At 35.1% G+C, this 72,089-nt stretch overlaps 3 protein-coding genes and 1 pseudogene across 5 annotated transcripts; 3 read left to right on the forward strand and 1 right to left on the reverse strand.

Moving 5' to 3' along the window:
- The first annotated feature begins 10,897 nt into the window (after nucleotides 1-10,897).
- LOC145043293 (mitogen-activated protein kinase kinase kinase 5-like) lies at nucleotides 10,898-14,291 on the forward strand. 2 transcript variants are annotated; one of them, XM_078991893.1, is made up of 9 exons: nucleotides 10,898-11,591; nucleotides 11,687-12,223; nucleotides 12,326-12,476; nucleotides 12,555-12,718; nucleotides 12,801-12,876; nucleotides 12,994-13,053; nucleotides 13,131-13,256; nucleotides 13,598-13,807; nucleotides 13,897-14,291. In XM_078991893.1, exons 1-9 carry the CDS (start codon nucleotides 11,179-11,181, stop codon nucleotides 14,140-14,142), a joined length of 1,983 nt encoding a protein of 660 aa, XP_078848019.1. In that variant the 5' UTR covers nucleotides 10,898-11,178; the 3' UTR covers nucleotides 14,143-14,291. The 2 variants fall into 2 exon arrangements, with proteins under 2 accessions (XP_078848019.1, XP_078848022.1); XM_078991896.1 differs by having other exon boundaries at nucleotides 11,693-12,223.
- An 11,134-nt stretch (nucleotides 14,292-25,425) lies between these two features.
- Nucleotides 25,426-36,199, forward strand: LOC145040458 (uncharacterized; annotated as a pseudogene).
- A 1,005-nt stretch (nucleotides 36,200-37,204) lies between these two features.
- On the forward strand, nucleotides 37,205-43,832 carry CTC1 (conserved telomere maintenance component 1). 2 transcript variants are annotated; one of them, XM_078991898.1, is made up of 16 exons: nucleotides 37,205-38,302; nucleotides 38,556-38,674; nucleotides 38,754-38,828; nucleotides 38,930-39,008; nucleotides 39,102-39,164; nucleotides 39,286-39,363; nucleotides 39,463-39,493; nucleotides 39,569-39,654; nucleotides 39,753-39,857; nucleotides 39,926-40,201; nucleotides 40,292-40,513; nucleotides 41,378-41,821; nucleotides 41,915-42,006; nucleotides 42,707-43,008; nucleotides 43,089-43,342; nucleotides 43,431-43,832. In XM_078991898.1, the coding sequence occupies exons 1-16, from the start codon at nucleotides 37,244-37,246 to the stop codon at nucleotides 43,599-43,601; spliced, it is 3,456 nt and encodes a 1,151-aa protein (XP_078848024.1). In that variant the 5' UTR covers nucleotides 37,205-37,243; the 3' UTR covers nucleotides 43,602-43,832. The 2 variants fall into 2 exon arrangements, with proteins under 2 accessions (XP_078848024.1, XP_078848023.1); XM_078991897.1 differs by having other exon boundaries at nucleotides 39,463-39,654.
- Nucleotides 43,833-43,860: 28 nt separating this feature from the next.
- Nucleotides 43,861-44,778, reverse strand: LOC145043295 (Thioredoxin superfamily protein). Its single transcript, XM_078991899.1, has 2 exons — nucleotides 44,258-44,778; nucleotides 43,861-44,151 (listed from the first exon to the last, which is right to left on the reverse strand). The coding sequence occupies exons 1-2, from the start codon at nucleotides 44,699-44,701 to the stop codon at nucleotides 43,999-44,001; spliced, it is 597 nt and encodes a 198-aa protein (XP_078848025.1). The 5' UTR covers nucleotides 44,702-44,778; the 3' UTR covers nucleotides 43,861-43,998.
- Between the last annotated feature and the right edge of the window lie 27,311 nt (nucleotides 44,779-72,089).

Here is a 72,089-nt window from a genome sequence, read left to right on the forward strand (position 1 = left end):
TCTCTGAAACACAACACAAAATCATCAGAGACTCACTCAAGCATACTCACATTCGATCACCCGTCCCTACTTGTTCCCTGGTACCCTAAGGATTTTTACATGGGTTGCATACAGATCCGGTGATTTTAGTAGTACAGGCCCAATACTATCATCCACACCAACCTGTAGTCACCCCAAGTCCTCCTCGTATGATCCCAATTCACAAGTACTCTAACTCTCACGAATAACAGACTACCCTCTCAGTAGATCTCTCATATGCTCATTTAGGTATCTCTCCTAGATTATCTCTTGACTTAGAACTCTTTCTCTCTCTCTTTTTCTTTCTCTCTCTTTCTCTCTCTTTCTCTCTCTCTAAGTGATCCTGCTAGATACTCTCACTCAACACCTACTCAAAGCACATAACAAATACCAGCAACTCCTAGGCTAAGGTATCACAAATCAGGAAACTCTAGCCCTAAATATGAATTACTTAGCCTATCCTTTAACATTCATCACTATTATCTCATAAATATCTCATAACATAAATAAGTAAAGGTATTTTGGAAAATCACCTTCCAGGCGTTGGCTGACTGTACACACTGCTCCAACTCGTTTTCTCTTAAAACTCTTTCTCATTTTTAGAAAAATCATTTCCTTTGAAATTTTTTCTCAAATCCTCAGTTTGAGTTCAGACATACCCGAAGGTACACCCGAATCCCTCAAACCAAGGGTCTGATACCAACTTGTAACAACGTAAATTTTCAAACGAAATTTTTTTCATTTCTAAGTCTCATAAAAAAACTCATAACATATCTCAAAAACATAATTGTCTCAAGAGTCAACACCAATCCACATAAAAATATCACTATCCCAAAATCATCCAAAAAATCTCGCATCGGTGTGTACAATCAAGTCAATGCCTTCCCGTGATCCTAAGAGGTACCTGAAACACATTACACATAACACATAACACGGTAAGCACGAAGCTTAGTGATTTCCCCAAAATACCACACATATCTCATTAGCCTGTCATGGCTATACTCAATTAAGACCCTCCGGTCTATGTGTCTCAGTAGGACCCTCCAGTCCCACAACTCTGGTGAACCCTCCGGTCCTAACACGGTAAGCTCAGAATAATACACAACATAAATCACAAATACATAATGCAGGATATTACAATACTCAATATAGCACATAAGACCCTCCGGTCACACAAAGATTACCACTCTAGGTAAAGTATATTGAGAAGACTCACCTCGTAAGCAAGCAAGTAATAATCTCGTACACAAATCTCGTATTGGCCTCTGCCTAACACATAAGATATTGATTTCTAATTAACACTTAAATCACGACTCGAAATAAACTAGGTTATTCTCTCTCTCAAACTCGTGGAATGGGAAAAAGACCATTTTACCCCTCCATGGACCCCATACTCCCTTCCTCGACCAAACCCTAAAGTCAACAGAAAGTCAACACTCGAGTCAACTATCCATGTTGACCTAACTCGCCGAGTGCATCTATGTGACTCGCCGAGTGCATCTATGTGACTCGCCGAGTCCTCCTTGTTCTTGAAGAACCTCGCGAAAACCCAACTCAACTCGTCAAGTTGTCCCGTCAACTCGCCGAGTTACCCATGTCCAGACTCATCGGGGAAAACCTTAACCGACTCGTTGAGTCAGCTCTTTGACTCGTCGAGTCCCTTAAGTCAATTTCTCATTCAGACGTTTTAAAGCAGACATACCACTCCAAACTCTAGATCTAGCCTCCGAGGGGTCGAATATCACATAAATATTCGATCTTTACATTCATACATGACATATTTACTCCATAATGCCAATACATGCTCTAACCAAGGTGTTTAAGCACAATAACTCTTTTATGGTTGGATAAAGTTGCGACCATTGGACTCTATGGACCTCTCATGGTCCAGATTTGATGTCTCAATGCTTAGCAAGCACAATTCATACCAAATCTCAAGGAAATATAGAAAACACCCCAAATGTTCCTCATTAACAAGATCTAAACAACACGATGAGAAAGGTGATGACTTTTACCTTCCAACAGCAACTCCAAGTGAATGTATATTGTATCTCACAGCCTCTCCTCGTTCCTTGCTTGAATCTCATTTCTTCTTCTTCCAATGATTCACCAAAACACTCAAATATTAGCTTTATCACTCTCTCTTAGCTCAATGGCCGCTTAAGGTTTCACACATGGGAGTTGGGTAGCTGGTGAGGCTGTAACGCCCCGATTTTTCAGGTATTGGTTTTTGTGATAATTGTATTGATTTCAAGGTCTACTCAAAGAGTTGGTTGCCCTACTCATCGAGTAACAACGGGTTAGTCCGCGTGTTTTAGTGACCTACTCGCCGAATCCAAGAAGGTACTCGACGAGTAGGAGCTGGAGGACAAAACCCTAATTTTTTGGGTTTTTCACCCTATTTAAGGACCACTTATCCCCCTTAGCCTCTCTTACTGCCTCCCTTGAGTTCAGAAACCCTAATTCATGTTTTCTTCCTATATTTATGTGCTTCTTAGCTTGGAAGAGGTTTTTTTGGAGTAAAATCTTGGAGTTCAAGAAGTTTGGAGCAAGGGGCTGTTGTGGATTTGGATTATTCTCTGTCTTGGCATCATTTTGGAGGTAACAAGTTGTTACCATGGATCTCTTTTAGTTAGATCTCTTCAATAATGGGTTTGGGGCCCTTTTTAGGGTTTTGTGTGGTGGTTCTCCATTTTGGGTCAAGATCTGAGGTTGCAACCTCATATATGTACTCCTTTAGCCCTTCTTTTTCATAAAGTTTCAGTCTCAGTCAAGCTATGACCTTTCCTTTACCTTGAGCCACTCCTTTAGCTTGTTTTGGGCCATAATCATCTTGCATGTACCTAAAGTTTGCAACTTTACATGATAAACATGCCCTAAGAGCTTAGATCTGCAGTATGGAGGCCTTGCATGGCTTAAAAACCATCCGTAAAGATGAAGTATTGAAGGGACTCGGCGAGTCGCATGGTCGACTCAGCGAGTCATATGAAGATGGTCCTCCACTCGACGAGTTGGATGAACAACTCGGCGAGTCCGATGGAGATTGTCGAAGACTCGGCGAGTCAGTTAGGGTTTTCCCAACCGTTGGATGTGTGTTAACTTGTCGAGTTTCAAGTGGGAAAACTCGATGAGTGGCCCTGGCGCTTAGACCGCGAATCTTAGGAACTTGACGAGTCATTCTGGTGACTCGGCGAGCTAACGAGTATTACAAGGAACTCGGCAAGTAGCTGAGGGTACGCGACAAGTTGAGGTCAACACGGACTGTTGACCTTAATAGTTGACTTTGACTTTGACCATGGGTTGACAAGTTGACTTTTGGAGGATATCTTGGAAAGATTGGAAATTTACAAGTATGGTTTACAATGAATATGGGTGGTGGAGTTCATGGAAGTTATCCAAGAGTTTGAGATTATCTTACGAGTCGATAGTTGCGAGGTGAGTTATCCTCACTATATTAACAAGATCTAAGGCACCAAGGCCGACCCTTTATGGATTGTATCTGGCCATGGCATGATATGTTTATTGATTACATTCTGGTAGTTAGGATGGTGATATGTGTAACAACGTGAATTTTCAAAACAATTTTTCATTTTTCAAATAACATAAAACTCATTCAATATTCTCAAATTCTCAAGTTTAACAAATGTCATCACGATAAAAATATATCCCAAGATCATAAAACAAATCTCCTGCCAGTATGTACGGATCATGTCGGTGCCTTCCCGCGACCATCGCTAGTACCTGAAACACATAACACATAACACTATAAGCATAAATGCTTAGTGAGTTCCCCAAAATACCACATACAACACATACGCCACTCAAGGCCATAACTCTATGGGATCTTCCAATCCATGTGTCTTAGGGGACTTCCGTCCCAACTCTGGTAGACCTTCCGGCCCTACCCGTATGACCTTCCGGTCCTCATCATCTTGACCTTCCGGTCCATACCATGGTACTCACAACATAGCATAACACACACATATCACATATCAACACATACTACATACTCCGCATAACATATAAGACCTTCCGGTCACACATAGTTACCACTCTAGGTAAAGTTTAGTGAGAAGAATCACCTCGTATGTTGTCTAGTAACTCACGTGCTCAGTATCCCTGAACCTCATAATAATGACCTAGCCCTGCCTAAACATATAAGCAATCATCTCAAATCAATAACGGCTCTCCAGGCTAGACTAGTTCGTTCCAATGTTCTCTTAGAAGGCTAAAAGACCATTTTACCCTTCTAATGGTCCAAAAGTCCAAGTGTTGACCCTTCCCTAAAAGTCAACAAAAGTCAACGGTCAAACTTTGACCATACTCGTCGAGTGCACATAGGTGACTCAGCGAGTCCAAGCGTGTCCTCTGGATCTTTTCTAAACCTCACTCGACTCGTCGAGTGAACCTTCCACTCGACAGGCTACTACTGGTCATGAATCGTCGGGCATCCCGACTCGACTCGATGGGGCCCCCTTATGGACTCGGCGAGTTCCTTCCATGGCAACACTCAAACGACCTTCTGAGGTCAGATCTGCTTCTCTAACTAGTATATATAACCTTCTAGCACTCAAAAGTCACATAAAGGTTCAAACTTTATGTTCATGCAACACATACAAAGCCATAAATGGAGAAATAACCTTTAAAATGGTAACCTACTCTCAAAACTCTCATGAAACAGCATAAAGCTGGAAGGTTGGGACTTTTTGGACCTCTCATGGTCCAGATCCAACATCTACACCACTTTGGGACATCACATGCTTCATAATCCAAATCAAAATGATGCAAAGAAACCCTAGATTCAAGAAATCTATCAAATACACGAAATGGGAAAGGATTTGTACCTCCAGAAGGGAATTTCAAAATGAATAACACGAATCCAAGCTCCACAATTGATCTAGCTTGGACTTTCCCACTCCTTCTTGCAAGAACACACCAAAAAGGATGATGAATTAGCATTTACTTTGCTCTCTAAGCTCTCTTCGCTCTCTAGGGTTTCTCGGGGGTGTAAGTGGCCATAAATGAAGGCCATAAGGACCTTTAAATAGGTCCTAAACCCGAGAAATTAGGGTTTTCCTCGTCAACACCAACTCGTCGAGTCAGATACCCGACTCGGCGAGTCCAGTCGCTAAAACGCGTTAAAAGTCACGACCCTACTCGACGAGTTGAGGCACCAACTCATTGAGTCCCTCCAATAACTCCAAAAAAAATTAAATGATTAAATAATAAAAATAGCATACCCGCAATTCCGGATGTTAGAATATACTTATGCGTAGTGACCTGGTTAGGTAAATATTCTAGTTATAGGATGATGCTATGTTAGTGACCGGTTAGGTATATACCCCGGTTATTGGGATGTTTCTATGATTAGTGATCAGTTAGATCAGTTTGATTGTTATATGATATGAGCTAGCGTATGATATTTGTGCACATGTTTGTTTGATTGGGGGTTGGGTTGAGGCGGTCCTGCTTTGTGTTGTAGGCCAACATACCCGGTGAGTGGTCCGGATAGGCTGTAGGCTCTGCGAGGCGGTCCAGTCATGCCGAAGGCTCGAGAGCGGTCCAAATAGGTGGTAGGCTCTGCAAGGCAGTCCAGTCAGGCTGAAGGCTCATTATGCATGTTGTTCTGTATTGTTTATATGTTATGATTATATTGGTATGGAGTTGGTATTTTGGGGTAGCTCACTAAGCTTTCGGGGTTACAGTTCCAGTTTGTTATTTCAGGTATTTCTGGTGATCGAGTGAAGGCAAAGGCTTGATCGTACCGCTCCTCCTGCTGTTATGATTTTTATGAATTGATACTAGGATACTTTGATAATTATTATTTTGATAACAAACTATGTAATGTTGATTGATATTAAGTGTTTTGGAAAAGTTAAAATTTGCTTAAATTGTATGGGTATTACAAGTTGGTATCATAGCCTTTGTTTGAGTGAATTGGAGGAACATTCGTGTGAATCCAGTCTCAAATCAAGGAAAGGTTTTCAAAATGATTTCTAAAGTGGTTTTCAAAATAAGTAGAGGAGGATACATGGTGTACGATCAGCCGGAGCCAGCAAGTAGACCCCAAAATACCATACAGTTATTTGATTATGTGATATGTTAGAATAGTATGCTAGTACTAGGCTAGGGATCTTCATAAATTGCATGATAGGATTGCCTAATTACATGATGCTTGCTAGCCTAGGGTTTTCCTTATATGAGATTGACATCATTACTGTATTTACTTGTGTATGCATCACGGTTGTATGTAATTAAGATCTTATAGCCTGAGAATGTTTGATTTGGCCTTATGTTTTGTCCTTATTTATTAGGGCGTAGGGTAGGATCGGATATTCGAAAGTCTATAGGGTCCAAGGTTATGTATGGCTAGCATACACGAGTGCTACAGGGTTGGGTGGAAGTTTCATGGATGAGTGAGTAGTGTGAGGTCGATAGGCCAGTCACAAGATATTTAGCATTCCTCTAGGAGTGAGGATCAAGTGCTCGTTACGGTTATGTGTATTGCTAGGGTGTTGTGGTGATACTTGAGAGAAATATAGGTAAGTGTGGAAGGTAGTATCGGCCCGTACTACTAAAAGCACATGACCCATGCGCATAGAAAGGAAGTCATAACCCCTAGGGTATAGTCGGGAGTTGGATCCCAATTATTATTGGATTATCTAATATCGTTTGGTATGTTTCAGAATGGTGATGACGATATGCTTTGTGACGGGATCCGGTTCAGGATCAGGAGCAGGAGACGGAGGCTAGGAGGGGCCAACAACACCTGAGCCTGTGGTGTAGATGGGTACAGAGGAGTTGTATGCTAGGATTTGAGAGATCCTACATGACGAGATTGCTGCTATGTTCCGGGCACAACTGTTGGATATGTTTCTTGGTTTTTGCCTCGGTCCTTATATAAGCCTGGAACGGTTTTGGCCTCAGTTTATTCATTTCTCGACTTCTGCTATTGTTATCATTGTTCTTATTTTGGTTAGAATGGAAGTTCAAATAAGTGATTAATCTTGGTGTTGGGTGTTTTAAAATATCTATATTAAAAACATATAGAAAAAAATAAACTAAATGTAAATAGTAATTAAAGATCGAGTTTGTAAAAAACAAAACCATATTTGTAAAAATATGAACTTAAAAGAAAAACTATCTTTGTAATACAAATGAACCATTTATGTAACTTAGGAGGTGTTTCGAACTGTTTATTTAAAACAACTTATGTTTATTTGTAAATGTCTTAAACAATTTTAGAACCCTCTTAGAGTGGTGAACGATTTTACAAAGGATAATGGAGGATTATGGAAGGCTTGAAAAGCTGATAATGATTATCATATTTGAATAGATAAATTGTATTATGTTATTATTCAAATTTAGAGGTTTCCTTGTACCACATACACTATAAATAGGACCCCAACGAATGCAAATTTGGTTCATAACATTCCTAAGAGGCTTATACCCGAAATTTTCCTCCCTCATCTTCTCTCATCATTCTACGTTTCTAAGGTTTTGGGTGTGAGTCATTAAAGACAGTCATACTTTTGGTTACGATTATAACATAAATGTATGTATTCCATTCTAAAAATGTTTGGATTAATCTATCTTATATCAAAACAAAATAAGTTTTTTTGAACAACGAATCTAACTTACTTCTTACTACTTCTAATCAGTGTTGTAAAACTCGCCGATTTGGCCGATTACTCCTCCGAGTACTCACTACTCGGCCCTTTACCGAGGCGAGTTACAAAATCCTGAGTACTCCCCGATCGGACCCTTACTGAACTGAAGTGTTGTAAAACTCGGTCAACTCAGTGATTAATATGTATAATATACGTAGCGATTTATTATTTAACAAAAAAATATGTGATTATTACTGCATATATATCTTAAGTTTTCAATAGTTATTCACGAAGTGAGGCTATTATGTGTTTTTCAGTTTTTGTGTATTCACATGTATCTAATTTTATTATATATTTCAATCAACTTAAGATTTTAACTTATGATTTTGACATATATAAGTTCCCTAAAAATATTTCTACATGAATTACTGAATCCGAGTACTCCTAAGTACTCGCTACTCGGTAGTTGGCCAAACAGATACCGAGTAACGAGTTCTACAACCTTACTTCTAATTTTACATATGTCTCATACGACACTTTGAACCATCAACCTTAATGAGGGAAAAACACACTCGGATGATTGGTAAAAAGCTATATGGTACAAAATAAGTTGTTAAATTATTTTCAATGTTTGACAAACTTTTATTTTATGTGTTATAATGAAATAATTTATCAAAAACTCATTAAACAAGTCAACAAGTAAATAAGAAGTGACTTATCAAAAACTATTTATTTAAGTTGATTACTTAATAAGTAAGTAGGAAGTGATTTATCAAACCGAAATAAATCAATAAACACTTCAAATAAGTAATTCCAAAAACTCATTTTGTCTATAAACTATAAACTACGTTAGAAATCAAAATAAATTTCTCAAACTAATTTTAAAAATAAGAAAAAACTGCAATAAAGTCCCTACATATTGGCCTCATAATCGATTTAGCCCTTATATATTTTTTTTATTCAATTAAGTCTCAAATACCGGTAATCGTATTCAATTTAACCCTTTGATCCGGTCAACAGGTCCTCAACCTTTCAAAAATTACATTTTCGGTCCAGATTTGAAAATTTATTACAAATTTGGTCCAAATTTTACACTTTTGGCCCATATTTTAATTTTTTTTACAAATTTGATCCAAAATTTACCCTTTTTGCCCAAGTTTTAGGATTTTTATTATGAATTCATCCTAACTTTAGTTTTCTTTACAACTTTTTTTCTCAAAAGTTTGATTTTAATATGTTTTTTCTTTAAAACTCATATTTATACAAAAAAACATATTTTCACATAAAAATCTTATTTTTTCTATATAAAAACTTTTTTGTATATGAAATATCTAATTATAAAAATAGTTTTGGATTATTTGTGTGATTTCTCTTAAAAAAATCAATTAAGAAATTAAAAATAACCCTAAATTATACTATTAAATTATAGTTTGTCAAAAACTAGTTACACTCATTTTAATATTAGTTATTTGTTCTTTAATCACATTTATAGGAAAAGTTTAAATAATAGAAGATGCTACATATTGAAAACTTCATATTTTTTGTTTCTCGCTGAGTACATGTCATACATATAGTTCATCATCACTTTGGATTTCTTTATTTAAGCTTCTTTGTAAAATTGGATTCATGTGTCAATTTTGTTTTTTGTAATAACAAAAAATAACTATCTAGAATGGAGCAAGTGTCATTTGTCGATAAGGAGGTTTTTGGCAGAAAATAGCATTTAACAAATATAAAAAAGTATTACAAAAGTTGATAGTTACAACTCCTACTGAAATCAATATGGATTGTCATATATGAGATTAGAACAACTTTACATACCTTTTGTCATATATATATGTGATCGAAGGTATAATTTAATTTACAAAGATGCAACAGATTGAAAAATACATATAAACAAGTATATTAAAATCTCATAGAAAAAAGAATACACACTAAATAGAACACATATTAAAATATATATATATATATATATATATATATTAATAGTATAATTTAGGGTAACTAGTGTAACTAGTTTTTGACAAACTATAATTTAATAGTATAATTTATGGTTACTTTTAATTTGTTAATTGATTTTTTGAGAGAAATCACACAAATAATCCAAACCTATTTTTATAATTAGATATTTCATATACAAAAAAGTTTTTATATAGAAAAAATAAGATTTTTATGTGAAAACATGTTTTTTTTTTATAAATATGAGTTTTAAAGAAAAACATATTAGAAACAAACTTTTGAGAAAAAAAAAGTTGTAAAAAAGACTAAAGTTATGATGAATTCATAATAAAATTCTAAAATTTGGGAAAAAAATGTAAAATTTGGACCAAATTTGTAAAAAAAATTTAAAATCTAGACTAAAAATGTAAAATTTGGATCAAATTTGTACTAAATTTTGAAATCTGGGTCGAAAATATAATTTTTGAAAGTTGGATGACCTATTGACCAGATCAAAATGTTAAATTGAATACGATTACCGGTATTTTGGACTTAATTGAATAAAAAAATATATATAAAAAATAAATCAATTATGAGATCGATATATAAGAATTTTATTGTAGTTTTCCCTAAAAATAAATAACATTCATTAACATTAAAATAACATTTTAACCTTACCAAAATTTTCACGTTTGTTTTAAAATGTAATTTTATTTTTTATTTATTTATTTATTTTTATTTTTTTCACTTTAGAAGAACTAAGTTCATATTTTGAAGTTTAAAAGCGTCATTTTAAGAAAATAAAAAGGTAAGCAGGTGAGTTTTTGCCTAATCACGAAAATCCTCTTCTAGGTAAGGAAATTGGTGTCATGTCCATAAATTAGATTGCCACGTGTAATCTGAGTAATTCTAACAAAAACGCTTGTCTCTGAAAACTTCTTACGGATGATGTAAATATACATCAAAATCGATCTTGAAGGAGTCTCCATTCATAATTATAATATATTAAAACAATTGTTTTAATGCTACTATTAAAAAACAGTCATATAATAAGAGTATTTACTTAATATAATATTATGAATTTTTTTTTTGTAAAAAAAAAAACATTTTCTTATAATAATAAATAAATAAATAAAGCCCAAAGAGGGATCGTTTGATAATATAAATAAAAACACCAGGGTCAAACGCGACTTTTCCAATCAACATCACCGTTTACAGTTTGGTCTGCTTTTGAAAATTCAGTGGAACGTCTCTTCTCCCCCCTCTATATCTATACATACAAAAGTATATATGTATATATATACGACCAAGTATGCACTATGTAGTGCACACGAGCATTGACTTTGGACTTTGTTTCTTGGCGTTTACACAGAGTGGAAGCGATAACGAGTATAATGATGATGTTGGTGATGATGATATGTATATATATAATCGTGTGCCTTACTTCAATCTTAACATGGAGGAAACAAACGTCTCAATTGCCGATTCAAATGTTGACAAAATGGTAGTAAACGCGACGACTCCTCAACCTCATAACCCTCAATTTCTACTAGCTTCTCGATCACCGTTTTCGTAAAGCATTTGGCTATTTTGGTTGCGAATTTGGTTGCTCATGGGTAAATTCTTCAATAAAAGGAGATTTCATCTTTCTTCACCTGCTAATCTGATGCATTTCTCTAAATCTACTTCTTCGAAGAATGCGAATTTTTCATCGACGTCTCCGTGTTCGTCTTCTTCTTCGCCGTGTGGGTCGTCGATGAATGGAGGGCTTTTTTCTCCGCAATTGAAGAAGAGGCTTACCAGGCAGCGTAAACTCCGCCACCTGACAATGGAGGACTTTTGTGCGCCGGAGGAAGATGATGCTAGTACTAGGTCAAAATCGTTGCCAGTTTCCCCAACTTCCAAGTCAAAGTCGCCACATAAGTTGCAGCAACACTGGTCCTTGTCGGCCGTACCCCAACCATTGCCGCTTCCAAATGATGAATTGCGGTTTCCGGCGGAAGCTAATAGCAGAGGAGATGGACGGTAAGTTTCTGAGATTTTTGAATCATAAAGGGAGGATATGATTGATATGATTATGCTTCCATTTTATTGTGAAATTGAATCTGGAAACTATATAGTTGCAGATCGGATAGAATTCCGACGAACAGTAACAGTCGTGGTATCTCAATTTCATCTAAAACTTCTACTTACCATCGCCGGAAATGTTATCCTGAAGGCATAAACGGCGAAAACGATGGCGGTGGTATCAGGTTAGATGTTCCGGCTAGGAGTGCCCCTACCACCACCTCCACGAGCCCTACACTCAGCCCCAAAAGGTTCAGCACCGTCGATATATTTGATTCTGCGTTCGCTTTTCCTCGAGAATTTAATTTTTCTCCGCCATCAACAAGACGATCGCAACTCCACAGTCCGCCATTACAGAGTCCTTACCGGAATCCGTCAGTCCTTTTACTCAACAACAAATCTCCGCCGGAAACTTCCATGGCAAGGACAGAAAGCAACAACGCTAATGTTTATCCACTTCCCAGGCCTCCCGCACCTCCGAGACATGTGGCTAGCCGTCAATCAGATGGGCAATCGATAAAAGGACAATGGCAGAAAGGGAAACTCCTTGGTCGTGGATCTTATGGTAGCGTATATGAAGCAATCAATCGGTATGTCATCATCTCCCATAACCATAACCATAATCATAACTCAAAACTACCTTCTTCTCATCTTCTCCTCTCTGTTTCATAAATTCCAATTTTTTCTTCTAGAGAAACTGGAAGTTTATGCGCAATGAAAGAAGTCGACATCATTCCAGACGACACCAAATCATCTGAATGTATACGTCAATTAGAGCAGGAAATAAGAGTTCTACGAACCTTAGAACATCCAAACATCGTACAGTATCTTGGTTCTGAAATCGTAAGTTTCTTTACCCTATATTTCATTAAATTTCTTCATAAAAACATATTTATCAACAAATCACTCTCCTCTATGCAGATTGAGGATCGATTTTGCATATATTTGGAGTATGTTCACCCTGGCGCCATTAACAAATATGTGAAAGAACACTGTGGAGCTTTAACAGAATCTGTAGTTAGAAATTTCACACGTCATATTCTCTCCGGATTGGCTTACTTACACAGCAAGAAAACAGTTCACAGGTGATTATTAATTTATTATTATTGATTATTGATTTATAACTTATGATTATAAGTAGATGATATATCTCTATTATATTTATAGGGATATTAAAGGAGCAAATTTGCTCGTTGATGCATCAGGGGTAGTGAAACTAGCAGATTTTGGATTGGCAAAACATGTGAGTTGAAAAATAATACTATAAATTTATCAATTTATCAATTATATTAATAAAAAAAGGAAAAGAAAAAAGTGTTCTATGTGTCCTAATAGTTATCTGTTATCCCTGGCTTTACAGCTTTCTGCGCATTCAAATGATCTTTCCTTAAAGGGTAGCCCACACTGGATGGCTCCAGAGGTATTTTTTTTTAAATTTCAAAATTACAAATTTACCCTTTCTGTTTACAATCATAAAGATTGTCATCATCTTCACAGGTTTTGCAAGCTGTTCTTAGAAAAGATGCAAATATGGAAGACACGTGTACCATGGACATTTGGAGCTTGGGGTGTACTATAATTGAAATGGTCACTGGAAAACCTCCTTGGAATGAGTTCAATGCAGTAAGTTCGTATACTTCTACGGAAATCTCCTATAAAGTCCTTATATTTTAACCTCATATTCGATTAAGTCCCTACATTTTGACCTCATACTCAATTAAATCCCTTCACATGATACCCACTGTTCACCTACAAATTGGGATTAAACCGTAAACTGACCCAAAGTATTTGGACTTTATCGGAGATTTCCCAAAAAAAAAAAAAATATAAGGACTTAATTGAATATGAGGTCAAAATGTAGGGGCTTTATATGAGATTTCTCTTTTTCATACATTGAAAAATCTACCCGATTAGAACAATGTCCTAAGAAAGAAATTGACAAAAAAAAAAAAAATTATTGTTAGGGGCAAGCGATGTTCAACATGTTAAAAAGATCACCACCAATACCCGAATCTTTATCATCAGAAGGAAAAGATTTTTTGAGAAGATGTTTGCAAAGGAATCCTGAAAAACGTTTATCAGCTGCTTTGTTACTTGAACATCCTTTTGTGCGAAACTCATTTGATCCAAAATTTTCACTCTGTAAACAAGCATTTTCTCGTTTGAGATTGAATGTAAGTACAATTTTTATTTATTTATTTATTTAGTTCTATATTCGTTTGAGAGGTTAAATGTATGATTGTTTTTTTAACTTGTATTCTAGGAAATATCATTTAATCCAAAAGAATCACACGCACACCATAAAGATATAATGCAACACTCACATTCACATGGAAGAGCACGAAAACATCCACAAGAGAGTTCACCAGCCACCCGCCAGTCTCCAAGGTCGACCCTTGAAGGTCTTCCAACTGTATCTTTTCATGACCATTGGGGCGCTTCACAGATCCCCAATGGTGGTCGCGGGACATATTCTCTTCCAACCACTCCTAGCAGGGAGTCGTCATAGTCTAGCTGTATCTGGTGTTTTTTTTTTACTGTTGATTAACAAATTAGAAATTTGATTCATTGTTATATCTTCACATGCTAGTATTTGAATAGCATTGTTACAATGTATATTGTATATATATAATTCTATAAATTTATTTTTATGTAAAATTATTGTAACAAATAGTATGACTTTTGTTGTGTTGTGATGTGATTTGTACTAATAGATAACTATTCAATAACATTTTTTTTTGTGTTGTAATGTCTTTTGGTCGTTATATAATGTTAGTTTACTATTACTTTTTGAGAAATAGTTAAATATATCTATTTTCCTTAATAATTTGGCATATATTAACCAAAAAAATGATTCGTTCCTAAAGGTAGTCAAGCATTTTGCAAGGGCTATTGTGAAATATGAAATGTGAAAGGGTCAAAAAGTGGTCTCCCTATATTAAAGCAAAAAATAGGTTTAGATTTTTTTTTTTTTTTTCACATTGAGAAATTTGAGAAAATAGGCAGAATCAGGTAAGTTTATGTTCTTTTAAAAGGTGATTTTATACATATAAAACTTACGTAAAGGTTTGTTTTGGCCTACTTGTGCTTGAAAGGAAGGAAACACATTACACATGTTTCACATTTTTGTCTGTTTCACATTATGCTCACTCAGAAACATTCTTATTTTACATTTTACGCTTTAGATTTATACTATTTGCTTCCAAATGTGATGTTTTGATGTTTATTTATGTATCTTGTTGTGTGTGTGTGTGTTTTGGTCATATTTGCTTTAGATATATTGCATAGGCTGTTGTAAATTTGAACCCTATGAACAGATATCGGATTATTAAAGTTTCAAATTATTTCGACGGGTTCATTCGTTAATATTACAACATTATATTACAAATCCAAATATAACAGTTTTATCCAAAAGCAGAACAATCTTCACTCTATAGTTGAAGAAAAATTTCAAAGTATATTTTCCTAATAAGGAAAAAAAAATGAAAATAGAATATAATTTCACCTTTGTTTTTACATATGATTTTATTGTATTTGTATGATTAATGTTGTATATAGGATTAAAACGAGTAGATAATAGTTTGAAAACAATTTATTGGCCAATAGTGATCCTTCCTTGTTAGAAAAATGGGATAATAATAGTCTTGAAAATTCTAAGAATTGTGATTTCGCTATCAAATCAAAGTATTGGGTGGTACTCCCTAATCTTTGATTGGATAAGACTCAAAAAAAAAAAAAAAAAAAAAAAAAGTGATATATGAATTTCGTGAGTACCAGAAAAAACTGACCAAAATTGGTTAAATACTTTCTTTGTCTGATAAATGAAATCTTCAAAAAAAATCCCAAATTTCTAGGAATAGTTACACTTCAGTCTCAAAAAAAAATTTTGAACGAAAAAATCTTAAAAACCGGCTAAATCTTACACTTTAATCATTTTAACCAGTTGAGTAGGTCACCTATGCCACATGGCATACCAGCTGGACAAGGGCTGATGTGGATGCTGACGTGGCATGCCACATCAGCGTATGGTTCTTTGAAATGCAAAAATCAAACTTTCTTAAGAAAATGAGAGGAGTGGAATTTGAACCCAACACCAACCACATAGAATCAAACACACTTTCGACTAGGCTAGACAACATCTCCTGATTTAACCCCTTAAAGTTTATATATAACGTATTAAATGTTGAAGCTTTTCATTGAAAAAGAAAGAAATAATATTCGAACCCACAATCTCCATTTAACCCCTTAAAGTTTAAATATAATGTATTAAATGTTGAAGCTTTTCATTGAAAAAGAAAGAAATGATATTCGAATAATCGAACCCACAACCTCCCAGTAATAATGTCATCCACTTTCCACTAGGTTAAGAACTTTTTCTTAAGTACTGTATACATAATACTCAAAATGTTGAAGCTTTTATTATTATTATTATTATTATTATTATTATTATATTTAAAAACGTAATTATATATAATAATTCATAAATAAATATATTAAATGTATAATGATATTTTTTATGTATTTATATATTTTTTTAAGTATTTTAAATATTTTTATGTATTTTAAATTTATAAACATATTTTTACGTAATTATATGTATTTTTATTTTTATATATGTCTATGTTTTACGTTTTTATGTATTTTTAAATATGGTTGACATATTTTTATGTATTCTAAATGTATAACTTTATTTTTACATATTTATATGTAATTTTATGTATTTTTATATATTTAGTTACATATTTATATTTTTTAAGTATTTTTATTTATTTTATATGTATTTTTATATTTTTTTTAAATATATAAACACATTTTATTACATATATTTACATTTTTAAATATAATAATAATAATAATAATAATAATAATAATAATAATAATAAGTGTAATAAAATCTTCAGCACTCTGAGCATTATATAAAGCTTTGAGGAAGGTTATTAACAAAAAGTTGATAACTCAGTGGAAAGTGGGTGATATTGTTATTGTGAGGCGGTGGGTTCGAATCCTACTCCCTTTTTTCTATGAAAAGCTTAAGCATTTAATGCATTATATACAAACTTTAAGGAATGAAATCATAAAAAAGTGTCTAGCCTAGTGGAAAATGTGTTTGGTTGTATGTGACAGGTCAAAAAGGATTAAAGTGTAAGGTTTAGCCGGTTTTCAAGATTTTTTTCGTTCAAAAAAAATTGGGATTAAAGTGTAACTTTTCCCAAAAGTTTGAGACTTTTTTGAAGATTTTCCGTCTGAAATCTGTTAAAACTGTCATAAAACAGTTTGGCAACAGTTAAAAAACTATCATAAATTCGGGTTTCTATAATGATTAATACCAAGCCAAAAAACGAGTCAAATATTCTAAATTTGGATTTTTGATGCATTTTCAATACAACAATATAACCCAAATAAAAAAATTTCGCACTGACCTAGCAGCTCGATCCCAGCCATAGGATCTGCCACTTGGACCCTGCGCAGGGGCTGCCGCCCCTTGGACCCCGCTCCCAAGGGTGCTGCCCCCGGACCCCCGTTCGTTCAGGAGTTTTGTGACATCCCCAAAATCTCGGCCACAAAAGACCGATTTCATTTATGCTTTTTAAAATAATTTCAGAGTAAATCCTTTTGATTTAAAATAGTTGCAGAATTTGTTCCCAAAAACAAAATATGATAAGATAATATTTATCGAAGCATTTCTTCAAGAGATGCATTTTCATTATATAATCAAAACTCGGGATGTCATGTTCCGATACAGACCATAAAGCATAAACGATAACATTACAAGTCATTCAACAAATATATACATATACAGACTTGTAAACAAAACAACTTGATGATTCATCCATCTTATGCCCTTGCGCCACTTCCTGTAATACAAATAAACTGAGTGCGTTAGGCTTGGGAGCCTGGTTAGCATATAGGGTTTTCAACCCACAATAAATAATTATATTTAATTTCACCAACTAACAATAACCTGATTAACCATTCCCGTTATCTTCACTTTATGTCCCTAAAACAACATCTATCTCAAGGGACCTAATCTAGGATTTTCATCGGGACGGACATTACTGCTAAGGGGTTTCCTCAACAATAGATATCCTAAAAGCAACCATGAGGGGGATAGAGTACACCGGTGAACAAATCGTTCACAACACCTACAGGTTATGAACCTGCTAGCGTTCCACAAGACTGTCTAGAAAGAGTTTCTGGTCGTTATCCATGCTCCGCTGAATAACTAGATCAACAACAACAACATCGAGGCCTCTCATCTGTTTATCACACACCAACTATCTACCCATGTTCTACCCAACATATTAGTAGATAAAAATATATATTTTTATACATAGTTTAAAACTTGTATAGCATTCTCATTCAATACATATTCCACATAACAGATGAGGCACACCCACATAACACGTATTTCATAGAGAATAAATCATATCTATGACATAGAAGAAAGTGAATATACATTCCCACACATAACAACAAAATTATACACATAACACGTATTTCATATAAAATACTTCATAATTATATGTTAGAAGAAAGTAAATACACACTCACTTGATCAGAAGATGATCGGACAACACTACGACTTGCAGAAGTAGTATTCTTCAGCAGATCTGGAAGATCTTCACAAAAACCGGGCTTCTTGCGAGCAGAGCTTCGGCTCGGGAATTACACTTCTCGGGATCTTCAGGACTTCGGAACTTGCTTCGAGGCTCGGGAATAATACTGGGGCTTCGGGATACTTCTGGCGCGCAAAACGATGCAAAGTGGGAGAGAGAGAAGAGAAAATGAGCAAATGAATCGGCTGCACTCGAATCCCTTTTATAGGGTCTGGATCCTCGATTTACGTTGGGCGTAAATCTAGGTACGCTGGGCGTAACCTGGATAGGATCGCTGACTCCCCCCCCCCCCCTTTGGATAATATTCGAAATTTATATTTAAATTTAATATTTTATTTATTTAATAAACTTCAAAAATTCATATCTCCTTCATACGAACTCCGTTGTCGATGTTATTTGTATCCCCGCATAGGTGAGGCTACGCTCTACAACTTTTGTTTAGACTCCGTTGGCTAATTTTGACTTTATTTTTTATTATTTATTTTTAGTAGGCTGGGACAGGAAAACTTCGTTATAAAATCATAACTTCTTCATCTGACTTCCGTTTTCGCCTATCTTTTCATCGTTTCACTACAATTAACGAGATCTTCGATTCTCGTTTAGATTGTTTCGGCTAAAACCGCTCGATCTCAAATCGAGTATCCGGGCTGCATACTGCTAAGTCGAAACTTCGAAAAATCATAACTTTTTAATACGAAGTCCGGTTTGGCCTTTTTTTTTGCACGCTCTCGGTTTAACGAACTCTACGACTTTCGTTTAGATTACTAAGGCTAAATATTGCTCTAATGTAAATTTCACTTTTTTACATCGTTCAACGTTGCCAGTTCCATCGCGAAACTTTGACAGGTCATAACTTCTTCGTTATAACTCGGATTTCGGCATTCTTTATATATTCGGAAACCTCATTTCAACTACTACAACATTATCCATAGATATCGGCTTTATGTAACATTTCATTTTGATGCTTATTTTTATTCTTAATTAAATTAAGACACACAATTAAGCACATAACACATAATACTCGAATCACTTCTATTATTTCAAAACGGGTTACAAAGGTTAACCTAGACTATTATATCAACATTAATGACAAGCCTAGAAACACAGGCGTTACAGGTTTCGCCCCTAAATGACAGTCTACTTTTAATCTTGAATAAATTTAAACAAGTGTGCACGCCACACCTTCCTTACTTGTTTAATATTTATCAAGATCACTTTTTGTCACACAAAGTAATCTCATTACACTTAAATCACATTAGTGAAACAAATCACCAACAAACCTTTCCTATTTGCATTTTTTGCAATGTTTAATGATATTTTTATAAATGTTACCAAACATTTGATGAATGACTTTGGCTATTTCTTTGTTTATCCAGACTATATTTCAAAAGGTCAACCAAACTTAAATTTTTTATCTATGGTGGCCATTTTAATCCTCTACATGTTAAAAATGTCACTAACAAAATTTTTGTCAGAATTTTGTGGATTTAGTGAAATATGGCGCGTCAAAATATTCATTAGAGTCACTAAACTTTAAAAAAAATCTATTATGAGCACTTTAACCATAAGTGGTCCTCAATGAAAAAAAGGGTTATTGTCATTGTAGCCCAATAATATTTCGTATATTGGTTTAAATGGTCCCTCGTGATTTGTTTTGCCTTTGAAGGGTACAAACTTGTGTTTTACCTGTTAATTTCGTCCCTTTACCTGTTTTTAAAGGTTACACTTCCTTCTTAAAAAATAAATTGTTAATAAATTTGTGGGCCCCTCTTTTTAATCTATCTTGTTCATCATCAACACCATTGTCTCCATCTCTTTCACCTTCATTTAAATTCATGCTTAAAACCACATTGCTTTTGTTCATATCTTTCCTTTCTACATCCCTTTTCTACATCAATATTCTTAGAAACCTGAAAACAAAATCAAAGAATTGAGATGATTGATCTAGTGTTTTCATCAACCTGCAACTCTGCTTCCTCACTATTTTGTTCCTCCGGTACAACTATCTGATCCAATAAAGTTCAACCATCAATAACAAAACCCTAATGACAACATCTGTCACACCCCCGAACCAGACGGCGGAAACGTCCGAGGGCTTTCGTGACTCATTGAATACCATTACAATGCATATACATGAAACATAACATAAAACATCACCAACATTTGGAATAGTACAACCGATAGTGTTTACATTCGTTACATTGTTCAAACGTTACATTCTCAAATTAACTGTTCAACATCACTTAAACCACAGCAAACATCATAGAGTATAAATCATCCGTCACCTTATCTGTTACCTGAGAATACAAGTATTTTGAAAAACGTCAACATACGAAATGTTGGTGAGTTCATAAGTAGTGTTTGAAATCCAATGTAATGTTTGAAACCTATCAGAAAATCCGATATTTTCTAATAATAGAATAGTGTAAAAATATGTGTTGATCCATGAGTATGCATGTTTGAATTCTATAGATGTAAGCGTAAGAGTTGTGAAAAATTCGACCGGTAATTCATAAGTTGTAATTGTTGAAAACCCTAGGAAAACCCGACGTTTTCCTATCACTTTGTATTACTTAGTTTGTATACCGTTGTTTCGTTCCGTTAGAGGGAAATCGTTGAGCTCCGGAGGCATTGAGAATACAATGGGTGGTGAAGTGTTGTGACGTACGTTAATGAAAACGTCCAATCGACAACCTTACAAGCGATCCCCTTAGGTGCCACTCGTAATTCTTCACACAACTCGATCCTCCCGGACTTGTGTAATCCCACGACCGGAGGGAAGGAGAGAAGGTGCGAAACCCTCGGTATTTCCCCGCGTCGTTCAGGACAAATGCAATTGCGAAGGGCCCGAAACCCAACCCGCAATCGTGAGTTACCGACTTTACTAGCAGCACTGAAGGACCCTTGGGGACCAGCAGCATGTTTGCCATTGAAAGTCCTGTTACGTTATGTCGGATCGGTAAAACCCAACACTTCGTAAGAGAGAGAGAGATCTTCGGGCCTTAAGATCAGGTCATTGGGCTAGCTAGGCTCAACGAACAAGATTTTACACTTTTGGGGCCCAAAGATGGTGCATAGACGTCTGCGCACACTCGTATGTATAGTGAATTCTCCATCGTTATTGGTTATGAATCGTAATGTCGTAACGTCGTCGTGTTAGTGGTTTTGGATTTTTATTGGTTCGAGACCGAACCAATTCGTTTAACAACGACTTTTGGTATTGTAATGTATTGTATTTCTTCGACAAGCGTGGTACCATCAATTGGTCAAATTGCATGTATTAACTAGCCTTGAAGATTTTCTGTTTTCAGCCCCTCCTTAATTGTAGAATTTACCCTTTTTACCCCTTTATTTAAAAACTTTCCGGTTTGGTCCTTAAATCAATTTTCTTGACATTTTTATACCAAAAATTATTGAAATAAGTATTTTCCAGCATATTTATCATAGAAAACAGTTTAAGTCCTTGAAATTTTAGTTTTCTCGGTTATAGCCCCTCTTTTTCGCAACTTTTACATTTTTGACCCAATTTGGAAAATTTTTACAACTTTGGTCCTTTTTAAATTTGAAAAGCATTTTAAACCTTTGAAAAGTACATGGAACACTTATAGTCCATTGTTTTACAGAAAAATGCAGTTTTGGTCCTCCAAATTAGAAAATTTCGCATATTGGGCCTCATTGGGCCGAAAATGTCATATTTAGCCCAATAAGCTTGGAATTTATGTTTTTAACCCTCTAAATAGTATATTTTCAGAAAATACATTGTGTAAACTGTTTTGACTCATCTCACCCATCAGATTTCGAAATATTTCACTTCAGGCCCTTTAACTTTGTATTTTCAACATTTTATGTCAAAAAAATGAGTTTTTAGCCCAAATTAAGTGTTGTCAAGCCATTTGGCCATTTTCTTAGTATACTTTGCATGTAATAGTATATTTTATGCTATAATAAAATATATGTCTCGGTTTTTAGCATTTCATACTAGATCTATCATCAAAATCATACAAAACATACATATAAGCATAGAAATCAACCACAACATACACATAATGATGGATCTACACTTTTGCTTGTATTCTCCCCCACAAAAACTCATAAAAACCGAAAATAAGGGGATATGAAACTCACCTTGGGTGTTGATTCGGTTTTTGAAGAAAGAATGGAAGAAATGAAGTGATTTTTGGCCTTTGCACTCCTTGATGAAGTTTTCGAGTTTATGGGGTTTCTAGAGTGCAAGATCATGATTTTTGCATGGATTAGGAAGAGATTTTTGATAAATAAGGAATACAAGTCATAGATCCAAGCAAAACCTTACCTTAGATGATGATTTTGTGGAAGAACTTCCTTGAATGCTTCCTAAATTTTGAGATTTTGGATGGAGAAGAAGAAGAAGCCTTGAGTGATTTTAGAGAGAGTTTGTGAGTGTTTTGTGTGTGTGTGGGTGTTGCTCTCGGCCGAGTTCAAGAAGAAGAGAAGAGAGAGAGTTGAGTTGACAATCCTAGTTGCATGTTGGTCCATGCATGGAGATATGTGGGATATAAGTGAGGTGGCAAGGCTTAAGTCACTCTTCCTTCTTGGTTTTGGGCTTATGGGCCGAGAATTGTAAATGGAAAGGAAAAAAAATTGGGCTTTAATGTTCTAACCCATGTAGATGTTAAGTTGGATGGTTTTTAGTCCCAAAAGAAGTATAGTATGATTTTTACACTTTGTTGAGCTAGTTTAGGTTAATCATGGTTCAAAATTTTGTATTTATTTCATTCTAGGTCCAACATGGCTCAAAATGTTGAAATAAATAGATGTGGGTCCAATTAGAGCCCAATTAGGGTTCTAAGCCCATGATAGTCCAATTGGAAGCTTATTGATCCATTTGGATCCAATAAGGAAGTCCTAGTCCAAAATGGACTTAACAAGAACTTCTAGGGTTTTCCAATTGTTTGATGTAGTGAATTGGGGTTTAGTTTCCCATTGAGTAAGCATCATACTTGTTTTTGAGTTTTTGATTTTCAACATTTAATTGAGTATAGTGATTACAAGACATAGAACTTCTAGTTGTGACAACATCACCTCCACCACCACCACCACCACCGAGAACTCAACTGAATCTGGATGAGGCTACTTATTGACTGTCAGACTACATGTGCTGGCTAATGCCATACCAACAACAAAACTCAACCTCTCGAATGCCAACATAATAAATAACCACACACAAAGTACAATGCAACAAATCATCACCGCCCTTGGTGGGATTGCCCCTCGGAACTGTCATAATACTGAAATTTTCAAGCATCGATACTACTTGTAGCTTGAATCTCAGTTTAATATCTTTTGAAATCATGATACAGAAATTCTTCGAAATGATGCTACTTGTAACTTGAATCTTCTTAACCTGATATAATTAGAGATTAAGAAAGTTCTGTAACTCATGAAATTAAAAGCTTTGATGCTACTTGCTATTTTGTTTTATGCCATTTATAATACAGGAGTATATGAAAACAAATTGAATCAGACGCGTATGTTGCTTGGTCCGGTTCAACCCACTAAACAAAATTCGAAGTACCGATATGCATACTTCGTAATGGTGACGAAATTACAGGTGTTAGAGCAGTCGGCGAGAGGCCTGGCCGAGGATGATACCACAGGAATCGTCGGCAGTGCTGATGGTGGAGAGAATGTTGGTAATTTTGACGAGCATTCATGTTGATCTAGGAGTCGGTCCGACAACTGAATCGTAATCAAAATCATCGTCGTCAATCAAATTTGAGGTTCATGATTAGGGCTGGTTGAAATCGGAAGATGGGGAATAGAATGAAGACCCGTCGACGATCAAGATTTGATGTACATGATCAGGCGACTCTCTCGATAACAAAGAAGATGAAGAACAGCGTGAAGAACCAGAAGAAAACCGATTAAAATCAAAAGAGATACCGATGCTATTTTTTTTACTTGAACGGCCGATTTCTTGTGATGCAATTCATACGTGATTATTGATTTTCTCTAAAAGATAAGTAGACTTCGTTGATTTCATGGTCATCACTATTGAATTTAGGGTTATTGTCAAGTCAGGTAACATGGCAATTGAAGTGGGAGTTTAACAATTGACTTTGCATATTATACCTGCTGATTAGGAAGGGTTTACCGGATGACCCCTTCAATTTTTTCAAAAGGACTTTTTAAACCTTAAAAACACAAGTTCGTACCCTTCAAAGGCAAAAAAAAATCACGAGGGACCATTTAAACAAATATACGGAACATTATTGGGTTACAGTGACAATAACCCCAAAAAAAATGTTAAACTTGAACGACTTTTATTTGACAAAACTTATATATAATGGTTAAACCATAAAATACCCAAAATATAATGGTTTTTATTTAATTTTCCATTTTTGACTTTTTTATTCTTAGTTTTCATATGCTTATATTTAAAACTATTGATCCATGCATGGATCATGAAAGCCCAAAATGTGATGGATTAGTGATTACTAGTGGGCTAGAAGGTGGTTTGGGCTCAATGGTTGGGTTGTGCATGGTAACCCACAAATTGAATTAAGGTTGCATGAAGACTAGGGAAACATTTTTAAGGCTTCATAAGTGCTAAAAACGTTACTATTTGATTCATAAAGCCTCCTAGCCGTTTTTGACACTCTTTGGTGGATTAGGGTTACACTTTAATGCTTATGATGACTCCTTAATGCTTCTTATGGCTAGCAAGCATAGCCGTTTTTTTTTTCATTCACAAGTCTCATGGACGTTTTTTTTTTTGTGTTCTTTCAAGAGTTACCTTAATTTCTATTTACTAGTTTTAATGAATAATTGGTTGGTTGGCTTGTAACCACTAAATTTGTAATAAAGGCTTCATATAAAGCCAAATTATGCATGGAAAAAGTAAGGCACGAATTTTAATCAAAGAACCATTATTTTCACTTTGAATTATTATTATAATTCTCAAATTATCTTGTTGGGACGTGTTCTTGACTTGATACGAACTCAATCCAATAGGTCTTGGATTGTTTTCATCGGTATACAACTTAATAGGTCTTGAGTTGTTACTATAATAATCTATCTATTTCTTTCCATTCACATATCATTTGTGGTTGCTATTCTCTCTTAATTTACCTAAACACTACCCTACTCACTAAATCAAGCCCATACACGCATCATAAGTGGTATCAGAGCGCAAAATGGATTTTGATGATCTAGAGTTCCTACAAAATCTTCGAGAAGCATTAAGAAACATCCAAGAAGGTGGAAATCGAAGGCAACCCCGCCGTGGTGAACATAGGGTTGTGGAAGAATTCAAGGTGTCTGAATTTCCTGAATTTGTTGGTGGAACTGATCCTGAACGCTACTTGGAGTGGGAAAGGAAGATTGAAAGAATGTTCGAGTACAAAGAAGTGGATGACGAAAAAAGCTGCAAGTATGCCATTCTCAAGCTAAGTGGTGGTGCTTCATTGTGGTTTGAAGGGCTTAAGGCCAAGAGAACTCGTGAAGGCAAAGAAAAAATTTGTTATTGGCTTTCTCTAAAACGAAAGCTAAGAAAGAGATATGTTCCTTCTACTCATAGAATGGCCACTTACAAGAAGATTGCTGATTTGAGGCAAGGAAAAATGAGTGTTGGAGAATACATTGATGAATTTGAGAAGTTGTCCTTGATGGGGGATATTAAAGAAATTGAAGAACAAAAAATGACTCGTTTTCTAAAAGGGTTGAACTACAACATTGCCAATGTTGTGGAGTTATATCCTTATGTTGATTTTGGAACTCTTTGTGGTTTGTGTTTGAAGTTGGAGGGGCAAACCAAAGCACGTTATGGTGGGAGTTCAAGTTCAAGTCTCGAAAGTCCCAAGTCAAAGTCATGGTCCAAGCCCGAGTCTAGCAATAGACAAAATTCTGTTTCTACTCCTTCTGGTTCTAGTAGTGTTCCCGTTGCTCCTAAACTTACTAGTGGTACCAAAGAAACTAGTTTGGAGAAAATTAGATGTTTCAAGTGTCAAGGTTTTGGTCATTACCAAAATGCTTGTCCAAACAAAAGGGTGGTGACTTTAAGGGAGGCCATTGAATGTCGTGAAGAGTTGGAGGAAGAAGAGAGGTTGACAGGTATTTTTTATGATACACAACAAGAAGAGGAAGAAGAGGAGGAGGTAGAGTATGAAGCACCGGTGTATGATACAGTTTTGGTGCTTAGAACCCTTAAAACTCAAGGGGTTCAAACTGTAGCTGATGTGGATCAACAAGACCAATTGTTTCACACCAAATGTTTGGTTAGAGACAAGTGGTGTAGTTTGATTATTGATGGTGGAAGTTGTACTAATGTTGCTTCTAATGAAATGGTGACCAAATTGGGGTTGTCTACAACAAACCACCCAAAACCATATGTTCTTCATTGGTTGGATGATGGAAGCAAAATAAAGGTGACAAAACAGGTTAGAGTTGGTCTAACGATGGGGTCTTATGCAGATGAAGTGTTGTGTGATGTTATTCCTATGGATGCATGTCATATTTTGTTGGGGCGTCCTTGGCAATTTGATAGGGACGTGTTACATAGAGGGAGGAGCAATGAATATGAGTTGAAACACAATAATAAAAAAATTGTGTTAAAACCCATGTCCCCAACGGCCATAAGGTCCATGATTTATAAACAAGTAAAAAAACCTAATCTTTCTATGTTTGCTAGTGAAAGGGAGGTGGAGCAAGTTCTTGACAAAGGTGATGTTATTTACATGCTTGTGGCCAAAGAGCATGCAAAGGTGGAGAAGATGGTGCATGGAGAAAACACTATTGTTGATTTGCTTTTGGAGTTTCAAGATGTGTTTCCAAGCGAATTACCACTGGGTTTGCCTCCAATCCGCGGTATCGAACACCAAATTGACCTTATTCCGGGTGCTCCTTTGCCTAATAAAGCTGCCTATAGATGTAATCCGGAGGTGACAAAAGAGTTGCAAAAACAAATTGATGAACTCATGAAAATGGGTTATGTTCGTGAAAGCCTAAGTCCTTGTGCTGTTCCAGTTTTGTTGGTTCCAAAAAAAGATGGTTCTTGGAGGATGTGTGTTGATAGTAGGGCTGTTAATAACATCACCATAAAATACCGATATCCTATTCCTAGAGTTGATGATTTGTTGGACGAGTTGCATGGTTCTATTGTGTTCTCAAAAATTGATTTGAGAAGTGGTTACCATCAAATTCGTATGCGTGAAGGGGATGAATGGAAAACAGCCTTTAAAACTAAACATGGCTTGTATGAATGGACCGTGATGCCTTTCGGTCTAACTAACGCACCTAGCACTTTCATGCGACTAATGAATGAAGTGCTAAAATCTTTTTTGGGCAGGTTTGTGGTTGTGTACCTTGATGATATCTTGGTATATAGCAAGAGCTTGGAGGATCATTTGGTGCACTTAAAACAGGTTTTCGAGACGCTTAGAGCTCAAAAACTCTATGGAAAGCAAGAAAAATGTTCGTTTTTATTGGAAGAAGTGGCATTTTTGGGTTTTGTGGTTTCAAAAAATGGCGTGTCCGTAGACCCATCCAAAACTGAAGCAATCAAGTCATGGCCTATTCCTACTAACACTTCTGAAGTTAGATCATTTCATGGTCTTGCTTCTTTCTATAGAAGATTTGTTCGTGATTTTAGCACCATTGCAAGTCCCATGACAGGTTGTTTGAAGAAAGGAGTCTTTGCATGGGGAGAAGAAGCTCAAAAGGCATTTGAGAAACTCAAGGCATTATTGTGTGATGCTCCTATTTTAACTCTTCCAGATTTTTCTCAACCATTTGAAGTGGAGTTGGTATTGGGGCTGTTTTGATCCAATCCAAACGTCCTATTGCTTATTTTTCTGAAAAGTTGGGTGGTGCTCGTTTGAATTATTGCACTTATGATAAGGAGTTTTATGCTATTGTTCGTGCTTTAGATCATTGGAGTCATTATTTGCGTGCAAATCATTTTATTTTGCATTCTGATCATGAATCCTTGAAGTACATCAATGGGCAACAAAAGTTGAGCACAAGACATGCAAAGTGGGTGGAGTTCTTGCAATCCTTTCATTTTTCATGCAAATACAAGGATGGAAAAAGCAATGTGGTGGCTGATGCACTCTCGAGGTGTTACTCATTATTGGTGACTTTGGATGTTTCTTGGGATTTGAAACTCTAAAGGACCATTATCAATATGATATGGACTTTGGAGATATGTTTTTGAAATGTGCAGGTGGTCCTAATGGTGAATTTGTGATTCAAGATGGCTTTCTATTCAAAGGCAATCGCCTTTGTGTCCCAAAACATGAAATACAGGAGTTGTTGATTCGTGAAGCTCATGGCGGTGGTTTGGCTGGTCATTTTGGCATTACCAAAACTTTGCAGGTGCTTAAAGAACATTTCTTTTGGCCGAAGATGTTGGGGGATGTAACCAACATAGTGGGCAAGTGTGTTACATGTCATATGGCGAAAACAACTTTCAAGCATGGTGTTTACACTCCTTTGCCGGTTCCTATTCGTCCTTAGGAAGATGTGTCCATGGATTTCATTATGGCTTTGCCTAGAACTCAAAGGGGGAAGGATTCCATTATGGTGGTGGTGGATAGGTTTTCAAAAATGGCTCACTTTGTGCCATGTCATAAAACCAACGATGCATCTAATGTGGCTGATTTGTATTTTAAAGAGGTGGTTCGTTTGCATGGTATTCCTAAAACAATTGTTTCTGATAGGGATTCCAAATTTCTAAGTTACTTTTGGAACACTTTATGGAGGAAAGTGGGTACTAAGTTACTTTTTAGTACATCCCATCATCCACAAACGGATGGGCAAACGGAGGTTACTAATAGAACTTTGGGTGCTTTGTTGAGAGGGTTGGTTAGCAAAACTCAAAAAGATTGGGACATCAAACTTGCACATGCTGAATTTTCCTATAATCGTTCTCCTACTTATGCTACAGGTCACTCTCCTTTTGAGGTGGTGTATGGTTTGAATCCTTACATGCCTTTGGATTTGATTCCATTGCCAAAGGATGAATTGGTTCACAAGGATGCTAATGACAAGTTGAAGGCCATGATGAAACTACACCAACAAGTTCGTGAGAAGATTGAAGCTGTGAATGAGTTGTACAAACAGAAGTCAAACAAGCATAGGAAACCACGTGTCTTTCAAGATGGTGACTTGGTGTGGGTGCATATGAGGAAAGAACGTTTTCCTAACAAAAGGAAAAACAAGTTAATGCCAAGAGCCGAAGGTCCTTATAAAGTGGTGTCGCGTGTCAATGATAATGCTTACAAGGTAGATTTAGGAGGAGACCATGGAGTGCATGCTACCTTTAATGTGGGAGATCTTTCACCTTATCTTGATGATGATGGACTTGAGGAATTGAGGTCAATTCCTTTCAAAGGGGGAGGGGATGATCCATGCATGGATCATGAAAGCCCAAAATGTGATGGATTAGTGATTACTAGTGGGCTAGAAGGTGGTTTGGGCTCAATGGTTGGGTTGTGCATGGTAACCCACAAATTGAATTAAGGTTGCATGAAGACTAGGGCAACATTTTTAAGGCTTCATAAGTGCTAAAAACGTTACTATTTGCTTCATAAAGCCTCCTAGCTGTTTTTGACACTCTTTGGTGGATTAGGGTTACACTTTAATGCTTATGATGACTCCTTAATGCTTCTTATGGCTCCTTAAGCAAGCATAACCATTTTTTTTCATTCACAAGTCTCATGGACGTTTTTTTGTGTTCTTTCAAGAGTTACCTTAATTTCTATTTACTAGTTTTAATGAATAATTGGTTGGTTGGCTTGTAACCACCAAATTTGTAATAAAGGCTTCATATAAAGCCAAATTATGCATGGAAAAAGTAAGGCACGAATTTTAATCAAAGAACCATTATTTTCACTTTGAATTATTGTTATAATTCTCAAATTATCTTGTGGGACGTGTTCTTGACTTGATACGAACTCAATCCAATAGGTCTTGGATTGTTTTCATCGGTATACAACTTAATAGGTCTTGAGTTGTTACTATACTAATATATCTATTTTTTTCCATTCACATATCATTTGTGGTTGCTATTCTCTCTTAATTTACCTAAACACTACCCTACTCACTAAATCAAGCCCATACACGCATCAACTATATTCTAAGAAATATTATGTAATCCAAGAGAATCACATGCACACCACAATATATAATGCAACACCACCCAACACCAACATCACCATCATAACAGTGGCAAACAAACATGGAAGGCCACCACAAGAATTCACAAACATGGAAGGCCACCACAAGAATTCACATAGCAAAAATAATCAATCTAATTTGTGTTCATATAAAAAAGTTATGATTGTTAGAATAAAATGTTGCAAACAATTACCAAAATCATTATGAAAAAGAAAAAAAACCATTAAGAAAACCTAAAATAAGGACCCAAGTTGCAAGATACAATATTTTTGTAGTCTTCTATTTATGAGACCAAAATTGCTAAAAAAAAATTCAATTCATTATTTTTGTAATCTTTTATTTACGTTATATATATATATATATATATATATATATATATATATATATATATATATATATATATATATATATGTTTAATCGTAATATTTCAGTTTCATTAATAAAACCAACCAAGTTTAACAATTTTATTAATTAGATATATATATTTTCGACAATTATCTTAATAATTAATCTAGAATAATGTATTTTAAGATAAATGATACTTGTGACAATCGTCAAATTTCGGTCAAGTCAAAGGTAAATAAAGTCGACAAGTCAAACCGGTCAACTCAGTTAGCTCTTGTATACAAGGGTTTACGTTATGTAATTACTGTACAACTCGCTATTTTAATAAGAAAGCATCATTTGGAAAATTCGTGTTTTTAGATTTCTGTAACCCTAATCGGGGTAAGTGGGGTAACGAAACGATAAAACAATATTACATACCCATCGGGGGTGTGTAAGATCCTTAAACATGACTTAATGGGGTTTATGGACCTTGCGTTGCGAAGCCAAACACTCAAGAAGGTCACAAATGAAGCCTCTCCCAATCTCTTTCACTCTATCTCTTTATTAAAAATCTCTCCCAAACCTCTTTCAAAAGTTCCTTTAACTTTTCGTAATCATTCGGGTCATCCCGACCCTTAACCGGGTCAAAACCACTTAAAACGGGGTAAAAATGGGTAAGGTAGCCTTAAGGAACCGAAACCCTCTCTTAAGGGGCGAACCCTCTTAAGAACCGAAGTCCCCTATAGGGACCGAACTTGCTAATGACGAAGACCTAAGGGACCGAACTGCTCAGAACCAAAACTAGCCTCTTAGAACCGAACCCGAAGCTGCTGAACCGAAACCACGAGGACCGAACCTGAAGGTCCCTTCAGACCGAACCTCCTCTCGGTCTATTTCGCTCCTCGTCCAGGTTCGCTTCTGACACTTCGCCTTCGCTCCTAGCCTCACAAGCCACTTCGGTCCCCACCTCCTTAGGACTGAAACTTGCCACCTTCGGTTCCCCAATGCGAGAAGCCTCGCAGGTTCGCCATTTTCACCCGGTTTTCGACTAGTTTTGCGTTTTAAGCTCGATTCTAATTATTTTAACGCGGAATTTTCACCCAAAATCATATTTTAACATATAAAACCCCATAATTCATAATTAATCACATTTTTTGGGGTATAATCCTTATCCAAGAAGAGTGGGTGGGATATTATTGGCGGAGTGTTGACTTTGCCTTAGTGTATGATACAAGCAACCACCCCATACCCACTCCATGACCAACCTTTGTTCTTCCACCATACTTAGTCATTTCATTGTACTTTTCACACCTTTTTTCTATCCACATCCTTGATCAAGGGCTGGAAAGATCTCCACTCTCCTCATATTTCTCTCATTTTTCCACCAAAGAACAAAACTTCATTCTCTCTCACTTTCTCTCTCTAAATTTCGAGATTCAAGGCTATTCTACAAACTTTTCTTCTACTTTTGGTAAGTATTATCATCCTCCATATGATTATTTCACTCCTTTCTACTCAAATCATAGATATCTTACACAGACATCATCACCTTCATGTTAGATCTTCGAATCTTCAAGGCATCTTCTAAGTGTTCTTGAGTTGAACACTCCTTTTCTTCAACATCCATCCACTAAGAACACACAAGGTGAGTTCAAACCTTTATCTTTTCCTATTTTCTTAAGTTTTAAGAGGGGGGGGGGGGATACAAGTTAAAACACCAATAACACAACTAAACTTTTCCAATAGCTTTCATCAGGAAAGTTAAACTCCATTCACGAACTGTTTTGGACAACTTTAACATTTTAGTTTTCAAAAATGTACTAGGTGCAAATAGCTCGAGTTCATAGCTTTAAAATGACTACTTACACATCCCCATAAGATTTTTCTACAATTTATGGTAATTTTTACAAAACTGCCTATCATTTCAAGAACAAATCCGGTCTGGACCAGTCTGTGATTATGGACTTTTTCACACAAGTTGGAGGTCACTAAAAATCATGAGAAATTTATGAACAAACTAGATATATTTTCATAACTCTCAGAATTTACGGATTTTGATTTAGACATTTGATGATTTTTCTATAAATTTTCTAAGAACAGGAATAGAAATGTTATTATTAGAAAAATGCCATCAATTTCATTCACACCTTGTAACTTGTTGAGCAAGGTGTGTAACATTATGTGATTATATATTATTACATTATGTGTCATTTTGTCTTGGTATGTAGACATACATCAAAAAACAAATGAGTTTTTACTATATTAAGTATGGTGAAATAATAAATTGTCATAAATAAAGTTTACATCCGTTACATACAAACATTTGGTAAACCATGACAAGGATACTACTAACTGAATCCATGTGAATGATAATACATATTATTTACCTTATCTTGAAGGTATGAATCATATACTAAGGTTTTCCATTACTACAAGTAATTACAATAAACTATAATAAGTGTACACTACCAAGAAATACGCTAACTATAGTAGGTATAGTTAGGTTGCATTACATTACAAAAAATATGATAAACTATAATAGGTATAGTTTATGCTCTCTACCACCACTACTTTTGGATAAACTATAATATGCATAATTCATGTTCACTATCACTACCACTATTTGGTGAATTATGATATGTATAGTTTATGTTCACTACCACTAGCACTATTTGATAAACTATAATATGCATAATTCATGTTCACTATCACTAACACTATTTGGTGAATTATGATATGTATAGTTTATGTCCACTATCACTATTTGATAAACTATAATATGCATAATTCATGTTCATTATCACTACCACTATTTGATAAATTATGACATGTATAGTTTATGTCCACTACCACTACTTGATGAACTATGATAGACCTAGTCTCGGTCTTTGGCTCTTTTTTAGACTACATTCCGTCTAGAATTATTAGTTTTCAGCCATAATTACTAAGTGTATATGCTAGAGTTATATAGAATTTAGTCGTGATCGACTTAGAATTGGTGGGTCCGCTTTATTTCCTATTCCTTGTTTGGTTGTGGGCCTAGGGCAGACCCATTACATTCGACGATTTATCTAACTTTAATATTATATACAATATATATACTTGGAGATTATAGAAGGAAACTATAGGAAATTCTAGGATGCACTATTTCATAACATAGAAACTTTCAATTCACTCTTTAAGGAAAATATCAGATTTTTTGGAATCAACTTTATCACTTTTACAAAGGAAAATAGTTTCGTTTCAAAATAAAACTCTTATAAACTCACCAACTTAATTGTTGACACTTTTCTCTTAAAATACTTGTATTTTCAGGATTTCAGTGAACAGGTAACGCTCAACTTTGAGGACATGGACGCTAAGGCGTTAAGTTCAAAAAACATATTTTGTCATCATGATGTAATTGATTTCGAAAACATGTAAACATATACTACGATGTAACTTTTTCAATTATATTGATGATGGTTGTGTTTGCTTTCTTCAATATTATATTCATTGTTATGATACTGCCCAAGAAGTCATCCTCCATCGAACGTTTCTGCCGTTATGGTTTCGGGGTGTGACAATACTTAATATGTTTTATATCGGATAAATATAGTAAAAATCGAAGGTGAGAAGAAAAATGAAAAGATTGGGATAAGAATGGGGCTGATAAGAACTATACTCGAAAACCTGCGAAAAATCAAGTTATGTGTCGCGTCCAAGAGTTCAAACTAACATGGATACGGAAACACGGTTTTCATGACGCTAGACTCCTATTTTCGTGACACTGAGTTGCCGAGTCTATAAATATACAATTTTTTGATCATAATTCGGTATGCAACCTTTGGGAACTCTTCCCAAGGTATTAGAAGTCGTCCAGAACCCTTTTAGGGTTATTTCAAAACTTGAGAAATAGTAGAAGCAAAGATTTGAAGAATCACAAGCTAGAAATATTAGGATTTCACTTGGATTCGCTTGATAATCGTGTCTAGCAATCCTTCAATGATGTTTTTCTATTTTTGTCTATTAACTATGGGGTAAAACCCTTATGTTTTCACCAGATAAGATGTAACCCTATAACTTGGTGTAATTCCATTGTTCAAATATTTAGTTTTATTTAATATACTATGTTTATTTGATCAAATACCTTATGTGTTAAAGTTTTGATTTTTATTATCTATTACTGAGTTAGTAGAAATTAGACAACCAATTTGGTTGTATTAACTTGAGTCTTGATTAGTTTATGAACAATAAGTCGTTAGAACTAGCGATTGATTAAATCCTAGGGTTAGGTAATATAATCGTAAACTTAAATGTGTAAGAGAGCATTTGTTAACCACTTATGCTTATAATTGCCTAACCTAATTATCCATTGACCTAAATCTATACATAAAACACCTCCTCCTCCTTGAGGAGGATCTCTCATTCTCATATATAAGCATCCATTGCATACATACATTCTTCCCACCAAGATAGTTCTCCGTTTAGGAAAAACCATATCCTTATACATATTGATCTAATTTCCCAGGACACAGCTCATGAGACGGTTCTAATAGTTTTATTTTATGATGACAACTATGAATCAGTTCAGGAACCCGCTAATGACACCTATTCCATATATGAAACCAAGATCAGATAACCCAATTCCATGTCACATCAGTGAGTCTCATGACTAATTGCACTTAGCATAAAGAACCCGATTATTATCAAAACATGTAAAGGAACTTCAGTTTTTGTCTACATTTTGGTAACCATGTTTTTCCATACACATTTGACCAGTAAACTTGTTTAACCTATTCATAACAAGATACTATGACTTATAATTAGCAATCATATTACCCTATTTTGAACAGGTAATACAAGTTTAATGATCAAATATGTATGGAAAAAACATGATTACCTAAATACAGATAAAAAACAAAGTTTGTTACCCTTCTAAGTTATTAACTAGGGGTGTTCAAAACCGGATATCCAAAAATTCGGGTAGTTATATTTTAATATCCAAATTCGTATCCAAAATCCGGATATCCAAAATTTCGGATACGGATTCAAATATTAACTTCGGGTATCTGAAAATATTTAGCTTTCAAAATGAATTTCTAAAAAGTATTTTTGAATTCTTTAAAAATATTTTATGCATCAATCTAGAAGCCAAATAAACATTAAACAACAAAAAAAATGTTCATGTATCAATGTATAATGTGCATACATCAAAATTCGTTTTAAAAAATTGGATTTATTACCACCCGACAACCGAGTCGTCCTCATAAAAGAGATGCAAATAAATTACTCAGTCTTAAAAACCATGTCTACAAATCACTCTATATTGTTAAACATTTGAGTGTAATTTAGAAAATAGGAAAATACAATTTGAAACAATTAAACATGGGAGGAAAAATACACAAACTAATGTTTTTTTTTTTTTTTTTTTTTTTTTTTTTTTTTTTTTTTTTTTTTCAGTTTTTAAGAATCAATTTATATTAGACCATCCGTTATACCCACCACTAATCACTATGGTGGTGGATGCCATCTCATCACCACATTCAACCACTAAACCTATAGGATACTCACCAATATATGCTTCTTATTTTTTTATTTTTAAATTAATATATATATATATATATATATATATATATATATATATATATATATATATTTAATTAATTAAAATGTAGCGAGAGGTAGAGAGAGATAGAGAGACATGGAGAGAGAAAAAAATTGATTGGATGTTGTTGTCCGTTCTCCCCACCACATTTGATCACAAATTTTTCTACCACTAGCCACCACTAAGAGTATGAGGTGGTGTTCATATTTTTTGTTCGTGGCCACATAGACCACGAAGATGTTCGTTATGAGTATACCATAAGTCCTTAAAACTGATAACCATTGAATATATATATATATATATATATATATATATATATATATATATATATATATATATATATTGTAAGAAACCGTAAAATTAATGAAAGTGATTTAGTATAAGGGAAAATAAAAAACTAATCTTGAGCTACTTACATTAAAACCCCAATTCATACGGTTAAGGTAAATTGATGTTTAAATTAATACAATACGTAGACAAAATATAAAATATAAGTTTTATTTTCGGGTTTTCGGATATCCGAAATATCCGAAATTCTTTAAAATCGATATCCGAATCTGAATCCGAAAAAATCAGATATCCGAAATTCCAAACATCCGAAATTTCGGATAATTTTAGTTCGGATTTTTGGATTAAATGCTTATATTTTCGAACACCCCTATTATTAACCCAATAACAAAACCCCAAAAGTAACGAATTGACCAACCCAAACAAATAACCAAACTTTTTTATATGTTGATTTCATTATCTCAAGTAAATTGGACATCTTTAAATTTGAAGAGTAGGTTCGTCAAAAGTCGCAATTTTATTTGATCATTTTCTAAAAAAGATATAAATAGAAAATTGACTAATTTAAGTTCAATGAACTTCACAGGGGAAACATTTTCCCGCTTTATTCTATAGACCCCTTTCTCTCGGTGGAAATGGAAGAAGAGAGTTCAGTGAAACTGATTTCGATATCCGACCTACTCCACCGTCTCCGCCCTGTCACCGGCGCGTCGTCACTCTTGCCTAGCCATTCAATTCGTCGTCCGACTCTATACAAAGAGAAACCTCAGCCGTCTGATCCACAAAACCCTAATATCCATAAAATCCTTAAACCTCTTAACTACCCAACAGTACTCGTCGGAACCCTAAACCTAACCTTATCGTCTTCATCCTGTTCTAATTCAAGTTGCCTCCATTTCTCAGACCATTCTGCCGCTGTTTGTTGCGACATTCTCGACCTTGATCTTCGGGTTATTGGCCAAAGAATCAGAGTCACTGCCTGGAATTTCCTTCCTCTGAAGCCTCACGGCGGATATCTAGAAATTATCAGGTGGAGCCTCGATCAGTCTGAAGAAAATTCCATATCCAAATTTAACGCATTCTATCTGAACTCTGTAGTTCCTGCGTATGAAGAAACTATAGTTCCTCGTCACTTAATCTACGGGTTACTGGAATCCGTTAGCCCTGTCTCAAATGTCCCCTGCACAGCCCATAAAACCGGTACCAGAAACATTAACGGTTTTCTAGCTGAGATTACCATCTGTGAGTGCGCATTGTGTTGTTCCAGAGACAAGGTAATGTTATTGCATGATATAAATAGAGAACATAGTAACTCTCATAAGTTCTCTAAATCAAGGATTCTTTATTTTTGTGAATCTGCCTCGATCTCGTATCCTGTTATTTCAAGGTTGGTGGGAGGCATTATGCTTATCTCCGGCATGAAGAAGAAGATGGTTTTCCTTGGAGAAGGGAAGTCTTTGATGATGTATGTGACCACAGAGAAAGCCATCCTCCATCTTCCAGTCTCTAAGAGTAAAAGGGCCATGAATGGAAGAAATATTGCAACCAGAGAGAAAGGGCTATGCAGTGTCCATACAGGAAGTATTACTGGGCTCTACATGCAGGGAATGGTTATAGAATTGGATCAAAAAGTGTTGTTGTTGCTTATGGACCATCCACTCTTGATGCCACATGGTTTAAGAGTTGGTGCAACTGTATGTACATTAACTTCTTATTATGAATACAGAGGTCCCAATTCTGTACTAGGGTTTAATGCAAGAAAATAGCAATCATACTTCTATTGATTTCTTCCTGTTTTTGCTGCTATACTTTGGTACTCTTTTCATAGTATAGTGGTGTAATAGAAGCAAATAGAAGTAGAATGCTATCAAACACAAATAGATGAAAGCATGTTGCTTTTTCTTCCATTGATCCCTTTTCTAATAAATTGAGCTTTCCTGCTGATAGATAACAGTGAGGAATTTTCATCTGGAGGATCCCAAATTTTCTTGGACAAAAGTAAAAGTATTTGGATCATGCTACAAGACTAGCATCCGTGTCAATATATTTTCTCCAATTGAAAACGGGTTAGTGCTATATTTTATTTTTGTGGCAACTATTTAGAAATCTTGTATTTAACAAATTATTCGTTCTTTTTGCTTACAGATGCTACCAATCTTTACAATCTCGTAGCCTTCTTAGGAAGTTCATTGAATCACTTTCATTTTCTGCTAGATTATGGTATGAACAATTGCTTATTTACTATTACTTTGTTTGTTTTACTGTTATTTTCCTTCATGATATTTTGTATTTTCCCATTTCCTCACAAGATTCTATCTCAGGGTTCTGCTTGTTGTCTCATCTTTGAAGAAAAAGTTTTCTGGGATTTTATCTGAGATGGAGATCTTAGGATCTAAACATGTAATTAAGTATTTCATCTGTTATGAGTTGTTTTCTTGGATAAATCCTCTGTTATAATTTCACATAACATGAACTTTTTAAGGTATTTTGCAGATGGAAGGATTAGTTCAGAAATATTCCAGTTCATGTTTACCTTTATCAGTATTCCGATTTCGGGTAAAGCCATTTTTTTTAATCAAGCATAATACTTTAAAGTTTCCCTAATTATTATACTTTGAAAAATCTACCCAACTATAACATTATATGGATTTCTCTAAAAACATGTTTGGTTTCACAGCATGGAGTTCTCACAGAATATTGTCAGCATGAGTTATACGGATGTGGCAAAGAAATCGATTACACCCCTCCAAAATTGGTATATTTTAGCAATTAGGGTTTTGTGATTTTCTTTCTCTATTGTTTCATTATTTCCTTTTGGTATTATGTATTAATGAAATGATTTCAATTCTTTTAGGTTGTGCCAATTTCCAATCTCATAAGTCAATGTGAGGACATATTCATAAAAGAATTATATCAAAGTGGGAAAGATTCTGATATGATTAATCAATCTAACAATCTAGTTTGTGGAGGGAAATCTCATGATCAACCAATTAGAACAATCTTGAAAAGTGAAGATTTGAACATTGTTTTGCTTGGATCTTTAAAGGTAGTCATTAAGAAAGCCTATTCTTTAACAAATTTATGAATATCCTTTTTTATTTTTTTTATCCCATTTCTCAACATAGTTGTGTAAATGTCATGTAGATTTCTGAATATTCTAGAAGGTTGCAGTTAGTTGATGCAACAGGCAGTATTGACATAGTCATACCTGATCTTTCATCTGATTGGAGCATTAAAGACATATATGAGGTAACTAATGATCTTTATTTATATTCATATCTCCATTTATTTATTTTGTTTCTTGTTTATTTCACCAGATAAATGACTTCAGTGTTGTCATTGAAGGATTCCCAAGACAAATACATCATTTACAATCACTCAACAATGATCCATTTTCATGCAAAAACATCTTCAACCATTTTCAATTATCAAGGAGAAAACAATTTACAATTTATATTTATTGCTATATAAGAGACACAAAATCAAGAAATCATATTTTATGTCCTAGAATGGATAAGGAGAAGTATAAAGAGCTAGAAAGTGGAAACTTTCACTTACTTTATTTAATGCACAAATTTCCTCTACAACAAAAGGTATGTTAATATGTGAATAATGTTATTAATTTATAAAACTGCTTCTTGTAATGTTATTAATTTATAAAAAAAAGTTGAATTTTTTCTCAGTTTGCAGGTGATGATGTTGCTACAAATAATTTAAGTGTATATGTTGAGGCCATAGCTTTTCCATGGAATTTGGTTCTTTGTAAAAGAGAAAGAGATTCAGAATCTGTTAACATGTTAAATGGCAGAGTTGTAAATATGCATATGCAGGAAGATTCTTTTTGTAAAAGAGCTGCAAGGAAGTTGCTTTTGGAGTTCAAATCTGATAGTTTCTCAAAGTATGAGGTTAGCCATTTTCATATTTATCAACTTATCTATTTAGATTTGGATTAAATGCAAGAAATAGCAATCTTTTTTCATTGATTTGTTCATTATAGGCTTTTATTTCTTTATATTATATTACAACATTTTACTTTGAAAAATCAACAAACTATAGCAATTTGTCATCCAAATACAAAGCAATTTTTAAAAGGGTTTTATGCAGAAAAGTTCTGTTATTTTGGGAAATTTTTGATAAAGATTTTTTTTTTTTAACAGAAAGTCCCGATTTTTTTAATATTTTGCATAAATTAACGAAAAAGTCCTTATTTTTATTTTAGGTTAACTTTAAAAAGACCTTACATTTTGAGTTATTTATTTTTTTTCGGATTAAACCTCAAATCTATTTTTTTGCCTGAAAAGACCTTGTATTTTTTCATTTTTTCCGATATGGACCTTTTAGTCATTTTTTCCAAAAAAAATTGTAAAATCCAAGGGTTTTTTTTGAGAAAAACTAAAAAAGTTGAGGGTTTTTTTCGGAAAATAAAATACAAAGTTGAGGGCTTTTTTGGAAAAATGAAAAAATAAAAAGATATTTTTCATGCAAAACATAAATTTGAGGTTTAATCCGGAAAAAAAACAAAATAAAAGGTCTTTTTTGAGATTAACCCTTTTATTTTAACAGGAAATGACAGATTATCGTGTAAAATTAAATAATCAGGACTTTTCTGTTCAATTTTTTTTCAGGACTTTATCAAAAAAGTTCCTAAAATAATGAGACTTTTCTGCCTAAAACCCTTTTTAAAACCTTTAATATAAGAAATGAAAGTAGGATGCTCTATAATATAAGAGAAAAAAAAAAAAACTTACACGATGACATTGTTATGGCAGTTATTGAGAATTGGTGGGTATTATTTGGTAAAGCATGATGAGAAAGATGTTGTATGCAACTCTTCAAAGGAGTGTAGTAGCTTTGTGAACACTAAATCACATTTTTGGACTAGTGTTTCTTTTTGTAATGATGATGAGGCTTCATTCCATAACTTAAATGAGATTGAGATATGTCCAGATATTTATGCGAATGTGTCAGTTGACTTTGAGGTCAAACTCAAACAACTCAAACAAGATCTTATTCTCCCAACTAAATCAATCAAACAAGTATTCAACACTTGTTTGATTCCTTTGGTGTCTGGTGTGAATTTGCCCAAAGGGGATTTATTATCTTTCCAAGGACTTGTGTTAGGTGTTCATACTCATCAACTTTTTCATCATCGTATCTTTCATGGAGTCTCAAGTAGTAGTATCTGTATTCATGTATTAATCGACAATAACATGGTAAACACTACTTTTCTTTTTTTTCTTTTTCGTTATTTATTTATTCTTCTTTTTATGATTATGATTCTTTTTCTTTTACTTTGCGTTATTTAGGTGAAGGTTTATAGTAGCTTAAGTCAACAAAGTTATCCAATTGGATTTGGACGAGGTGTTAAAGCTAAGTTTTATCGTGTTCTTTTGACATCGTATGTGTCCTCAAATCTCAATCTACAAACAAAATATTTTTTACATGCTTTATTTTTTAATTATTTTGAACAATCTAAAAAAATCTACATCTACCCGTATATGTTAATCTCATAAAACACCTTATATTTTGTGTTTTTCTTGGATTAAATCTCATCTTTATTTTTTTCATGAAAAACACCTTATATTTTTTTCCGAAAAAACCCTCAACTTTGTCTTTTTTTTTTTTTTTTTTTTTCGAAAAAAATCCTCAACATTCTAAATGTTTTCAAATAAATCCTCAACCTTTTTAGTTTTTCCCAAAAAAACCCTCAAAATTTACAACTTTTTTTAGAGAAAAATGACCAAAAGGGCCAAATCGGAAAAAATGAAGAAAATGCAAGGTCTTTTTCGTGAAAAAAATAAAGTTGATGCTTAATCCGGAAAAAACACAAAATATAAGATCTTTTATGAGATTAACCCTAATAAGTATTTAAAACTACAATGCTATAAATGAGTAGAATATGTCTCAATAAGAAAATAATGGAAAGTTCAATGTTTTAATGGAAATAAAATGCTGTAATACACAAATAAATGGAAGTAAGTTCCTTTTTTTTTCTTTGAATCTACATAATTTGATGCTTACCTTATCATTATAATGAATTTGGCATATTGATTCATTCATAGTTCCTAATCCATTATTTCAAACTCTATAATGTTTAGTGAAGGAAATGTGCTTAAGTTGACACCTGCATCTTTCATTGAAATCAACTCCATCACCACTGAAGATGACCTAAATAGCAATAATGACTCAAATGACACATCACCACATATGGACACCACTTCCTCATCTACAAATTCACCTCCTGCAACTTTAATTTCTGAAATGATTCACTTCTCACACCATAAACAAATCCTCCGAATCCATTGCAAAGTTGTAGCAATTCATGTATTGGTATTGGAAAAGAACAACGAGCTTCTACACTCAAATGTCAAGAAATTCCCACTTGCTGGTTTCTTAATCGGTATATGCTTCTTCTTGAAGATCATTATTTAAACAATAATGTGAAAATATTTAATCATGTTCATTTTTTTAAATAAATAGATGATGGATCATCAACATGTTGTTGCTGGAGTGATAATGAAAGCGTGATTACTTCTCTTTTGGGATTGACATTAAAACATTCAAGAACAAGTTTAATGAAGATTTTAGATGCACATGATCCGATTGTAGTGAAGAACTACGGATGTTTCTCTGATTATTCTTGTGTGGATGTTAAAGTTTCGGGCAGTCTTAAGGAGTCAGATGAGCAGTTTCTCAAGTCCATACTACTCCACGCTTGCTCCACCAACACTTGGGTGGGTATTACTATTAAGTAGTCAATAAGATGCACTCTACATGTTCGATGAAATGCCTCTGTTTTAACTTATGGTTATTGTTATGTAGAATGTTGTGGGGAGTATGCTGGATTTGAAAGGCGTGAATGATTTGGAGGAAAGGTTAAGGAAATTGGACTTGGTGATGCTCCCACTCCAACATATATGGGTTTCTCATGTTTCTCATTTGGATACTTTGAGTGAAGGAAGAAGCATTCTTCAACAACTCTTGAATCTTTGAACTTTGGTTGCTTGTAACTTCTGTCAGGATACAATATGTTGTACTGTGTTTCACATGCATTGGACTGACAATGACAGTGAATAAGGGAGAGGCCTTTACCAATATAGCATTTTCTTTTTTGTAAAAGTTGTGAAGGAAAAAAATTGGCGATTCTTTATAGGCTAAGATCGCTATACGTATATTAAATTCAAGTTAATATGTATATGCATCATGAATTGTTTGTTTTTGCAATGTTGTTCGTTACTAAGTAGCTACCATGTTTAGTTTGTTCATACTTCATTCATACAATACTTCCTTCATGCATACATCATTCTTTCCATAGAAGGAAACAAAAGGCTTTAAATCTATCTATCAAGCAATGTGATTCATATACCATAATAACACCATTCTTGATGATTTATCTTTCAGATGGGCGATTTATTTTAAGAAGATGAGAAACACCTGCAACAACATGAAGCCGGCTGTTGGGCACACCCGTTTTGGCAAGAGCTCTGCCATGTTTATCCAACAATACAAAACAGGGAACATACTTTATGTCATAGTTGAGAAGCTGCATAAAACCAAAGGAGACATTTCATCGAACAGGTGGAGTGCATTTCTATGGGTTGGTATTGGTGAATAGAACAGAAGAAGGTAAGGGAATCAGAGAGTAGTACCTCAGGCAACCATTTATCATTCTCAGCATCCGCCATAACAATGTTAAGCCAATCAGCGTTCTTATTCTCCACATGCCCCACAAAATCAACCATTGAATTGCAAAGGCTACATTTGGGAGAATAGAATTCGATCACTGTAGCGTCTTTTCCATTAGCCAAAGCACATGCCAATGCTCTCTGTTCTAACTCCCCTTGTTCCTCTCCACTCAAACCCTTCGTCTTCGTCGCCAATTTCGAGAACTGGAGTTGGTTTCTGGTTTGGGGTTTTGAGATCGATTCGACGAGCGTTGAAGCGAGGGAGCCGACGGTTTGGATCGATTTGAAAATCCATGGAGGTCCCGAAGAGCATGAACTGAGGGGTTTGTTTGGATTAGCGTTTGAGTTTACATCCCATGGCCATTTTAAGCAAAATAGAGGTTGTTTCCGAGGAATATCACCACCCATCGACTTCGTATGACAAACTTTTGATTTCTTTTTCTAAAACCCTACAACTAACACTAAAAAGTTACTCCGATTTCGGTGGCGAAGCGTCTCTAAATAGTAATTTGCGTGTTTGGTTCATAATTTATTTTTTTAACTCGGAAGTTCTCTACCGTTTGTTTTTGTTACGCGTTTGGTCCCTGTTTTACTAAAAAGACTTTTATCATTGGTTTTTTAATTTATTTAAATAAACATACTTCCAACCCATAACCCATCATTTTTTTCTATTAAAATAATAATATTTTTAGGTAAGATGGGGACTAAACGTGTAACAAAAACAAAAAGTAGTAATAAATCACGTAACAAAAACAAACAATAAGGATTTTTCGAATTAAAAAATCAGTTAGGGACCAAATATGCGAATTACCCAAATCCATAGAGACCATTTGTGTAATTTACTCCACTAATAACTGATCCGCAGGTCTCGATCTATGGTTGCTTGGTGATTTCACAGCAGCGCACCGTACGATTACACTTTATTGCTGACCTGCCATGTTATCACATTTTATCACGTTTTTTAATTGAATAAACTGTACTTTTAAAAAAAATATTATTATATAAAATTAATAAAAAAACAGTTTATTAATTTAAACTAACACAATTCCATAACTAAAAAACAACCATTAAATAAAAACACTACATAAAAATTCTATATCTTTAACATCAGTTCCAATAACTACTTTTATGAATTTGACATTTAAGACATAGAAGCATATGATTTTTGGTGGTAACGACGTGGTGGTGATAGTACCACGACGTAGCGGCACCCGATGAAAGCGCACATTTATTTAAGGCGTCACGACGTGGTAGGGTGATGGCCACGACGTGACGACCATCAACATGCAAAACACTAATTTTTCGGGCTTAAAGCCCTATTTAAAGGTTGTGATGACTACGGTTTGTACACCCCCAATCTCCATCACCTCGACCTAAAGCAACCCTAACCTCAATTTTTGACATTTGTGAGCTTTTGGTGATGTTTTTGGTGCCTTGAAGAAGAAGCTGTTCTTGGTGCATAAACCAAATAAGCAAATCTCCTCATCATCTCTTACACACATTTTGGACTCTTGTAAGTCCTCAAGTTCTGATCTTGTGTTTGATGTTTCAAGATCTAGGCTTTTAGATAACTTTATCCATGTTTGGGAGAGTTTGGATTGATCAATTCCATAAAGTTGGGAAATTTATGGATCCTTGAAGTCCCCTTGTAATTATATGTTCCAGATCTGAAGGTTAATAGAGTTTTGATGTCAAGCATGAGGTTTTGGCCTCATTTTCACCATTTTGACCTAGTTTGAGCTTAAGACATGCATGTCTATGAAACAAAGATTTTTATGATGTTTTGGGTGTAAGAAAGTATGGATGAGTTACTTGAAGGATTAAGAATTTAATGCATTAAGTTGGCCAGAGTATGTTCCATGATGTGGTGGTTTAGCCACCACGACGTGGCGATAGGCAGCCTCTATAACTGTTTGTCGAGAGGACACCGCTACGTGGCAGATATTTGGCTACAACATGGTGGCCAATTGATGGACTTTTGACCGTTGACCATTGACTTTTTGATAAAGTTGACTTTTGGTCAACTTGAGAGGTTTGAGACTATAGAATGAGGTTGCGCCTCTATATGTAATATAGGTGGTTCGTAGTACTAGTTTTGGACGCGTGAGAGATGTGTTGTCTATCGACTAGTCTGCAAGGTGAGTTTTATCACTGTACTTTGTACTGTAGTATGTATCCTTGTATGTTGTTATGTTTGTTTGTTATTTTTTTATGTCGATATATTGTGGTTGGGATTAGGGGTGTAAACGAGCCGAGCCGAGCCCGAGCCTAACCAAGCTCGAGCTCGATTCGAGCCTTAAAATGAAGCTCGAGCTCGGCTCGTGAATAATTTAGTGAGCTCGCGAGCCTAAACGAGCCTATATATATATATATACACTCACTCACACACACACACACACACACACACACATATATATATATATATATATAGATATATATAGGCTCGTTTAGGCTCATTTAGGCTCGCGAGCCCACTAGCTGAAGCTCGGCTCGAGCTCGTTTAATAAACGAGCCTCATATTTGGGCTCGGGCTCGTTTAATTCGATCTCGAGTTGAGCTTTTAACGAGTCTATCCCGAGTAGCTCGCGAGTAGCTCGACTCACTTACACCCCTAGTTGGGATGAGGTAGTCTTGCTTTGTGCTATAGGCCAAGATACCCCAGATGGTCTAGGTGTATTATAGGCCTTAATGCGAGGCGGTACAATCAAACTGTAGGCTCATGTGTGCATGCTTTGTATGTGTATTGTTGTGTGGGGTATTTTGGGGAACTCACTAAGCTTTGACTTACAGTTGTAAGTCCCTGAATTCGGATCTATCAAAATTGTAAGTCCTAGAAACTTAATCAAACAATGATACGAAACAATCAATTTGATATATCAAGAACACGTTTCAATAACATGAATGCACACAAATCTATTGAATAATTGTACATTCAATCGCACTTCAGCCGTGTATCATTAGTATTCACCAAAAACACATCAAACTAGAATATATATATATATATATATATATATATATATATATATATATATATATATATATATATATATATATATATATATATATATATATATATATATATATATATATAGACACACACACTTAGGGATGTCAACGGGGGCAAACGGGACAGGGATTGCATCACCCACACTTGCCCCCAAAAATTTTCTGTTCCCCCGCCCTCGCCCCCGAAATCTCCATCCTTTCCACCCCCGCCTCCACCCCCGAATTCCCCTTCTGACCCCTGCCCCCGCCCTCGTTCCCCCGCCACCGATTGATTTTGAGCTAACTTATTTGGGCTAAAAGAAACTATTTTTTTGATAACAAATAGATATTTATAACATAATTTGACATGTTACAAACGACTTAAAAACATGTTTTTTGTCGATTTTTTGCATGTAAAAATCATTTTATTGTTTATTATACCTATATAATTAATATATGTCAATTTATATAATTTATTAACGGGGCCCCCACAGGGGTTTCAGGACGGGACTACCAACCCCCGCCCCTAAAATTAAAATGGGGGTTAACCTTTCCCCCGCCCCGCCCCCGTCCCCGATTTTTTTCAACAAATGCCCCCATACGGGACGGAGATCCCATGGGATCGGGATCCCACGCGACTTTCTGACATCCCTATATATACTTAACCGATAACCTAAAGCCCATACATGATAAGCCCATCGAGAACACACTAAGCCCACCGAAACCGCTAGATGATTTCGGACCAAAACTGAACTCCAGGGACTATTTCGCCCCTACTACTGTCACACCCCAAAACCGGAATGGCGAAAATGTTCTGGGGTGGATGACGTCATGTCAAGTATCACAACACATGCATTATAGTAATCAAAGTACAACAACCATTGTATTAATAGTAATAGTTTTACATGGTTTACATTACAATACATCAAAATAATACAAGTAATAATATAGGTGTAGCTTGGTACTAAACTGTCTTTGTCAAAAGCTCCGGGGATGTACCTGTCTAATGCTGACCTGAGAATACAAGTTATTTGAAAAGTGAGTATCAACATTTTTTTACAAATGCTGGTGAGTTCATAAGTATTTAGTGCCATTTTATTCAAATAACTTTAATAAAAGTGGTAGTTTTCAAGTATACAGTGAAATAGAGTCCTTTCCAGAAAATCCTATATTTTCTGATTAAAAAGCAGTCTTCTACCAAGACTGGTCAGAGTTATGTGGTAAAAAGTAGTTTTCCCTTAAACACTTTCATTATCAAAATACGGGATTTGCTTTTTAAGAAAGTCGGAGAATATTAGGGAAAATAACATATGCCTTAGCAGTGAGGACTGCTGACTAAGGCAAAAGAATCATAGACTCCAGGAGGGTATCGAATGAACGGTATGCTTGGCTCAGTCTAACAAAAGGATACATAGACCCCAGACAATATCAAATGAAAGATACAGCTAGTAAGGTCTAAAACAGAGAATACAGACCCCAGACAGTATCAAATGAAAGATACAGCTAGTAAGGTCCAATAGAGTGAACACAATGTATACGGTGAAATACTGTGTATAAAACCCGTTACCTTAAAGCCATGAATTATAAGGTAACCTCGAGATATTCGTAACCATACTAATCGACACTAGAGAATCTTGATGCCCAGCAAGCGTCGATATAATTATGACATTTGTCACCCCGTGGCTTGGTAGGCCGTGGACTGTAGCTAGCAGTCAGGGTGCGGGGGTGTCAATCCCGTATAGATCTATACACACAATGTTCGCTCTCCCTACAAGAGACTCTGGTTACCAACTCGACAACGGAGAAGGCCGTGTACTAAGGATGTATCTCGTATAGTGAGATCTAATGTAAAAATACTGAACTAGTGATAGAGACTCATAACCGAACTGACTAATGTAAACCCATATGACCATGCTTGTATACATAATATATAATTAATGGTCGAACGACCTTCGGACGGACATTCGATCCCACCAGACCACATCTCAACGAAGAAAAGGAAATAGGGCGAACAAGCCTTCCTAAGTCCTTCAACCATTATTTACATGCATCTATACAAGCATAGGCATACATCTAACTATGTGGAAGTGTTATCAAGTATAAACGTATCATGAAGTGGAGACATTCTCAAGTATAAGTGTATCACGAAGTGGAGGCGTTCTCAAGTATAAGTGTATCACGAAGTGTAGGCGTTCTCAAGTATAAGTGTTTCACGAAGTGTAGGCGTTCTCATGTATAAGTGTATCACGAAGTGTAGACGTTATCAAGTATAAGTGTATCACGAAGTGGAGGCGTTCTCAAGTATAAGTGTATCACGAAGTGTAGGCATTCTCAAGTATAAGTGTACCACGAAGTGGAGGCGTTCTCAAGTATAAGTGTATCGCGAAGGAGAGGTATTAACTAAACAAAAGTGAAGCAGTAGTATCTTAACCAAGTAGAAGTATAAAAACATAGACGAAAACTTTGGAAAACCTTTATATATTAAGAAAATCACGACTTGGTATTCCTTTGTAATTTGAGTTTGAAAACCTTTAAAAATCCTTTGATTAAACATTATATGTAAAAGTTGAACAAGTAACTACGTTTTTAGAAAACCATTTACAGTGTCATTCTCGGTAAAACAGTTAACAGTGTTGTAAATCTTGTGCATGCGGGTTATCAATCACATGTGATTGATATGATAACTGGCATGTTTAACTTGTATTCCCCCCCTATAAAACATGTAAAAACATTTAAATGGTTCATTCAGGGGTATGAACTCACTTGATGTAAGTGGATCCGACGAAGGTGCCGGTTGGGTACTCGGTGTCAAGCAAAGGCTTGAACACACTTAGTAACCTATTTAACATATGATAACATATTTTCACATACTATTAGTACATGTAATACCAATTAAACAAGTATACACACCCTAAAGTGCGGAAAACACTTTGATTAAGTGTTTGGGGTGTCCCGGGTAACATTTAAGGGCTTGAATGGCTTAGGAATGGAGTTTACTCTTCAAGAGTAAACTCTATATATAAAGTTCATGGCCCTGGGACAACTCCCCATGAGTTTACAGCCGTAAACTCATGGTGAGGGTGTTCTAGGATGCTTAAAGGTCTCATATCAATGGTGGAATTTTGCTAAGCCCAAATATAAAGTGTATGGATGGATTTGAGGCACCTATATGGACCAAATGGGAGTTTACGGCCCTAACCAAGGGATTTTATGGCCGTAAGCTCCCAAGGACATCTTTCTTGGGTGTTTTAAGGGCTTAAGTGATTGAGAATAAATCCTATGTATTTTTCCAAGTCAAATGAAGGAGTTTGGGCACCATTTGGGCACTAAATGGGAGTTTACGGCCCATGAACCACCTCTATGGGAGTTCACGGCTGTGAACTCCTATACCCTTGTTTTTATTGAAGTCTAAGGCCCTTATAACAATGGTATTGCATTCAAGCTATTTTTCCAAGGCCATACGGGGGGGGGGGGGGGTGTTTAGGGCATTTCTAACACATGGAATGGAGTTTACTCCCCATGAAGGGGAGTTTACGGATCAAGCAAGTACTAGGCTACATTCCGCTTCATGAAGGGCCACCTGTAGTTAGGATGAAGATCTCTGTACATCTTTGTCGCCCCAGGATGGATAGAAAACATGGATTTGTGGGCATCATCCATTAGAATCTGCCACACTCTGCCCCATTACGGAACCCAGATCCTCCTGTGCAGGGTCAGTAGTCTGCGACTGTCATAGTCAAACAAGGCCACCTGGCCCACGATCCGCTTGCACTTCCGGTGCTCCTCCTTCAAACCCTCCACCTGCGCCTCATGGATCTGCTCCAACAGCGGAGTCACTACTATTATCCTCAGACATATATCTCGGATCGGGGCTGCCTTGCGGCTAAGCGCATCGGATACAACGCTGGCTTTCCCTGGGTGGTTAAGGATCTCACAATCGTAGTCGTTCACCACATCTAACCACCGATGTTGCCTCATGTTCAGATTCGGCTGATCCATGAGGTACCTTAAACTCTCGTGGTCCGGGTAAATGGTACAACGGACCCCGTAATGGTAATGTCACCAAATCTTGAGGGCAAAAACCACCGCCCCCAGCTCTAAATTGTGCATCGAATAGTTAGCTTCGTGAGGCTTCAGTTTCCTCGAAGCATAAGCTATCTGTAGAAGTGAATTAATCGAGTATGAAAGTAATCAGAGTAATCAAAGTAATATGAAAACGAGGAGTAAATAAGATCTAGTTTATAGCTCAATAATACTTTTGAATACACAGAGAAAGTTTAGTCAGAAAGACCTGGAAAAGTTCAATCTAATCCCTGAGTACAACTTCTATTTATAGGAGAATCTGAAAGTATACAAAAAAAAAAAAAAATACTAAGGACTAAACATCAAGACGTTAAAACATAAAATGCCTTAGTAAATAGATAAAATGAGTTTCGAAACTGCTAATACAAACTTCGACACATTACAAACATATTAGACACTAACATTCTCCCCCTTTGTAATAAGTGTCGAAGTCAATTGATTAAAATTTGAGCAGCAACATGTAAAGTTCTTCGAATCTCTGCATACCAATTCATAACTTTCTTTAACTCATCTTTATCCCCTTCGTTATTCTTCTTACAACTATTCATATGAACAATTAAGTTTGTATATTGAGTAGTTGTATATTTTTCCACATCGCTTGTCTAGAATAGAAACTTCATTTGTTTTGCCTTCTTATTCTTCCCAACAAAACTACTCCAAAAGGTTTCAAGCATATCTCACCATCGACATATTTCTTTAGATCAGCTTGGCTTTTCAACATTGATTGTGGAATTGACATTTCTTGTCCCATTGACATTGCTAATTTAATGCCAGTCAATGCTAGACAATCATAGTAATTGTCTATGAAAAGCTTGATATGCCCTAATGCCAAGCGCAACACTTCTTTGCTGGTTCCCTGAAGTTTTGAAGCATTTGAATCCTTGAGAATCTATGTAACTTGAATAAGATCATTCAATTTCATTAAAGGAAAGTCAGTAATGGAGAAATTACATGCAACCTTGTTAGCCCTCACAACATGATATCGAAAATTTTGCAGCATATTTTCAAATAAGTCATCTTTTGTAACACTTATCACTTGGACAATCTTCACAAGTAACCATACCTCCTCCCGTTCCTTTCCCAAAACTGCATGAAATCTCAGTTTCATATGAGTGAAATCATCTGGATTCTTAAATTGATCGACAATCTTGTACTGAGTAGTAATGAACATCATCTCATTTATTGGGAAATCGAGTTGATTCATTTATGAGTTTTCGATAGCATAAATCTTCCTGGGTTTCTTTTCAAATTCATGCATTTCATTATAAGCAACCCTTGCTTCGATGTTTTCATAACTATGCAATTTTCTGGGATCTCCTTTGTTTAAATGTGAAGGATCATTTTGACGAAGTCTCAAAATGCTTTGGATTTGTCTTTGCTTCTCCATCTCAGCCTCTATCTCAGCCTTTCTTTCTTCTTTTGATATTTCAATTATAACCTTTTTCCCCATGTCTTGATTTCTTGGTGTTCCTTTTGGTTTCGATGCACTCCCTTCACCAGTTGTCCCAATCACAATGCCTTTTAAAATTTGCCTTGTAGTTGTAACAGTTGAAACCACTGGGTCAGCTTTCAACATTATTGGATTTGTGGTAGGAATATTTGTTGTAAACACTTTACTAACAACCTTAGCTTCATCTTCAGTTTTCCCAGAAGCTCCATCACCAACATACTTCCTTTCTCCCCCTTGCACCCCTTTGATAATAGGTGGGACATTTGTTGGTAGAAAATTAACAAGCTGAGATAACGGGGCTAATTCTTTTTGAAGAACAATTTTAAATAATCAAAACTTTTGACACAAAAACTCACGAGTTATCAAAGTAGAAGACCCTGACTTCGAAACAAGTTCTTTTAATTCAGTCAACAACTTGTTGATTTCCAAAAAGCTTTGAACTTCATCCTTGGACATTTGCTCAACCTTCGGACCAAGAACTTCATACAACTTGACAAATTTCGTAACTGCATCAATAATTATGTCAATTTTCTGATTTAGGGAAGCATAGCCTTGTTGAAAAACATCTATCTCCTTGCTCATACCATCTCAAATTTCTTGAATATTTAAGTTCACATCCTACCTAACCTTCTTGGCATCTTGAAAGAACAAGATGTGATGTTCCTTTGCAACATCTTTCAGGTCTTTGAGATCGAAATAGAACGTAGATAATTGATTCTTCACACATTTTTCATTATTTCTGTCAACATCATAAATCGCCTCATGAAGACGGCCTTCTTATCGTTTGAGCATAAGATCAACTTCCAGACTTGATACCGAATGTTTCCCTCCTCCATTGGCTTGAATTTTTAATAATGAATTGACCTTTCGATTCAGGATTTTGAATTGTTTACCTGTAAGAATCATATTGTCTGGAATTTCCTCCTCTTCTGGATCAAACTGAATATCTCTAAAAGTGCCACCAAAAATATTCTCATCATCATCCGATGAAGTATGAGCTTCTTCATGAGTAACCGGGGGTTCGGTAGATTGTGAAGAAAATAATGAAGTAATAGGTTGATTGAGAATATTATCGAAAGTGGGTGATTTGGTGTCAAGTGAAGTGGTAACAAATGGAGGTAATCTGGTTGAAGTGTCAATGGTTGTAGATTCGAAGAGAGAAGAAACAATAATGGGTGTACCTTAAAGCTGTGATGTTGCAACATTTGACAGCAAAGGAAGAGAAACAATGATTGGTTCTGATTGAGACACTTGGGAAGAGATAAAAATCATTTCGACCTTTGAAGTGACTTGAGATGTTGTCACCGGAGGATCCTTAACAACTTATTCTTCTGTAGATTCGTCATTAATCACCAACTTTCGAAGTTTATTTTTCTGTTTCTTGGAAATGTGTTTGGTTATATCTTCGGCTTTGCATTTCTTTGCTGATGGGGAAACAGGAATGAGAACTTCATGAAGCACAACACCTTTTCTTGTAACGTGTGGCTTGCGAATCATTGATGGAGAAAAACTAGGAGACCGGTCAGAAGAACTTCTTGACTTGTGCAATCTTCTTGATTCTCTTGAACACCCCAATTTTCGAAGAAACCACTTCCTTTGGAGGTTTATTAGTCTCTGGTGCAATTGGTGTTTCCCCAGGATTTGAAACACCGACTTCTTCTGTTTGTTTCTTCTTTGGAGACTTTAACCTTTTCTTCTCCTAAATGGGCTTTGAAGGACTCTCCTCAACCTTGTTTGAACGTCTAGAACGTTTGGAAGAACCCTCTTCAGATCAAGGTAATGGAACACTAGTCTCGCCTGAGGGATTGATAGTCTGCAAGTAATCTTGTAAAACTAAATTTGAAGGATCCACCTTTTTTAGCATTCCACCAGGAATCCTAGAAACATTAGGAAATTTCTCAGCATCATCTTCAACTGCCTTCAGAAAATTATACTTCAAAAATTCTGCTGTGGCCTCATTAGTTTGTACCATAATCCCTTCCTTTTCACATGCAAATCCAAGAATCAGACTCCAGTATCTAGCACAAGATATCCCATCCACCATGTTTGTGTTTTCAACACTCTTGAGAAATTCCTTCCATATCTGTGTAGCATAATCCACAGGAATATCATAATATATGCAAGCAACCATAACATAAACTTCAAATCTCCCTTTATATAATCCAACACTTCGACCAATACGGCATCGAAGGTATATGCCAAATAGAAAATTCCAAATACAAAGGAGGCTTGATTTCTTGAATTAACTTATCTTAGTGAGAGTGGGTTGATAACCCATCTCGTTGAACATATGTAGAACTTAATCATTTGTGACTTTGTAGAAGGGAAGTGAATTGGGTATTTCTAGGATTTGACAGAAAAGTTTCTTAGACAAACGAAACTTCTTTTTATTGATCAGATTGAAGGTGATTACATCCAATGTTTTGCTATATGTGGTAGTAGAACCTGTAAGTGATAGCCAAGACATTGGAACTGCAAAGGAACTGGACATTGCAGTAGTCAGAACAGAGTGTTGTAAAGCCACAATCAACATTTGTAATTGTTCAAGATAAACGAAGACATCACTCTCGACTTGATAATTTGTGCTTTGTATTTTCATGATGGGTTGTGAAGAAACATCTTTTGTGGTTTGAGATGGAGCATCAACAGTAGCTGGATTAGCCATGATTAGGGTTTGAAGATGAATGAAGAAGACAAAGAGTTCTTTTTGCGATTTGGGAATTTTCAGAAAGTGTAACCGTGTAATGAACCCTTAAAACCATTTTTATAGGTGACCCTTGGATTTGAATTTGAAGTGGGATAAGCATTAAATGATAGCTGATGTGGCACCTTGAAAATCGCACCCATACGTTGATAAAATAGCCATACGTGATAAAGTGAACATCAATTCTCCTTGAAACACGGACAAAATACAAAACGTCATGTCATACAGCCTGGTAACATGCCCCAATGGAATAAAAACCGCAAGAAACCTTCGGAATGGAGGTTAGACTCTTTCACTTTTGGATGGAAAAGCGAAGTCATATGCCGGACTGTCAAAATCATCAGCCTGAGTTGGTAATACTCAGAACCTCAAGGATTTCGTGAGTGCAGTGTGCCAAGGAAAAAGATAAGAAGCAAATAAAGAAAAAAATTGGATCTGTGATGTTGAAAAATTAAGTTTTTGACATAAAAGAAGATAAATCTCGGGCAAAGATTGCTTCGTTATTCATCAAGAGAGATGACTAACAGCTTGTGTGGTTTCTCGTGAATTACAATCGAATACTTGTAAAGAAGTATCGAAGGTCCTCTTTTTAATAAGCTTCTTGGGTGGTTTACGATTTCTTTACATATCAACACTTAACTAAAATGTGAGTAAGTGTAACAGAAATTACTTGTTTGACCAGTGTAGTCAGTGACAAGTAGGCTTTGGAAAAACTTTTGTAATTGACTCAAGAAACAAATAATACTCACACAGAAATCATATTCAAGAAAACAAAATATCATCTGGATTTTGTTGGGAAACAAATGTCATGGGTTTCAAATATTTGATCAAGACCACTCAAAATAACTGAATATGATTTGGTGTATCGAAAGTTGGTACACAAACAAATGTTTCGTCAAATCTGGAATAATGTTCCCGTCAATTCCTTACATGGTTCGATATTTAGGGTTTCATTTTCATCACGGTCTCATGATGTTAGATCATTAACACAGAATGTTGATATGTCTAAATCCTGATTGGTTTTACCAGAGATCTCTTCGACATATGTCATTGTGTATGAAAGTGTAATAACTTTTAGATGAAAAAGATTGGTTAAAGAATTTCGAATATATCATTGGTATTTGTTGGACCAAGCAGATTACTCTAAACTCATTTGAGTAGAGTATGGTAGCTCATGGACTAATGTGAATATACTCTGATTGGGTAGAAGTTTTCGTGATGAAAACTTCATTAAGGCTTCGAAATCACACATTGAGTCAAAGGAGACTTGGGTCAACATGCTACAACATGCTTCTAAGGACATCCTAACTAGTACAAATTTTTTCGAAAATATACCTGACTTTAGAACTACAAGCATGAACCAATAATGATCTTCACTTTAAGCTATAATAACAACTAGAAAACAACCAACAAGCAAACAAGAAAATATTTTTGGAGTTTTGAATTTTTTCGAAAATTAAAGACAAAAGAAAAGTAAAATGTTTTTGGTGTTTTTGATTTTTTGAAAATTTAATGACAAAACAAAAGTAAAATGTTTTTGGTGATAATCCTAGGCCCAAATGATTCTAAATGACATAGATTTATGAATTGGGTACATTTAGAATTCCAATTAAGGTAATTAGGCTCAAAATAGTCAAATTGAAGGCTTACTGGACCATTAGGCCCAATAAGAAAACCCTAGTCCATACTAAACTTGAACAGGGATTTAGGGTTTCCAACTCATAACTGACTATAAAAGATGTATTGTCACACCCCAAAACCGGAATGGCGGAAACGTTCTGGGGTGGATGACGTCATGTCAAGTATCACAACACATGCATTATAGTAATCAAAGTACACCAAAACATTGCATTAATAGTAATAGTTTTACATAGTTTACATAACAGGGTATCAAAGTAATAAAGACAAATGTAATAAGAACAACATGGTACTAAGCTATCTTCATCAACAGCTCCGGGGATGTACCTGTCTAATGCTAACCTAAGAATACAAGTTATTTGAAAAGCGAGTATCAACATTTTTACAAATGCTGGTGAGTTCATAAGTAATTAGTGACATTTTATTCAAATAACTTTATAATGTAGTAGTTTAAGATTTTACAATGTATTAGAGTTCTTTCCAGAAAATCCTATATTTTCTTTAATAAAAGCAGCCTTCTACCAAGACTGGACGGAGTTATGTGGTAAAAAGTAGTTTTCCCTTAATCGCTATCATTATCAAAATACTGAATTTGATTATTAAAGGAAGCAAGAGAAGTAAGGGAAATAACATATGCCTCAGCAGTGAGGACCGCTGACTAAGGCAAAGGAATCATAGACTCCAGGAGAGTATCGAACGAACGACACGCCTGGTTCCGTCTAACAAATGGAGACACAGACCCCAGAAGGTATCAAATGAAAGGTACAGCTGGTAAGGTCTAAAACAGTGAATAGAGACCGCAGAGAGTATCAAATGAAAGATACATCTTGCAAGGTCAAAACAGAGAATACAGACCACAGACAGTATCAAATGAAAGATACATCTTGCAAGGTCAAAACAGAGAATACAGACCGCAGACAGTATCAAATGAAAGATACATCTTGCAAGGTCAAAACAGTGTGACTCTGAAAATGAGTTACCAGCATACAGTGTAAATTGCCGGTGAAATACCGTTACCTTAAGGCCATGAATTATAAGGTAACCCGGGATACTCGTAACCATACTGACTACAGTTCCAGACGCCCTACAAGCATCTATAAATATGACATTTGTCACCCCTTGGCTTGGTGGACTGTGGACTGTAGCTAGCAGTTAGGGTGCGGGGGTTTCAATCCCGTATAAATCTATACACACAATGTCCACTCTCCCTACAGGAGACTCTGGTTACCAACTAGACAACGGAGAAGGCCGTGTCCTGAAGATGCACCCCAAATAGTGGGTAGAGACTTCCAAATAATGGTTAGTGTGTTTCTAATGTAAGTGCTGAACTAGAGGTGGAGACTCATAACTGAACTGACTAAAGTAAACCCATATGTCCATGCTTGTGTACATAATATATAACTAGTGAATCGAACGACCTTCGTATGGACATCCGATCCCACTACACCACATCTCAACGAAGAAAAGGAAATAGGATGGACAAGCCTTCCTAAGTCCTTCCATCATTATTTATATGCATCTATACAAGCACACACATACATCTAACTACGCTTGAGTGTGTATCAAGTGGAATCATATCGTGAAGTATAAGTGTACAGTGTGGAATAACCGACTTGTGAAGTATAAGCGTAGAGTGGAATAACCGAGTCGTGAAGTATAAGCGTACAGTGGAATAACCGAGTCGTGAAGTATAAGCGTACAGTGTGGGATAATCGAATCGTGAAGTATAAGTGTACCAAGTATAAGTGTATCACGAATTGGAAACGACAACTGGTGAAGTAAAAGCATCTATCAAGTATAAGTGACTACAAGTATAAGCGATATAGAGACAATAACCGGTATAAGCGTATCACGAAGGAAATGCGTTATCAAGTAGGAGTTTTGATGAGAATTGTTATCGAGATTTAAGAACACAAAGTATGATTTTTGTAATTGAAGAGTAAGAACACAAAGAGTAAATATTAATCAGATCCTATATTGATGAAGACTGATTACAAAGATAAGCAGAAAGGTTTTTCAAAGTTATCTCAAAAAGTACTTCTACTTCTAACCTCAGTCCCTATTTATAGGGAACATGAGTGTACAAAAAATATACTAAGTCTAAACATTACATTTCGCATAAAGAATGACTTAGTACAATAACATAAAATGCGAAACACTACAAAACACTATATTCGTCTTTTACAATTTTACATCTACAATCTCCCCCTTTGTAAACAGTCGAAGCTATTCAATTTACAAGCTTTTGAATAGCAGAGTGAATTGTCTTTCGCACTTCTCCATACCAGGAGATCACCTTCTTGAGATCCTTCTTGTCTCCTTCATTGTTCTTCTTGCAATTGTTCATACGAACCATGAAGTGCGTATATTGCGAACAATTATACCTTTCCACTTCTGAGACTTTAAACAAAAATTTCTTAGGATTCCCATTCGTATCTCTTACTGAAAACACCATTCCAAAAGGTTTTAGACAAATTTCCCCAACACTATATTTTGACAGTGCTGACTGGGATAAAGTTTCTTCCCAAGGAACTTTCACTTCTCTTCCCAACACATTTGCCAATTTATCATCTGTAAGAGCCAAACAATCGAAATAATTGTCGATGAATGTCTTGATATGTGCGAATCCTATATTGAACACACCAGTCTCAGAGCCTTTTAGTTTATTTTCTTCCATATGCTTCAAAATTAGAGCAACTTGAATCAAATCATTGTAGTTCATCAGAGGAAAATCTGCAACTGTGAAGTCATATTGCTTGTTGTCTGCTCGGATAACAAAATATCGAAAATTTTGAAGCATGTCTTCAAACAATATATCTTTCTTGATTGACATCACCTTTTTGATCTTCAATAAAGACCAAACTTCATCTGGATTCTTCCCCAAGACAGTATGAAATCTGATTTTCATGTTTGTATAATCATTGGGATTATCAAATTTCTCACTGATCTTGTATTGAGCATTGATGAAAAGCATTTCATTGATCGGAAAATCCAGTTGGCAATTGTCTGAATTCGCAATGTCATAACTTTCCTTTGGCTTTTTCTCGAATTCATACATTTCCCTCCCCACAACTTTTGACTCTATAGTTTCGTAAGAGTAAAGCTTCGATGGATCTCCTTTGTTCATTGTGGGAGGATCACTTGCCCTTTGCCTCATGATACTTTGTATCTGCCTCATTCTTTCCATCTCTGCTTCAGCCTCAGCTTTCTTCTCATCCTTTGATTTTTCATATAATATTCCTTTTCCTTTTCCTTCCATCTCTGTTTGAGGTTTTGAACTCGAACCTCCGGCTTTTTCTCCAATAACAATTCCTTTGGCAATAGGTCTTGTGGTTATTGTCATTGAAGAAATTTTCCTCGTAAGCATGGGAAGAGTAGTTTTGAGCTGGGTAGATATAACTTTTCCCACAGTCTTTGCATCCTCCTCTTTACTTAAGCTTTTTTCTCCCCCTTGCACCCCTGTGAACGCAGGTGGGGCACCTCTTGGAAGTAAAGAGGTAAAACTAGGAAGTGGAGCAAGAGCTTTCTGAATTGCTTGTTCTAAAGTGTTAACTTTTAGAGACAAGAACTAAGGAGTAAGAACTTGTGTTGATGAAGATTGCGAAACCAGCATTTTAAGCTCTGTCACCAACTGAATCAGTTGATCAAAACGCTCTGTTGTTTGTTTGTTTGTTTTAAGCTCTTCAATCTGCTTTTGAACATCAACATTATGATTTTGAATTTCCTGAAGCTCCTTCGCAAGATCAGTTTTCAACTCTTAAAGTTTGTAGTTGATATCTTCCCTAACTTTCTTCACATCTTGTACAAAAAGAACATGATGTTCTTTTGTAACTGTTTTCTAATCTTGGATCACTGAAGAAAAGCTATTCCCTTGAGCTTTAATGTGAAGCTCATTATTCTTATCAGATTGATCAACCTTCTCCATTAAACGTTTTTCAGCACCCTTGAGCATTACATCAACTTCCATGGCTGAGATTGAAGACATTCTGCCAGAATCAGCTTGTGACTGAATAATAGCATTCAATTTATGATTCATGATTTTAAATTGTTTTCCCGTCATAAGCATATGATCAGGAATATCCTCCTCCTCTGAATCAAAATGAATATCTTCAAATACCCCTCCAAAGACTCCTCCTTCAGTTTCATTTTCAGCTTCAGCTTGCGAAGGTTGAGGATTTTCTGGTGATTGTGAGGGAAAAAGTGTTGTCAAAGGATTTTGAAGAGGATGATCAAAAATTGATGTGGTGGTGGATAGATTTGTAGATGGAATTGAAACTATTGGTAAAGAAATGGGTAAGGTGACAGGTAACGCGGTTTCAACACTCGTGATAGGTGCTCCCGTATCAGATACGTTAACAACCATATCAAAAATAGGTACCTCCTCAGAAATTGATTTGGTAGTGACTATTTCGAGTGATTCAGTGAGTGGTGTTGTGGTAGAAATTTGTGAAGTTGTGATGATGGGTAATGAAACATTTACCGTAGACATCACTGGTGGAGTTTCTGGAACTACTTCTTCATTATATGATTCATTGCGAATCACCAGTTTCCATCTTTTTGTAAGAGTATGTTGCATGGTTTTCGCAACATGTTCAACTCTTTTTCTTTTCTTTCCTGGAGAAACTGGGGCTAGAATACTGCGAATAGTAACTCCTTTACTGCTCACCTCAGCCTTGCGAATTTTCTTCAATACCCCAGACATGGAAGGTATTATTTCTTGCTTTGATTTGGACGAACCTTCATCTTGAGCTTGTTTTGAAGAAGAACTTTTCTCATCCTTCTTTGTGGATTTCTTCATCCTTGACGGAGCAGCAACTTCTAATAATACTCCCGTATGTACTGATTGATCAATTGTTCGTAAATATCTCACCAAGACTTTGTGAGTTGGAGAAACCTTGCGAAGCATTGCATCAGGAATGCGAGCCACATGAGTAAAAATTTCCTCATCATCTTCTACTTCCTTTGGAAAGTGAAACAAAGAAAATTCAGCAACTTCAACTTCCTCCGGTACTTGAATCCCTTCTTTTGCATAAACGTTCTCCAGAATTAAGCTCCAATACCTTGCACACGAGATCCCTTTTTCAGAATTTGTATTTTTGAGACTCTGAACAAATTCCTTCCATAACTGGGTTGCATAATCAACATTGAGGTCATAGTATATGCCCATAACCATAGCATAAACTTCCATTCGTCCTGTATACAGTCCAACTGATCTTCCTGTTAGACATCTGAGAAAAATTCCAAATAAGAAATTCCATATGCACGGCAACCCAGACTTCCGAAAGTCACTAATCTTCTCAAGCTCTAGTTGATGACCCATTTCATTGAACATGTGAATGACTTGAGAGTTAACACGTTTGAAAAATGGAGGATTGTTTGGAATCTGCAAGAATTCAACAAACACCTTCTTGGAAAGTTTGACCCTTTTGTTGTTGATCAAGTTGAAAGTTATCACATCAATTGTATTATTGTAAGATGCCGTTGAAACTGCTAAGGATAACCATGTCATTGGTACGGAGAAGGAACTAAACATGGCAGTAGACAGAGGTGATCGTTTCAGGGCAACGATAAGCATCTTCAAGCCATCAGGATAAGACGACACTTTTGAATCAACATGATAATTTGTGCTTTGGATCTTCATCAGGGATTGAGAAAGAACTTCATCAGTGTTGGATTGAGTGGCTGCCATTGTTAGGATTTGAAAGAAAAGAGATTTGATCAAGATTGAAACTTTGAAGATTTGTGAGAGTTCTGTTTGTGTAACCGTATATAGTGTTCTTGATCCCCCTTTTATAGGTTACCCAAATTAATTTGAAATTAAAGCGGGATTCATTTAATGTTATCCGACGTGGCACCTTGAAAATCGGATCATGACGGTAAAAGATAACCACACTTCAAAAAGTAACTGTTCCATCTCCGTGAAAACCGGATAGAATACCAACCATCTTGAGTACACAACCTGTCAAGTTTCCCGTTATAGATTTCGAACCATTAAAAAACCCTTCGCATGGAAGCAAGGCTCTTTCACTTTTGGGATATAAAGTGAAGTCATATGCTAGATTTGCGAAATCATCAGTCTGATCTGGTTTTACTCAGAACCTCAAGGATTTCGTGTGTGCAATGTGTCAATAGAATAAGATGAGAAAGTAAAATAAAAAATTTTGGAATTCTGTGATGTCAAAAATTAAATTTGACATAAATGTAGTTAAACCCCAGGCAAAGGTTGCTTCGTTAATTATCAAGAGAGATAATGAACATCTTGTGTAGTTTCCCGTGAATTACAATCAAATACTTATAGAGAAGTATCGAAGGGCTTCTTTTTAAAAGACATTTGGGATTGGCTTCAAATTTCATTACATATCAACCTTAACATAAGGTGAGAAATTGTAAATGAAATTACTTGTTTGAACAGTGTAGTCAGTGACAAGTTTGCTTTAGAAAATATTTTTCATGACAAGGATTTGCGAATAAAACTCACACTGAAATCATATTCAAAAAGAAAAATTTGTTCTGGATCTTGTTGGGTAACAAATATTGTTGGTTACCAATATTTGATCAAGACCACACATACGAATTGAATATGATTTGGAGTTTCGAAATTTTTGATACTGAAACAAATGTTTCGTAAAAATCTGGAACAAAGTTCCCCGTCAATTCCTTAAGGTTTTGGATGTTTGGGTTTCACTTCCACCACGGACTCATGATGTTAGATCATAAACACAGACTTGTGATTTGTCTAGGTTTTGATTGGTTTGATCAAAGACCTCAAGGACAAATCTCTTCAAAAATTTGGATTGTAAGAATTGTTTGGTTTAAAAAGATTGGATAAGAATCGAAGTATACCTCTATTATAATGGACAAAACAGAAAACTCTTAACTCATTTGAGAAGAGTAAGGTAGCTCTTTTGACTTATGCGAATATAAGCCTGATTGGGAAGAAATTTTCATGTGAAAATTTCATTAAGGCTTTCTGTGCACACATAGAGTCTTGTCGAGGCTTTTGGTCTACATACAACAACATGCTTCTAGGGACATCCTAACTAGTTTAAAAAAAATTTAATACCTTCCCATAGAAACAAATAAGCATGACTTTTTCGCATTTGACCCTGTACAAAATTCTCAGCACACAATGTTTAAAGAATAAAGAAACAAAAATATTTTTGCGATTTTTTTATTTTTCAAACTAAAAACCTAATCAAACAAAATCTTTTTGGATTTTTAATTTTTCAAAAAAAATTGACTAAACATAAAATCTTTTTGGATTTTTGATTTTTCAAAAATTAAAAAACTGCAAAACAAAGTATAAACCTAACCGTAGTTGTTATGATCACAAATGCGAAAAGATGTAGATGCGAAGCCATGCGAATCCTCTGTATGAACAGTAGCATCTGAACACGTTTGATTCATAAGTGTTGAACAAGACTCTCCTTAAGTTTTTGATATTGAATTCTCATCAATCATCCCCAAACCTGCTAAAATTCTAATAAATGATTTTTCATCAAGAGGTTTTGTAAAAATATCAGCAAGTTGTTCAGTAGTTTTGACAAAATGAATCTCAACATTTCCATCTTCCACATTATCTTTGATAAAATGATATCGAAGAGCAATGTGTTTTGTCTTTGAATGTTGTACTGGATTATGACAAATGCGAATTGCACTTTGCGAATCACAATACAAAGGAATCTTTTTCATGTTTATTGCATAGTCACGAAGTTGACTCTGAATCCAAATAATTTGTGAAGTACAAGCAGCAGCAGCAACATATTCAGCCTCAGCAGTTGATATAGCCACACAAGTTTGTTTCTTTGATTGCCAACTTACTAATTTCCCATCTAGTAGTTGACATCCACCACTCGTACTTTTCCTATCAAAAGTACATCCTCCTAGATCAGAATCTGAAAACGCTTGAATGAAAAACCTGTTTTCGAAGGATACCAAAGTCCTAACGAAACTGTTCCCTAAAGATAGCGAAAAATATTTTTCACTGCAGTCAAATGAGGTTCTCTGGGATTAGCTTGATATCTAGCACAATTGCAAACCGAAAACATAATATCAGGTCTACTTGCAGTTAAGTACAATAAAGACCCTATCATGCTTCAATAAAGTGTTAAATCAACAGCTGGAGCATCTAACGAAGGAGTTCGTTTTGTTCCTACTGCCACTGGTACTCTTAGTTTCATGCTATTTGTCATGCCAAACTTTTCAAGCAAGTTCTTCGTATATTTTTCTTGATTGATTAAGATTCCATCCCTGTTCTGTCTTATATTTAAACCAAGAAAATTATTAATTTTTCCCATCATGCTCATTTCAAACTGACTTTTCATTAGATTTTCAAATTCAATTGACAATGTTGGATCAGTTGAGCCAAATATAATATCATCAACATAAATTTGAACAAAAATTAGATGACTCCCAACTTTCTTGCGAAATAATGTGGGGTCGACTGATCCTTATTTAAATTTAGATTGTTTCAAGAAATTTGTAAGTGTTGCATACCAGGCTCTTGGTGCTTGTTTTAATCCATATAGAGCCTTATCTAGGATGTAAACATGATCAGGATGTTCATTGTTTATAAATCCTGGAGGTTGTTTAACATACACTGTTTCTTCTAGTTCTCTATTTAAGAATGCACACTTAACATCCATTTGATAAACATCAAAGTCTTTGTGAGATGCATAAGCTAAAAATATGCGAACTGCTTCAAGTCTTGCAACAGGTGCAAATGTTTCTTTATAGTCTATTCCTTCTTGTTGCGAATAACCTTTAACCACTAATCTAGCTTTATTTCGAATAATATTGTCATCTTTGTCAGTTTTATTTTTAAAAATCCATTTTAATCTGACAATTGAAACATCAGAAGGTTTAGGAATTAATCTCCAAACCTTGTTTCGTTCAAATTCAGCCAGTTCAGATTATATAGCAACAACCCAATCTGAGTGTTCCATTGCATCCTTTACTGTCTTTGACTCTATTTTCGAAAAAAATACATTAAACATACATAGTTCTTGGTTCGCATTTAGTACCTCATTTTTCGCACGAATTTGAGCTCTTGTCAACACACCATCTTGTACATTACCAATTACCTGTTCCTTTGGATGATTTGTTGTACATTTCTCAAGTGGTGGAAAATTAGGATCAAATTCTAATGGTGTATCTTCATACATATCTTCATTTTCAGATCCTACAATAGAAAAATTATCATTTAGTCAATGAAACTCATCATTTTCTTGATTTTGATGCTCCCCCTCAAGATTATGTTCCTGTTGAGTCTGCGAATGCTCCCCCTCAACTTGATGATCCATATTTTCATTCTCCCCCTCGAAAGTTGGCTGACAATCTTCATGAATACTCATTTTCTCCTCCTCCATATGAGCATCATACATACTTTCGCAAGTTATTGACTTTGTAGCTATTATCGAATCATCAATATGTTTTGAGGATTCTGATGTTTGATTATCAAGAACATTCTTTTCTACTGTGATAGCTCTGTCAGGAATTCCAAAAATTAAATCATAATCAAAATCATTTATTTTAGAATTATCAATTGGAGTATTTGAATCCACAAGTATTGATTTATTTTCAAATTTAGTATCCACTGGTTTAAGATAGTAATCATCAAACGTTAAATTGAAAGTTTCTTCAACTTTTCTAGTTCTTTTATTAAGCACTCTGTATGCAACTGAATTCTGTGAATATCCTCTGAAAATTCCTTCATCAGCTTTAGCTTGAAACTTGGACAAATTGTCTTTGAGATTCATGATAAAACATCTGCAACCAAAAACATGAAAGAATTTTACATTAGGTTTCCGATTATTGATTATTTCATATGGAGTAACATTGAATCTTCGATGTATGAATGATCGATTTTGAGTAAAACATGCAGTGGAAACTGCTTCTGCCCAAAGATATTGAGGTAGATTCGCATATGTTAACATGGTTCTGGCTGCTTCACATAGAGATCGATTTTTTCTTTCAACAACACCATTTTGTTGCGGAGTATATGGTGATGAGAAATTATGCGAAATGCCTTTGCTGGTTAGAAAAGAATCAAGAGTTTGATTTTTAAACTCAGAACCATTATCACTTTTAATTTTGCGAACATTCTTTTTTCAGACTAAGCTCAATCTTTTTGATAAAATCAAGCATCGTCTGAGCAACTTCCGATTTTAACCTGAGAAAAAACACCCATGTGAAGCGAGAAAAATCATCTACAATAACTAAAATGTACCGCTTTTTAATGATTGTAGCAACAGTTGACGGTCCACACAAGTCAATGTGAAGAAGTTCCAATGGTTCTACGATTTTTGAATCTATCACAATTGGATGACCTTTTCTATGTTGTTTTCCTTGTTCGCAAGCTGCACACAAAGAATCATTGTCAAATTTTAGTACAGGTAACCCTCGAACTAAATCTTCAGTGACAAGTTTATTAATATTTCGAAAGTTCAAGTGTGACAATCTTCTATGCCAAAGCCAGCTGACATCATTGGATGCTTTTGATAGTAGACACACAGCAGGTTTTCCCACAATTGGTTTGATGTCCATTGTAAACATATCACAATATCTTTTGGATTTGAGAAGTATTTCATTAGTCTTCGCATTTGAAATGATACTTCCTTCTTCATTAAATATAACTTGATTTCCAGTACCAACAACAAGTTGGGACACACTTATCAAATTATGTTGAAGTCCTTCAACATAAGCAACTCTGTTCACATTGAATTGTCCATTTGTGACTTTGCCATAGCCTTTCACTTGACTCTTGTGATTATTCCCAAATTTAACTACTCCTGCATTTTCCAAGCTTCTATAATCTCGCAAGTTTTCCTTCCTTCCAGTCATATGACGAGAGCAACCACTATCAATATACCATTTCGTATCATATTGCTCGTCACACATCACCTGCATTTAGTAGAAAAATTTAGGAACCCAAGACTTGTTGGGTCCATCATTAGTAGAATGAAACAAATTCTTTGAATTTAAAAACCATGTTTTCACTTTGTTTGTGACAGAATTCATTATATCAACATCATCAGATCTAGATATTGAAATATAATCATTCAATAGTTTTGGATTTCCATTGATTGCAATCTTATCCTTCACAACATTCATATTTTTGATAATTGGAATTGGAACCTGCGAATGATAAGATGATGAACTAATAGTTGAAGAGGTATTTGCAAACTTGTCAAATGCATTCTTAATTTGTTGCTCTGTAAATTTCCCACTTTGATATTTTCTTCCTTTCCCTTCAAACCAACAGTTGATTGTACTCACATAAGATTTTCCTTTTGTTTATGAAACTTTGGTCTGTTTTGAAATTGAAGGATTTGGAAATTTTGGTTGTTTTGGTAAAAATTTTACTTTTGCTTGAGTTGAATCTTTCAAATTTGATGAAATATTCGTGAATTTGCCAACAATTTGAAACTTTTGATTATTTGCAAATTTTTGCGAATTCTCAAATTTTCGATTGTTGTCATATTTGCGAACATATGGAATTTTATCAACAAAATTTGTTTGTTTATTAAAACTTGAATCTTCTTGTTTATTTTTACTCTGAAATTTTGATGATTTTATTTTTGACATGTGTGCTTTTTCATCTCTTGGTTTATCATTTGACGAGACTTGCCAGAAAATTGCTTTTCGTGCTTTTCTTTTTGAAACATTATTTTCCGTTGAATAATTTCCAACCTTCAATTTGAATTCATGAGAAATGAATTTCACTTCAGCCTTTGATTTTTCAACTTTCTCAAAAGTTTTGTTTGATGTTTCACCTTTAACCACCCATTTTTGTAATAATTTTTGTTTTTGAAACCCATAAAATTTTTAGTTAAATTGTTTTCTTCTGTGTTTTGATTTGCGAAAAAACCATCTGTGGTTGATTTAGATTATCTTTTTCAATCATTTTGTTGAATTCAGGATGAACTTTCTCAGCATTTCCTGTAGTGATAAAAACTTGATTTGGAAAAATGGTTTTATTAGTACATACAAAATTTGGATATACCACAGTGTTGGTTTCCAAATAATGTGAGCCTTTTTCATTTAAAATTGTATCAAATTCTTTCGTATTTTCAAACACTTGATTAACCACAACTCGTTGAAGTATTTCATGCGAATCTTTCATTTCTTCTCTGTTTTCTTCATTATCATCAGATTTCCAACTTTCAACTTCCACATTATCAAACTTACGATGTTGCGAAGTTAAAGATTTATCAATTTCATCCTCTACTATTGAATCAACAATAAGTTCTTTACCTTTAATCTTAGATTTGATATTAATGATTGACAATTGAGAACAATCAACCTCTTCTTCCTCTTCTATTTCACTGATTTCACTCACATTATCTGAATTTTCATCAATATCAGCATAATTGAATTGAGAAGCAAGAGCTGAAGTTTCCGTTTTCTTTAAGATTTTCATTTGTTCACTTTTTCTCAAACTTTCATTGACAATGTTAACCAACTCATCATCATTCAAAAATTCATCAATTTTGACAATACCATATTTATATCTATCATCAGGTATTTTGTCAAATTGAGCAATTGTACTTTCACAATCATAAGAAACAACATCAACTTTTTCGCATTCGTATTCAAGAAAAGGTAAAAGTTTCCTATGTTGTTCTTTGCTAATGTCAGAGGAATGATGTAATGCTATTAATTTTGCATATAACCGTTTTGCAGAATTAGAAAATATGTTTCTTTGTGCTAGTAACAACCTAACATCATTTGAAAGATTATTCCTATCACAATCTATATTTTTTATCTGCAATTCAAGTTTTTCTAATCTGCTCCTCTTTATTTCTAATTCTTTCCGTGTCTAATCTAGTTGCATATTTAATTTCTGAGCTTCAGTACTAGCAGACACAATAATAGAATCAAAATAAGCCACAGTGTCATCAAATGAAACAATTTCAGCATCATAAGCAGATAAAGGAATATTAAAAGATTCAAGTATTGCACGTACCTTGGTGGTCATGGGAGACTTGTCTGTGGATTTGGATATAAAGCATCTTCCTGAAATTTCCTTTTCGTAATCTTCAAAGCTTGCGAACATTGCTCCATGTGTTGGATGCCTCATTTCCTCATCATCAGATCCTGATGACCAGATCTGATACGTACCACTTTCTTCATCATCAGTCTCACATTTCGCAACCAGAGACATTCCTTTGGTCTTAGCACGTAACTCTTCAATCTTTTCAGAATAATATGCTTCATCTTTAACTTTTTCTTTCTTCTCTTCTTTCTTTCTCAACATGCAATCGGCTGCAAAATGATTTGCACCATTGCAGTAGTGATAGTAAATTCCCGAGTCACCTTTCAGCTTCTTCACTTCTTTCGCATCTTTTTGTTTCTCATCAACTTTCTCCAATTTCTTCCTCTCCTCTCCTCCAGATTTTGTGACTTCACTCTTCGCATCACTAATTTTTCCTCTTGGATTAAAAGGCTTTTTGAAAAACTTCTTAACTCTATTGTTTGAATAGAATGCCACAGCTTGTTAATCAGAGTTCATCAAAAATCCTTCATCACCTGAACCATCTTTTTCGTTAACATCAGCTTCTGATACCTTTGAAACAAGAGCCAAAGGACCTCCAATGCTTTGTTTTGATTCTTCATATATCTCTGAAACTTCGCATTCATGTGTTTTCAGCTGATTGTAGAGATCATTCAACTGAGTTGTTTCAAAACTCTGTTGATTATTAATCATCATGCTCACACTCCTCCATTCCTTGCGAAGACCCATAATGAAAGTTAAATTGAATTCCATGAGAGATCTAGTGATTCCATACCTATTGTAGCCAAACATAAGCTCATTCAGACGATCATAGTAATTTTCAAGAGTTTCTTCATCCTTTTGTCTGAATACTTTCAGTTCAACTAGGCATTGCTTCACAGAATTGATCTTCGTTTTTTTCGCTACCTTGATACTTCTATTTTAGAGTGTTACAGATTTCCTTAGCTGTTTTACAACTACAAATGTAGTTATAAACCACAGGAGGAAGAGCACCTCTTAGTTCTCTCATGCACCTCTTTTCATTATTCTTCAACCATTTTTGTTGATCATCAACTTCAGTAGATGTAGCAGATGAACCAATAGTTTGAACATTAACAGGAGCTTGAACTGTTCAATCGATACAATTCCAAAGTTCTTCATCAATTCCATTTAAGTAATCTTCCATTCTATCAGCCCACTGATCATAGTATTCTGGAATTAACATCGGAATTTTGGTTGAAGAACCAAGCAAGTGAGAGAAGGAAGTCATTGTATTCATGTTGAAGTTCGCCATTGATGAACACATAAATTTTTTAGAAAGCTTGAAAAACTTGATGAATTTGAGAATTTGATCAACTGAATTGATCACTAATCACTGATTGATTACTCGACTAAACAATTAAAATACAGAATCAACTCAAATATAAAGATCTAAAGTGATTTTCAAAACCAAAATGCGCGGAAAATTGTGAATAAAGTTGCAACTCAAAAAGCAAATGATTCTAACATGAAAATCAGATCGATGCAGTTTGAATCCTGCTCTGATACCAATTGATGAGAATTGTTATCGAGATTTAAGAACACAAAGTATGATTTTAGTAATTGAAGAGTAAGGACACAAAGAGTAAATATTAATCAGATCTTATATTGATGAAGACTGATTACAGAGAAAGGTTTTTCAAAGTTATCTGAAAAAAGTACTTCTACTTCTAACCTCAGTCCCTATTTATAGGGAACATGAGTGTACAAAAAATATACTAAGTCTAAACATTACATTTCACACAAAGAATGACTTAGTAAAATAACATAAAATGCGAAACACTACAAAACACTATATTCGACTTTTACAATTTTACATCTATAAGTTTTAAATAAGTAAAGCGAAGCAGCAGTAACAAACAAGTAAAAGTATACGTCGTAAAAGGGAACTTCGATGAAAACC

The sequence above is a fragment of the Lactuca saligna genome, chromosome 4 (assembly GCF_052625555.1).
Source record: "Lactuca saligna cultivar CGN05327 chromosome 4, ASM5262555v1, whole genome shotgun sequence".
In the NCBI taxonomy this organism is placed as follows: domain Eukaryota; kingdom Viridiplantae; phylum Streptophyta; class Magnoliopsida; order Asterales; family Asteraceae; genus Lactuca; species Lactuca saligna.

Excerpts from the sequence above, each read along its gene's own strand:
- CTC1 (XM_078991897.1), top strand. The coding sequence starts at position 37,244 with ATGGAAGAAGAGAGTTCAGTGAAACTGATTTCGATATCCGACCTACTC. Across the intron at positions 39,655-39,752 it reads TTTTGCTTGGATCTTTAAAG|ATTTCTGAATATTCTAGAAG; the intron begins GTAGTCATTAAG and ends AATGTCATGTAG. Across the intron at positions 41,822-41,914 it reads TATTAATCGACAATAACATG|GTGAAGGTTTATAGTAGCTT; the intron begins GTAAACACTACT and ends TGCGTTATTTAG.
- LOC145043295 (XM_078991899.1), bottom strand. The coding sequence starts at position 44,701 with ATGGGTGGTGATATTCCTCGGAAACAACCTCTATTTTGCTTAAAATGG. Across the intron at positions 44,152-44,257 it reads ATGATAAATGGTTGCCTGAG|CTTCTCAACTATGACATAAA; the intron begins GTACTACTCTCT and ends GGTTTTATGCAG.
- LOC145043293 (XM_078991893.1), top strand. The coding sequence starts at position 11,179 with ATGGGTAAATTCTTCAATAAAAGGAGATTTCATCTTTCTTCACCTGCT. Across the intron at positions 11,592-11,686 it reads AATAGCAGAGGAGATGGACG|TTGCAGATCGGATAGAATTC; the intron begins GTAAGTTTCTGA and ends GAAACTATATAG. Across the intron at positions 12,877-12,993 it reads ATTTTGGATTGGCAAAACAT|CTTTCTGCGCATTCAAATGA; the intron begins GTGAGTTGAAAA and ends CTGGCTTTACAG.